The 69970-nt window shown below is 45.9% G+C and overlaps 6 protein-coding genes across 6 annotated transcripts in view; 3 read left to right on the forward strand and 3 right to left on the reverse strand.

The window, feature by feature from the left end:
* Akt (Akt kinase) overlaps positions 1 to 5724 on the reverse strand; it is a 7655-nt gene extending 1931 nt beyond the window's left edge. The window contains exons 1-6 of the mRNA XM_068774350.1: positions 5014 to 5724; positions 1489 to 1666; positions 1035 to 1232; positions 716 to 970; positions 532 to 635; positions 37 to 136 (exon numbers count right to left, since the gene is read on the reverse strand). Of these exons, the coding sequence (XP_068630451.1) occupies positions 37 to 136; positions 532 to 635; positions 716 to 970; positions 1035 to 1232; positions 1489 to 1666; positions 5014 to 5309 (1131 nt within the window). The 5' untranslated portion in view covers positions 5310 to 5724. The remainder of the gene's footprint in view (positions 1 to 36; positions 137 to 531; positions 636 to 715; positions 971 to 1034; positions 1233 to 1488; positions 1667 to 5013) is intronic.
* A 4339-nt stretch (positions 5725 to 10063) lies between these two features.
* On the forward strand, positions 10064 to 18299 carry LOC137930962 (protein stoned-B-like). The gene is made up of 15 exons (XM_068774338.1): positions 10064 to 12345; positions 12408 to 13900; positions 13980 to 14148; positions 14363 to 14517; positions 14687 to 14849; positions 14941 to 15156; positions 15405 to 15549; positions 15734 to 15862; positions 15998 to 16103; positions 16382 to 16550; positions 16982 to 17096; positions 17310 to 17473; positions 17551 to 17705; positions 17792 to 17999; positions 18064 to 18299. Exons 1-15 carry the CDS (start codon positions 10064 to 10066, stop codon positions 18194 to 18196), a joined length of 5802 nt encoding a protein of 1933 aa, XP_068630439.1. The 3' UTR covers positions 18197 to 18299.
* A 2105-nt stretch (positions 18300 to 20404) lies between these two features.
* Positions 20405 to 25096, forward strand: LOC137931853 (uncharacterized). Its single transcript, XM_068775367.1, has 4 exons — positions 20405 to 20488; positions 20570 to 23282; positions 23588 to 23885; positions 24958 to 25096. Exons 1-4 carry the CDS (start codon positions 20405 to 20407, stop codon positions 25094 to 25096), a joined length of 3234 nt encoding a protein of 1077 aa, XP_068631468.1.
* A 1650-nt stretch (positions 25097 to 26746) lies between these two features.
* Positions 26747 to 31820, reverse strand: eEF1gamma (elongation factor 1-gamma). Its single transcript, XM_068771890.1, has 10 exons — positions 31733 to 31820; positions 31467 to 31616; positions 31328 to 31394; positions 30444 to 30586; positions 29664 to 29804; positions 29218 to 29385; positions 28035 to 28177; positions 27789 to 27958; positions 27126 to 27268; positions 26747 to 27017 (listed from the first exon to the last, which is right to left on the reverse strand). The coding sequence occupies exons 1-10, from the start codon at positions 31742 to 31744 to the stop codon at positions 26880 to 26882; spliced, it is 1275 nt and encodes a 424-aa protein (XP_068627991.1). The 5' UTR covers positions 31745 to 31820; the 3' UTR covers positions 26747 to 26879.
* Positions 31821 to 32212: 392 nt separating this feature from the next.
* On the forward strand, positions 32213 to 39578 carry LOC137928893 (calcineurin subunit B type 2). The gene is made up of 5 exons (XM_068771901.1): positions 32213 to 32325; positions 32642 to 32681; positions 37065 to 37228; positions 37411 to 37545; positions 37823 to 39578. Exons 1-5 carry the CDS (start codon positions 32323 to 32325, stop codon positions 37991 to 37993), a joined length of 513 nt encoding a protein of 170 aa, XP_068628002.1. The 5' UTR covers positions 32213 to 32322; the 3' UTR covers positions 37994 to 39578.
* A 1702-nt stretch (positions 39579 to 41280) lies between these two features.
* On the reverse strand, positions 41281 to 42376 carry mRpL14 (mitochondrial ribosomal protein L14). Its single transcript, XM_068774362.1, has 2 exons — positions 42135 to 42376; positions 41281 to 41591 (listed from the first exon to the last, which is right to left on the reverse strand). The coding sequence occupies exons 1-2, from the start codon at positions 42316 to 42318 to the stop codon at positions 41323 to 41325; spliced, it is 453 nt and encodes a 150-aa protein (XP_068630463.1). The 5' UTR covers positions 42319 to 42376; the 3' UTR covers positions 41281 to 41322.
* Between the last annotated feature and the right edge of the window lie 27594 nt (positions 42377 to 69970).

Genomic DNA, 69970 nt, shown 5'->3' on the forward strand with positions numbered 1-69970 from the left:
ATTGGCAAAGAGGAAAATAAATAGAATAAACAATACCTCCTCGCTTAGGATGAGGGAGAACAGCACCTCGTGGTCGCGGTTGTAGAAGGGCAGGCGGCCGCACGCCATCTCGTACAGCACCACGCCCGTGCCCCACCTGCACAGGCATACGCGCACGCGCTCAGTGTGCGCCCACGGGCCCGCTCCCCACCACTACTCACCGCTACCCTCGCTGTTTGCGGACAAACGGCGTCCGCGTGGGAGCGCACGTACGCGCGCGGCGTAACATTTACCGATGTACCGATTGTCCGTCTGCACCTCGCACTACGAGCCTCGTAGTGCGAGGTGCGAGGTGTTCCAAGTGCTTTGCGGTGGCGGGCGCGGCACCCGCTTTACGGTTTAAAAAATAAAGACAAAACCCTTTGCAGGCGAGCATTCGGTGAGCAGCGGCCGCAACGAACCAAAGTGCATTTGGATCGTTGCGACCAGTCTAATCGAAATACCCTGAAGCAGTTAATGATACAAATGGAGTTTGCGCGAGTGTGAACCGACCAGTCGACGGCGGGCCCGTAGTCCAGGTCCTCCAGCACCTCGGGCGCGAGGTACTCGGGCGTCCCGCAGAAGGTCTTGGTGGTGCGGCCGTAGGTAATGTTGACCTGCAACAGGGGCTGCCGGTAGAGTGTGCGCGTGCGCGTGCGCGTGCGTGCCGGCGCGATGGCCGCGTCCGTGCGCGTACCTTGCACAGGCCGAAGTCGGCGATCTTGATGTGTCCGTCCTTGTCGAGCAGCAGGTTCTCAAGCTTGAGGTCGCGGTAGATGATGCCCTCGGCGTGCAGGTAGCCGAGCGCCGACACGATCTCCGCGCCGTAGAAGCGCGTGCGCTCCTCGGAGAAGGCACGCTCCCGCGACAGGTGGAAGAACAGCTCGCCGCCGTTGGCGTACTCCATCACGAAGCACACGCGGTCCGCCGTCTGGAACGAGTAGCGCAGCGCCTGCGCCACGCACGCCCGTTATTGGGGGCGGACGCGCTCGGGCCACCCGCAGCCGCGCACTCACCGTCAGGAAGGGGTGCTTCGTCTTCTTGAGCACGTGGTTCTCGGTGATGGTGTGTGCGACCTCGTCCTTCTGGATGATGAGATTCTTCTTAAGGATCTTCATGGCGTAGAGCTTGCCCGTGCCCTTCTCGCGACTCAGCACCACCTTGCCGAACGTGCCTTTGCCCAGAACCTTCACGAATTCGAACTTTTCCAACGTCTGAAAAGAGCAATTCATAGAACAGGACATTGATTTGTTTTGATGATTGTCATCGGACCAATAACGTCACCGCCTAGGACACGGCCCTCCTCTCCGGAAACGCGGGCAGCAAGCTCCCGGCGGAGTTCGAAAAACTTTAGGACTTGTACCGCGTCAATGAAACATTTTTGATCCGAAACTATTTAATTTGGAATCTTTTAAACCACAAAACTTCCACAGGCTTCCATCATTATGTTAAGGAATTGCGTTAGCTCACAATACGCCGCGGGTCTCGGAAGCTGGTGCCCAGCTTCGCGATGTCGCGGTCGTCGGCGTCGCAGAGGGCGCTGCCGCCGGGAACGTCCGCCGCGGGGCCGCCGCCGCCCGCTCCTGCCCCGCCCCCTGCGCCGCTCAGCTGCGACGCCACGTATCTGATCGCCGCCACCCATTCCTCCCTGGAACACAACCACTCGCCTATAAACTTGATATCAATTAGTTCAAATAAGCTTTCCGCATTTTCGTCGCCGCAAATCGTCCAGCTAGTTGGTAAGGCAAAGGCGCGCGTCGCCAATAAATGGTCTGCCCATTACCCAGCAGATATGGAGCAGAAAGCTTTGAATTGTTGAGTAGTCGAAATCGGTTTGCTCAGGAGACTTGTTCCGCCTCTGCGCTGCGGCAATGTGCAGCGGCGCAGGTGCGTTGCCGGAGATTATTATAAATTTATTGCTTGTTACCTATTCTCCCACGTGCAGCCGAAGGTCCCTCCATGTTCATCCTTTGTTTTTGACATGTAGTACCCAAAAGCTTTTTTGGGAAAAACTTGTTTTTAAAACATGCGCGAGAGAAATTGAGCAGCTACGCACAATGGTTTGGTGGTTCGGTGGTGCACTGAGGTTTTCAACACAAGAATCCACTAAGACTTGACACGGACAGCGTGCACACTAGTGCTACAATAGACACAATGTTGCGCACGGTGCAGCACGGTGCAGCACGGCGCAGCACGGCACAGCACGGCGAGCGCAGTGGTCGCGGCTAGTGCCGAGCTTACACCAACGATGCGCACCGCGCTCACTTCAACCGCTTCGTGGTCATCAGATGCCGGCTCGCCGCGCGCTGCGCCCGACACTCGTCCGCTCGTTAAAATAATAAATAACTTGCAAAACGACTGACATTAGTTTACGCTCACTTTGTACGCAGTTACATATCGATGCACGCACGTGTGTGCGTATGTGTGAGAGCTATGTCTGCACACCTGACACTGCGAGCTCGACCCCGATGCCTCCACACGGAAGGCAGCAAATCAATAGAACAACTTTTACATCTTCAAGTTGTCAAAGGTTTAAGTGTGAACGTTGTCAAGTGTTTAATAACATTGTACATCGTTGACACGCCTGGGTCACGCGTGCTCTCGCCGACTGGAGATGGGAGCAACGCCTTTGATAACTAATATCTCTATCAAGGGGTGCTTGTCGAAGCACATTTATAACGAGACATCCATACCCGAGCAAGTTCGCACCGCCTGCCAGCAGTTCATCACAATGACATGTGTGCAGGGACTGTTTTTCTCATTATATTTTTTGCTCTTAATGGAGTAATTAAAAACTGGTAAAAAAACGTCATAAGTTATACAATAAAGGTTGAAACTTGAAACGCAAAGAGTACGTTAAAAAATGAATTAAGATTAATGAGAAATTAAAAAAATAAAAAATGCCTATTGAGCATTCAAGCAGTATAGATGAGAGAGCGTTGTAGCTACCAAATTTGCAGCTTACACATGCAAAAAAACAAAAAAAAATATTTTTGGTGTGAGCGGGTGCTAGTTGATGTCACTATACTTACTGTTTTTTATTACTAGACTACTACTACTACTAGAAGCTCAGTTGATAGCGGCCACAACTCTTGTTGATTAATAAAGGTATCGGCAAGAACTATTGATGACATTTCTTTGTTCTATCCTCAAAAAAAAGTCAGTTTTTTGCAGTAAAGCAAAAAACACTAGACTACGTTAAGGTAACACTAAACTAAACTAAAGCTAAGCATGGCTAGGATCTCAAAGGACTGTGCAACACATCTGAATGTTATCTTGGAGTCATGTTAGGTCATAATATGTAAGTGGAACATGAATAAACAACTCTTAGAGCTTAGCTAAGTAAAAGATATAGCTCTTATTGTTGCGTGCTTTATCATCGCCCATACATTCACACAACTATGATGCTTCTTAGCCCATGGTTTTTGAAAAATGTCTTTGTGGTATCCTTGTAGACAGAGAAATTTCATGTGACTTGATAAGTTTTTTTTTTTACTTTAACTAGTAAATTTTTTATTGATTACATTTAAACCAATTGTTTTCTTGCACTAATCAAATGTTAAAAAGGTTTTATTTTTAAACAAGAGCATATCTATAGAGATCTGGGAAACATTTTCTTAAAATAAGATGAGTTATTTCCATAACATGCTAACTTAATGAATGCTATACAGATTAGTACAAAGGACAACCCTCAATGGATGGATATTCCCATAGGAGCTAATAGTTCAGCTATCAAGAGCTACAAAAAATTCCAACTGGTGCCCACAATGTGAAGTTTCTTAAAAAAAATGTTTAATTGATGTCGCTGTGCTCCGGTGGACATGACAGTTGCAAATTGATCATTTTTGCATTTATGGTGTTATAATTTAATAATAGATTAATTTGTGTAGCCTAAAATTTTATTTTATATAATTTATAAGACATTCCTTCAACAAACTTAGTCTAGTTACATCAAAGGAGCAATCATGGCATATTTATGTTAAAAATTATTATTTATTATAGTTTGTGTGAACTGTATTATCTGCACATATTTTTGCAGTAGTTGGGCATATTTATTTTTTCCTAAAGCTCTGAAATAGTAAATTTAAAAAAAATTAAAACAAATTACAATAGATACTCATACAATCTACTGCATTTCTGTTAAGAATGTCTATGAGAAAAACAACACCAAAACGCAACAAACTTTATTGATTTGCAACTGTGAAGTACATGAAGGTCAATAAAAATGAGTTCGTTTATTAGAAACCTTACATTTTGTTCACCAATTGTAATTTAAATAATAAAGGTATTATTATTTATATTTGATTAAAATATTAAATTAGAATTTTTAAAAAAGTTAAATAATGATAAAGTAAAAACATGTTTTTTTTACACAACAAACTCTACAAAGGATTAAGACATTCACTTGCACAATTAACCTCCCAGTTAAGGGTGTATAGCAATAACACTAAGAAAATTTAAATATTTATCACTTAAGAAATCTGATAACACACAAGCACTAACATTACTATCCATCTCAATCAGTATATGATTCACTTGCACTCAGTGGGGCTCCAACCATTTGGAGAACCACAATAAAGAAATTCTAACACGGAAAAAAATAAAATTTTTACATTAAGAAAGAGAGCTACGAGTTGTCAGTGCCATTACAGTAGGAAAGTGTGATGTTGACAACCAGGCAGTGCACACATTGCACAACGAAACCTGCTGTCGCAAAACAACAACATCAATTTTCAAACTTGTTTTGGTTTACTGGAATAAAGTTAAGCTCACCATTTATACTAATGTTATTCAATAACAAGTCCGAACTAAACACCAGCATAAGCGGTTGCTACAGATGCAAACAGACAGGAAAGACATTGAGTAGTACACAAATACAAAACATGTGTAATAGCAATTCCGGGTAACTACTGGTGATGTTGGGTTCACAAGAGCAAAACTAGTTGCCATTCCCAGCTTTGGATGAGGGATGGTTTCCAGGAGCGAGAAACTCACCTCTCCTTATCCGTGTCGACGGAGAAGTTACGCTCGATGACAGTGGTCCATTGTAGGCCGCGGATGGTGAAGGTGTGCGGGCGCGGCTTGTCCACCGCCATGATCTGACAGTCGCGGACCGTAAACTTGTTCAGCGGGTCGCGGTAGTTGTTGCGCTCGGGCTGCGTCTTGAAGCCTACCAAGTCTCCGTTGTCAAACAGGATGAAGTAGCGGTCGCGCCAGTTGCGGATGTGCTCTCCGCGTTTCTGCAACCAGCCCTCCTTCACTATGTTCCCGGGCGCCTCGGCCTCCGCCATGGCTGCGGCCGCCGTCGCCCACTCGCGCCCGCTGGCCGATTGAACGCTCGCGCAGCTGGCTGCACCGCCACCACGTTTCTATGTGACACTCGTAGCGCGCGTTTCACCTGTGCTGTATCACACTGTGAACATATGCCTCAATCATTTTTTTGTACGGAACGTCTTAAAAACACAAATTTTGACGTTTTCTCGGCTCAGAAAACGACACAAATTAGCGACGTAGGCTCACGGCAGCAACGCGGTTACTTCCAGTGGTGCTACTTCACGAAAAATAATAAACCTACGGACAAAGCGGTAACGTGCGAGTGCGAAAGAGAGATCCGAGTAATCTAGAGCTCGCGACGGGGCTGTTCGTTTAGTCGGATAATAACCTATTTTGACAAATTAGTGGCGCACGTCCGCCGCCGCGCACTCGTCTGTGCGACGGCAGAGTCGCCATGTTGTTAACGTCATTGTCACCCCGCTGTCACCGGAGCGTGTGTACAAAACGCTTCTGCGCGTTATAATTTATTATCCATATCTTCGTTTATAATAGGATTAATTCCCAAACACGTGAAAAGCCCTGCGATATTGTTTTTGAACCGTACAGGCTACTTTATTTCTTGGTACATAATCAAAAATATTGTCGTGGTTTTAGGTTAGATGGTTTTTAATATTAATTCTCAAGGGAGTATGACTGTTGGGTCAAAAACTTCCCGTAAAGCAACATATGGCGCACGGCTCGGTGCAGATTGATATCTTTTCTGAAACGTTATAATATCCATCTTTTACCAGTAATATTTATTTGAATATAATTTTAAAAGTAGATCTTTAAAAGTTTTTTAACGGCAAAAATGTATACAGTGAAGATAATTTTGTATGTAAACAATTCGATAAAATAGTAGTATCGGCACTACAAATCGAACACAAGACTAGAGGGTTCTGGGCGTGCTTAAACCATAAAAAGTATCCAGGTAACTATTCGCGGTTCGTGGTGTTTGTGGGAATTGATAACTAAACGGCCAATAACGCAAATGCCGAGGTGCGGCAGGAGCGGGCTACGGGCGACGGGCCGCGACGAGTCTTAACATTATTTTGGAGTATTGTTTGGGACTTTGGTGTGCATAATATTTAAAGTCGTTGGATTAAATATTTTAATGAAAATTAAGCATTTTTCCACTGAAGGCGAGGCGGCTCGCGCGCCATTGCTACTAGTCCTGTTCCTAGTATGACATACGTAGTCTTCGTTGGTCTCCTCACTTTCTTGTGTAGAAAGGAAGTTAAGTTGGATATCCTTTGCTAAGTCGCTGAGGGAACCCTCGCCTTGTTGATTATTCTTTCAAAATTTTGTCTTAACAAATGAAAACATATACTTTTCAGTAATTCAAGTTAGTGTTAAAAATTATTCTGATAACAATTGTAAGGGGACTGTACAAGTTAGTATTTTTTTTTTAAATATACAAGACAACTCGAGGAAGCCCCTGGCACCGGTGCAGCCCCGTATAAATTACGCGCTGTGTACCGGATATGAAAAGTAAAACGAATTAAAAACGTTTTTGAGAGACAGTTGAGTAAAAAAACAATAATATTTTAGAAGTAGGTCTATGAAGGTCGGCTCCTGAAGCGCAGCGCGCGCACGTCACGCGTTCGCCGTCTCGGCCTCGAAGTCGCGCATCGCTTGCGCCAGCTCCAGGCCCTGGACTGGGGCCCGCACGCGCCGTCTGTCGTTGTAGCGCGGGCCCGGCGTCACCTGCGGCTTCAACGGCGGCGGCACCTGTGCTCACGACACAGATTAACATGCGCCGGTGATTGATTATAAACTATATGCTATTTTACTTACACTCTCTCGACTCTCGACACTCGACATTACTAACACTCTCCTCCTCATTTCCGTTTCCTCCTTTAAGTTGATTCTTATAAACACGATGGCGTCCAATTTATGTATGGGCATAAAATCTAATTGTAAAAATTAAAAAGATTCTTCTAGTAAGTTTGGTGAAGTATACAAAAGTTATATAAAATATGCAGAAAATAAAGACATTTTTGAAGCTAAAATGGTTTTATGAAACTAAAGCCGGGGGAATACGAGAGTCGTGCGACAAATGTGGCGCCACCAGGGCAGCTGCACTCACCAGTCCACGGCGGGTCCGTAGTGTGAGCCGCGCAGAAACTCAGGTGCGCGGTAGTCAGGCGCGCCGCAGCACGTGCGCGTGCGGCTGCCGTACCGCATATCGACCAGCAGCACAAACCGCAGCCACTCGACACCCGCGCTGGCCCGCACCGAGCCGGGTCCAGGTGCGGCGCCGTGGTGACTGCATGGACCTTCAACCTGAACCGGGACCAAGCGGCGAGGGTGCCGTATACTTGGCGCCTTTCTTTTTGCGAAGCAGAGTTGGAAGGGACTGGAATGTAAATTGCGGTGCTTCTGCTACCACCACTTTTCTCGGCGGTATCGTGGCTCGCATCAAAATAAAAAAAAAAATTGAAACCTTGCAGAGGCTGAAGTTGGTCATTTTTGTGGCCCTCGCAGTCGAGCAGAATGTTCTCGAGCTGCAGGCCGCGGTAGATGATGCCTTTGTCGTGTAGGTAGCTGAGCGCCGATACCTTCTCCGCCAGATAGAACCGCGCGCGCGGCTCGGAGAACACGCCCTCGACGGACAAATGGTAGAGTAGGTCGCCCCCGTTGGCGTATTCCATGCGGAAGTACATGCACTCTGCCCTCTGAAACGAGTGGCGTAGCGCCAGCATCGCGGCGCGCGGGATCGAATAAAAATCTCATCATCAACTCACATCACCACAACAGTGCGATGATTCCTCGTGTTATCTGCGAGAAGCGTCGCCATATGCTTTCCTGCGATGAGGATGTTTCCCCGATAGGAAAGGGTAACTAAAGAAGAAGTTGGACTTGTGAGAAGCGCCAATCCACAGGGCGGTCGGCGCGGTTTCCAAGTAAAATTCTAAAGGAAGGGAAATCCTTGCCGAGAGACGACTACTCGGACTTAAAGCAGCAGTATAGTTTTGTCATAATAATGAAAAAATACCGTAAGATATACGCAGAATGCAGAGACGCATAGGTTGTGTATGTACGGTGACCCGTAGAGAGTGTTCAAGTGCTAACCGTGAACAACCCTTACATCGTTTATCATTAAGACAAATTGCAGTGGGCCAATGTTGCTCCCGTCACTAACTCCCGACAGAGCGCGCTGCGAGCGAGACGCGACCGCTGTGCTCCGCAAGCAGCAAGCGCTTTTTAAAATAAATTGCGGAAACCTGGCGCAGATCCAGGATAAAACTGATCCTTCTAAGTTCAGATTGAAAAAAGTGATGGTTGACGCAGTTTGACATGGTTATAGTTTATGTCCAAAAGCGATTCGAACACGAACTAATAAACTTAACAGCTCATCAACGCAGTGCGTCTAGCAAAGTGCATTACATTATACTTATATGCGGACAGACAATACAATATTTTATTTAAAATAGACAAGACATTACGAATACGGAATCGATTACGGGGGACGGAAGAGGACCAGCGGCGATTACGTAACCGGGCCAAGAGGGCGAGCACGAGGGGGAGGCAGCGCTCCGCTCGCGGCGGCGGGCGGCGCGCGCACGCGGGCGGCGGGGGGCGGCGGGCGGCGGGCGGTCGATAGCGCGACCCCGCTCAGTGGCGAGCAGCCGGCGCCCCAGAGCGCAGTGAGCACCCAGTTCGCCTCGCACAGAGTCCCTGGCTGCCCGTGGCCGCCCGCGTGTTGCCATGAAGGTACAGACGCCTTGCCCTAGCGCCATAGTCGTATGACTTAGCTGTAGATAGCGGCGGCTGCAGTCGGCCCGGTACGTGTCCCGTAGCCGCCCCGGCCTCATCTCCACATCGCCTTTTCATCGCCCGCATCGCCACTCTCCTCGATGGAGGAGTCCGGCGCGCACTCATCTCAAACCGCCCTCTGCTCATACGTCACCGTCGGAGCTTGCTGTTGTGTCACTCGTTCGCTTGTATAATTCACCTGACGTCGTTTCGCCGCAGTGACGGGATTCCATTCAATTCAAGTTGTAGTTGTCGCAATGCGCACATTTGCATATCGCACGTAAAGCATCGCTCGTCCTCGCTCCGCCTCGGAGATGACGTGCGAGATGAGCGCTGCGATCGATAGCGGCGCGCGCCTGCACCCGGCGAGCCGGACCCTCGTCGAGTCCGCGCCAGACCCCCGCCTGTCCCGTGCCCGTCCCGCGCTCGATCCGAGCCGGAAATACGCTTTCGACGCCGATTTTCTAAATAATTTTTAATTAAAACCGCCAAAGAATGACTATAACGAATACGAAAATATTTTGTAATAACTTATATCCGTTTTAAAACAATTGTCTAGCATTTGGGAGAAAATATATTGTTAGTAATAATAACAGTAGACTTATTGGCCACCGGGTGTTATGGGCGCGCTGCTGGTTTACGATTAGCACGACCAACAAATATTTAATTGCGTTTAAAACTTTTCTTTGTCACACGTTTGCTCGTTGCACAGCGTACGTGCCCACCGACCTTATCGAAGCTCCACCCGGCGGAGTCGCGCTCGCGGCACGCGGACTATACACGAACTGATTCTTGAATTGGACAAGTTAAGAATCAGTTCGTTTAAAATGAAATTAAAAGCAAATAAAATTAGTAAAAAGCTCTTCGCCAACATCGCCGTTGCATTAACTTTCTCATCCGTTCCGTGTCATCGATACTAAAACAATATTGTCTTTGTTACAGCAACACAGAATTAATTCCTTAAGCACGTATAATGCTAAAGCTACCCAAAGGCCTTAAAAAGAAGAAAAAAGGTAAAAAGTCGAAGCGTAAAGGTGAAGAAGAACTTTTTACTGAAGAGGAATTAGAAAAGTACCGCAGGGAACATCAACAGCAACAGGCCCAAACTACAGATGGATTAGTGAAAGAAAATGAAGAATGGTCAAAATTTAAAGACTTGACGACAGGAATAGACTCTGTGCTTAAAAAAACGCAGGGAGACTTAGATCGAATAAAATCCACTTCATTTTTTCAACGAGTACAGCCTAAAGAACCGGAACCGGAGGTAAAGGAAACTTCTACGAGACCCGTGGTAGAGGTCACCGAAGCGGATTTCCCACAGCTCGCGCCCGGCGCCACCGCTGGCGCGGACGACGCGGACGACGACAGGAGCGAGTTCGCAGCAACCGATGACGAGTCCGAGGCGGACGAACAAGACGACATCTTCGATACTTCCTACGTGGAGGCCGTCGAACGGGGAGAAGTAAAGCTTGCCTATGTACCCGATTCACCCGAAGACTTTCAAGACGATGGCTTGTTTGACACGTCGCATGTCGATGCTTTAATAAAAGGCCAGGAGAATAAAAGTAAAGGAGATAAAAAAACATTAGACATCGGAGTGGCCGTTGAGGTTCTAACGGGTCGTATTGATAATTTAACTTTAACTACAAAAAAAAGAAAGCGAGTAATTCCTGGCGATCTTCTGTTAGAAAGTAATGATGCAGAATTGCCTGCAATTGTAAAGGCAACTGCTCAAGAAAGCGAACCGGTCGAAACAAGTATCCTAGACGCGGACACTGATGTACCAATAACATCACCAATTGATCTCAGTGTTTCGCTACATACCTCATTAATACAACAAAGTAAAAAACATAGCCAAGAAAATATATTTGAACTTACCGATAACAGTACGAAGCAATGGCAGAGTGAAGAAGAAGAGGATGATGAATTTACATTGTTAGCAACAGAATCGCTCGAGTCCAAACCTGAAGCTATAAAACTTGAAGAAAAAGAAATTGAACCAGTTATAAAGGAATCATGGTCTGCCTTTGAAGCAGATAAAAATGAATGTGTTTTTGCGGAAGGTATAGTCGAAGACCAAATCGAAGTATTGGACCCATATATTGATCAAGACGATCCGTTTGATACTAGTTTCGCGGAAGCCGTAATACCGAGTACCCAAATAAAATCGGAGCCAATTATATTAGAAGAAGACGAAGACTTTGATCCACGTGCGGAGGAAATACAGGCAAGATTAAATAATCGACGTAAATCATCTGTTAGAATCCATTTAACAAATCCTTTAGGGATAAGAGAATCAATAACCTCCGACGAGATCATTGACGCTGAGGAAAGCAAAATTCCACGGGATTTGTTAGGCGGGAGTAACACTGACCTTACTCAATTGGGGGATTCCCCACTGGATCCATTGGACGCTAATAGTACCGATATAGACCCATTCGACACCACTATTGTGGACAAAGTCGTGGCGCCGGGGAAAGTTGAGCTGAAATTATTAGAACAGGAATTAATCGGCGCTTCACCAGCTCCTATTTACCGTGTGCCCAGTGACCCTGATTTTGATCCACGTGCCGACGAACCTAAACAAACAGAGCGACGAGCATCTCGTCCAGAAAACTTAACAGTTAGCAAAAGTGTTGTGTTTAACGTAGAAGGAGAAATTAGAAGTACAGATTCTAAGCCCAAGCCTATTAAACCGTTAACGCCGTACTATACTAGGGAGCTTTCCATAACTGAAGACTTAAATGAAAGCGGCCAAGTCTTTGATAAAGTTACTGATACATTGACGAAAACTCGGTCTGATGAAGATTTGACTTCTAATATAAAATATCAAACTAAACGGCGGCATTCTGAATATCCGCAACAGAGCGTTGCAGTCGCTAATTTCAAAGGCGGTGACCTTCTTAATACCGGTAATTGTGATATACAAACAAAAGTACTTACACCCACTGGTCCACAGGCAACCGGAGATTACGTTTCGCAAATAGAAGAAGACCCTTTCGATACTTCTTTTGCGGCCGATATTCAACCAAGTAAAACAGAATTGAAATTATTAGCCAAAGAATTGGATGTAGACGTGCCTAAACCTATATCTGGAGTCGGTGGACATCCTGATCTTTTGGAACCCTCCGACGATCTTTTCCAGGTGAAAGCCCTTACTCCTGAACCGGCAGATATAACACAATCGCAAGAAGATTTTGATCCTTTTGATACTTCGTTCGCCACAGCACTTAACCCCGGTAAAACAGAGCTGAAATTACTTGAATCTGAATTTCTGAATTAATTCTTTAAAAAATGGCTTACAATCCATTTTTGAGTACGAACGAGCCTGCGGTTCCAGTAACAGAGGACGTGCTTAACCCTTTCATGATGACTGACGTAGAATCTTCAACATTCACTGGAGACAATCCTTTTGCAGCCAGTAATCCGTTTACAGATTTTGGCGATAATTATGAACCTCCTGCTGGAGATACAGTCCCTGTTGATATTTTTGGAGAAAATCCCTCAAACCTAGGCGCCAAAAATTTTGAAGATACCTCATTAGACATATTCTCAAGTCAACCAATGGATTTAGACAAAATGGTGAAGCCTACAGAATTAGAATTAGTATCTACCGTCGTTGATTCTCCGAGTCCGGTTACAGGAGATATTACCGATCGTGAACACTCTGCGCGCCCGCTGCCTCCTGAGACCCAAAATTTAATTCTTAGCGTTACTGGTCAAATGGAATTTACCAGTACGCACCTATTAGATAGAATACCTCCCACAAGAACGCCGAGCCCAGTATCGGCACGTGATATTCATTCTCCAAGCCCTACTCCTGATCCTGAAATCCATGAGGACACAGCATCAGCTGAAAATGTAGAAGTCAACAAAATCAAACCTGCGCGGCCACCGCCAGCCAGACCTTCTCGTCCGGCGCCTCCCAGTGTCCCGCCATCGCGCCCACAAATGCCCCCGCAAGTAGCGCCACCGCCGACGTCTCAGTCGCAGACGCAGTCGCAACCAGCAGACGACATTAATTTGTTTGATGCCCCTGTTCCGGTTGTGACAAAACCTACAAAAGAAGATATATTAAGTCTGTATTCGGCTCCGAAAAAAGAAGAAAAGCCTATAGATTTTCTTAGTGACGATATTCTGGAAACTCTCACCTCTGATACAAGCGTCGAAATATTACCGCAAGCTACGAGTGTCACAACGGCGTCGTTTACCACAAGGTCACTCTTTCACGACGATGTTGTGACAAACACAGAGAGCACTGCTGCAAAAGATATGACATTGTTCACCAATGTTATGGATGACAACAGTACTCCCATGGATTGTTCCGAATCGATGGAAATATCCCAAACACAGTCTCCTTTTATGGAACACAGTGATGAGCAAATTGAGGAAATCAAGGAATCCGACGGAAACCCGTTCGAAACTGACCAGGTGCCAGAGATACCTTTATTTATTAATCACGCTACTGACATATTTTCTTCGATGTCTGAAGAGACGTTTATGCCGCCAAGTACGGAGATCGTCAAACAAACCGAAAACGACTCTCTTGCACAAGAGCAAAGCGCGGCAAATTTACAAGAACCGGAGCTCGATACATCCGGGATTCAAAAAGAGGAAACTGCAGCACAGAAAATTGAGGTGTTTGATACGAACGTAGACTATACCATGGAGAGCACCGACACCTCAGCAGTGACGGTGTCCGAGTGGAAGACCTCTGAGATGTTACAGGACCCCGGACAGCAATCAGAAGATGCGTTTGATGCTTTCTCTGCTAAATTTGACTCCACGGTCTCCAATCACATGACCACAGGTATGCTATTTGCCAAATAAATTAAATAAATCCTGAAACAGTTATGTGGTACTAGTGCGGGTTGACAATGCACCGGCAGACGCGTGGGGCGACGGCAGCAGCGCTGACGCGGCGCCGGGAGGTTTCGAGGCGGAGGCGTTCGACCCATTCCTGAGCATGGAGGCGCCGCCACCACCCGCCGCCACGCCGCGCCTCGAGCACCAGGGCTCACGCGACTCCACGGACGACACTTTCTCCGTCTTTATAAGGTTCTTGTTCACATCGCTGGCCTGATTGCATTCCCGTCGCCTAACACATGTACCTATCTAATATATGATATCTAGCGTCTCGGATAATACTACAAGTTCACCCGGTTTCTGCTTGATAAACTGTCATAAAATGCAACATAGTAAATGAAAGGAATTGGAATTCTTTACTGAGTAGTTGTCTTGTGCGGCCATAACAGAGCTTTTGTGTTCACAGGCCCAAGGAGGATGCCGGCGCAGAGCGGCCGGCCGTGCCCGCCCTGGCGCCACCGCCACGCCCGCCCGCGCTGCCTGTGCAGTCCGATGCGCTACGCGCCAACCCCTTCGATAAGAGCGAGGGCGAGCCGCGGCAGTGCGAGGAGCCGCCATTTGGTGAGTACGCGATACGCGACTGACTGCTCTGTGGCTTATACTCGACAATGCGTCTGTACTGTGCTAAATTAAAACATGAATAAAAAAACAAATAACTCTGGCCGTCGTTTGTGAATTATATATTCACAAAAAACACAAAAAATTCTTACTGCAAAATTGTTGGTCGTAGAGGAGGGGCGGCGTCGGTCGGGCACGCCGACTACGCCGCCGACGCCGCTGTTCGACGACGACGTGTCGGTGCCGTTGGAGGACTTCCCTCGCACGACTTATGCCGGTCCCGGCTGGGAGATGCACTTGCGACAGCCCAATAAAAAGAAGATCACCGGGCAGAGGTAACAGCTGCGTTGTTGGTGTCGCTCAGTAATGCATTAGTAACTAGTCGCTAATTACGAATGACACGTGCCTTTGCCGCGGCCCGCCCAGGTTTTGGAAGAAGATGTTCGTGCGTCTGGTCTACCAGGGCGATACCCCGGCCGTGCAGCTACTCAACTCGGCGACGGACAAGGAGCCGCTACAGGAGCTACCGCTGCAGGCCTGCTACTCTGTGTCCGACGTGGGCGCGCAGCAGTTCGATCAGTTCGGCAAAATCTTCACGGTCAAACTGCAATACGTTTTCTACAAGGAACGACCCGGGGTCAGGTTAGTTACGGACGACAGACATAATAAAAAATGAAATTTTCGGATCGAGTCACATGAACGTTTCTGAACAGTTTCATGTTGTCTTTTAGTTATGACGCAGATCAGCGTAGAAGCCGTTTTTAAATTTAATTGATCAGAGGACATCATCAACGGTTTTATATTCAAGCTATCGACAAATACGTGGCCTGCCTCAGGTAGGCCTCTCGGACTCGATATTCAAAACAGTGTGCAGTGTTGTATCCGCGCAGGCCGGGGCAGGTGACAAAGGCGGAGCGCATCACCAGCAAGCTGTCGCAGTTCGCGGCCTATGCCATCCAGGGGGACTACCAGGGCGTGAAAGAATTCGGAAGCGACCTGCGCAAGCTGGGCCTGCCTGTCGAGCACGCTCCACAGGTGCGCCCTCCCTACTTTAGTTCGTAACCAAAGAGTAAAAACAGCAACAACGACTCGATAAGTAGCGCAGCACACCGGGCGTTTCTCTTGTGTTAAGAACTATTGTCCTTTACATATTAATATTTAGCCTGTGTTAATACAAACAAACACTTGCCCCTATCACTTATACACCTTGTAAAAACAGGTATCCCAGCTGTTCAAGCTGGGATCGCTATGCTACGAGGACGTGAAGCAGTTTTCATGCTGTGTGGAGGAGGCGCTGTTCAGGTTGGCCGCGCACCGCGACCGCGCGCTCACCTACAAAATGGAGGAGGTAACCGCATGTGTCCGTCAACTCGTCGCCAACGGACACCGGTGTGGCTGTGCTCTATCGGATCGATGGTCGTGTGACTACGGTCCGAGCAGAGGGCAGCCACCACCAGCGCCGCTAACGCCGCCGCGCCCGCAGGTGCAGCTCACGGCCGTGGACGAATTGCACGTGGAGCAGGACGCGGAAGGCGTGGTGCTCAAACAGATCGCGCGCGTGCGCCTCTTTTTCCTCGGTTTCCTTAGCGGTGAGTAGGCGGCCGGTGCCGCCGCACCTGTGCAGCCATTGACGGCCGCACAACGCACACGCATCGTCAATTTGATGACCTTGTTATTGCTATTTAAAAATAATGACTAGTACCAGCACTAGCCGAGATGTATTTATAAATAATTTAAATCAAAAAATGATTTTGGAACGATTAAATTGAAACTTGAAATACGCCATCTGCAGATAAAAGAAATTAATGGCGTCTAAGTTATCAGGCATTACCAGGATTGTATTTTATGGGGCTGTTTCGTTTCGCAGGCATGCCGGACGTGGAGGTGGGACTAAACGACCTGCGAAGGCAAGGTCGCGAGGTGGTGGGACGCCACGACATCATCCCCGTGGCCACTGAGGAGTGGATTCGCATCGAGAACGCGGAGTTCCACGCCTGCGTGCAGCCCGACGAGTTCGCCAATTCGCAAATACTCAAGTAGGGGCATCACCGGCATTGCACATCAGTACTTGCGGTCGTTCACGCCGGTATTCTACATCGAACGACTGATTCGTGTCGTCGGTATTGCAGGAAGAATACCCCTAATAGCTAAAACAACTAGGAAAATGTGCCCGTCACCGACTGGGGCACATGAGCACCAAGACGAGCCGGGCGCGGCTGGCGTTTCGCATATGAGGTATTTGAGAACAGACCGCTTTACTTTTATCTACCTCGCCCGTCCCGTGGCTCACGTGTCTCAAGAGGTGGAAGGCACTTGCGCGCATTTTGTAATGTGGCGCATCACATTTTGTCTCGCAGTGTATAAGCGATTTTACATATGATTTTTATTTTAAAAAGCTGGGAGGGCCCCGGTCGGTACCGGCCGAGCGCTCCGTTTAGACAGTGACGCTGCGTGCGCGTGGGTGCAGGTTCAAGCCGCCGGACGCGTGCTACATCGAGCTGATGCGGTTTCGGGTACGCCCGCCCAAGAACCGCGAGCTGCCGCTGCAGCTGAAAGCAGCCTGGTGCGTCTCCGGCAACAAGGTAACTGTCGCAACCCTACCACCATATTCTCCCTCACGCGCTATGATGAGTCGCAATTCTTCAGTTATCAGCTATCGTTAACTCAAGTCTCAGTGAAGCGCGGCAAGTCGTGCAACTTGGATACGCTTTGCCTCCCAGTCCTTCGTGCAAGTCGGCCGTTTACGTGCGCCGTGGTCCGGGCCAGCGAAGAGTGACTGAGCACGGTTTGCGTAGGTGGAGCTGCGTGCGGATGTGCTGGTGCCGGGCTTCGCATCCCGCGCGCTGGGGCAGGTGCCGTGTGAGGACGTAGCCATCCGCTTCCCCATCCCCGAGTGCTGGATCTATCTGTTCCGCGTGGAGAAGCATTTCCGCTACGGATCCGTCAAGTCTGCGCATCGGTACGTCGCTTTCTCTCGACAAACTTTTACTTCATACTGTGCACGGATCGTGTGTCAAGTATTTTTGTTTTCCACAGTCGTACGGGAAAAATTAAAGGTATCGAGCGATTCCTGGGCGCCGTGGACACTCTGCAGGAGTCGCTGATCGAAGTGACGTCGGGCCAAGCCAAGTACGAGCACCAGCACCGCGCCATCGTATGGCGCATGCCGCGCCTGCCCAAGGAGGGGCAAGGTACGATCCCGTAACGGCCCATATGTCGTGTGCTCAAACTTTCGCACTAAACGAATTTGAGGGAGAAACGCGGTGTGTGTGTGCAGGCGCGTACACTACGCACAACCTGGTGTGCCGCATGGCGTTAACGTCGTACGACCAGGTGCCGGGCGCGCTGGCGGCGCACGCCTTTGTGGAGTTCACGATGCCCGCCGCGCAGGTCAGCCACACCACCGTGCGCTCCGTGTCGCTGCAGAACCACGACGCCGACCCACCCGAGAAATACGTGCGCTACCTCGCGCGCCATGAGTACACGTGAGTATCCGTCCCCGGCGGGCTCGACGCCCCCGACGCCGCCTCACAGTGCTCGTTGTTGCAGCGTGGGCATCGAGCGCACGAGCGGGCAGGCGGCGCCGGCGTACGCGCTGGCTGCCGCCGCGCCGCCCGCACCATCCACGCCGCCAGCGCCTGCCGCGCCAGCCGCGCCTTCATCCGACTCCGACTCCGACTAGCGCCCGCGCACCGCACTGCATGTTTAATGGAATTTGAATTCATCTACCAAAATGTACTCTCCCAATTATTAATAAAGATATGTTTTCAAATGCATGACATACATTTTGAAAGAAATTCTCGAGAGGAAGAGAGCGGCGAGCCAGCGCGCGGTGACGAAATCCTCGCATCGCATCGTGTCGTGCACACGGACGTCACCGACGATTGAACAGGCACCGCTCGTTGAGTGCGCGGATGTCCTGCGTGCGTGCGTCGCGCGGCCGGCCGGAGCCCGTACATAAGCACGTCTGATACTAGTAGAATATTGTTGAAGTGATATTATAAATGTTGAAATATATGTACCTATAGATGTATAGTTGTAAATACGTTATTGTACGTTCCCTCGTGTACTCGCTTGTATGCAAAGCCGCAGTGGCCGCGCCGCCGCTCCTGGTTTACTCTGAGGTATCAACTCCTACACGACTACACGACTACACGACTACGGGGGCTCGAGCGCGGCGCGGCCACGTGCGCGTATCGAAGCCACGTTGACCTCGAGCCGGCGCGGAGGCTAGTTGTTAAAGCTTCACATAGTGCAATATATCGTTGGTTTTATAGCGGAGCAGTCCGCACCGGCCGGCGTGGCCGCTGCTATTATGTTGTCAATAAAATTAATTCGGTTGGCGATGGGCGTTTCATTTCCCTTCACTGACAGGCGGCAGCCGCAGGCAACTATGACAAGCGGCCGAAGACCCCTGCGCACTGGAGTCAGATGTGCCCCCGCGATAGACACGTCTGTGGTGGCCGTGTGAGCCTCTTGTCCACAGGCCAAACATTCATTTCGTTTAATGCATATCAATGAGTATATTATTTATTTGAATAAATATAGTATGGATAATAAATAAAAATTACCAAAGAGTATCAACAAAACACAGTTTAACTATCTCCACTCTTATTCAAACACTCGGACGGAGCAGAAAGTAACGTTTTGTATGGAACGCGACCCCCGCAGTGCACAGCGGCGCGCGCCCACAGCTCGCGGCGGCGGATGCCGGCGAGCTGTGGGCGCGGGCCTCGCCGCGGGCCGCAACCTGTCGCACGCCAGCCCTCGAGTACGAGTTGAGTACTCTATCTCATCGGAGGCGTTTATATAATTCCAAAATTATTTATTTTCACATAATATCGCAAGCTAGAAATCTTTTAGGTCATAGAGTTTCACACAGTTGAACAAAACCTCTTGAATGTTTTGGTTTAGAATATTTTACAAGCAAAGCATTTCATTACTTACAAATCGCTACGGATTTTGTCTAATACACAAGCAAAAAAGTGTGACGAAAACTAAAAACAACTAACAAAAAGTAATCTTTGTAAGTGGCGATCCCGCTGCGAGCCGCCGACGTTCTCGGTAGCGAGCGGCGCGTTGCTTGTTGTTCCAAATCATTTGTAGAAGGTAAGCCTTGAGCAGGAGTGCGCGGCGGCGGCGCGCTGGGGCAAGCGGTGCCTTCGCTGCTGTCCGCCGGCCGCAACTCACAACGGCCCCGGCGCGCCGCCGCCTTGTCGTTTTCAGACCTTTTTCGTAAAGATAAAATATTAGTTAAAAATTACATTTCTATTCATATTTACACAATTATTGTGAACGCGTATTGAGATTCTGTGAGTATATCATTTTGATGCGTTAGTGCGTTAATATTGAATCTTTCGTGATAAAGTAATAGGTACGTAGATTAGACGATTTGTGTGTTGTGAAGGTTTCATACTTGTAATGCAATTGGTACGAGACGGAGAGTAAGGGGGGAAGTTCTAAGGGGGGAACGGGGGCGGCTCGTGCCCCAAGGCCGGGCATAGGTTACGATCGCAACATGTGGGTCAGTGGAGCTCGGGGCGCGCGGGGAGCGGCGTGCGGGCGAGGGCGCCGCTGCGCATGCGCGCGCACCGCGCACGCGCGCCCTCTGCGTCGATGGCGGCGAGTCGCGGGTCGCGGGCAGCGCCGACCGCGGCCGCTCGCCAGCGCCACGAGCACGCGTCGCACCAGTCGCCGGCGGCGCCGTCGCCCGCAGCCGCAGCCGCCCGCTCGTCGGAGCGCCACATTCGTGGGAGCGACCCGATCGATTATGTAACCGGTCGCCGCGAGGACTTGCGTGAGTGCATTCACCGCCCTGTGGACGTGCGTGTGGCCGGTCGATACGTGTCCCCGCAGCGGCGGCATGGGCGCGCAGTAGCGGCCGCGGCGCATGGCGGCCAGCGGCGCGCCCGAGCGGCGGCCGCGGCGCGGGCCCGCGCCCATCGCCTCCTTCGACCACGACGTCTCCGACGAGGTGAGCGCACCGGGCGTCGGCTGTGATGCCGGCCCGGCTCCTGGAACTTCGCTGGTTATTACATCTCTCTCGTCTTCGCAGTCAAGTCCCGAGACTAAGCAGACCTTCCGGTTGCCCGAAATACGAGAGGTCCCGGCGTGCGGCACGCCGAGCGGCAGTGCGCTCGTGCCGCCGGAGCACCGCGCGCGCTCGCACTCGTCGCCGGCCGTGCACGCGAACGCGGCGGGCGGCCTGCATACGCCGGCAGCGCCACGCATCGATATCTCCCGCGCCTCCAGCTCTAGCCACCACGACTCCCGTGACAGCTCCCCTGAGCTGGCTCTGTTTTCTGTCGGCGGAGAAGAAGGTCGTACTCGTCTCGAGCTCGGTTTCCGCGAAGACGGTGCACTCGAACTGCGTTCGTCCACCGAAGAGCTGGCGTTCCTCGAAGGCGCGCCGGGCGAAGCGCGCGTTCCCTCCGCGGCGCCCGCCTCTCGGCGCCACTCGCGTAAGGACAGCCAGAGCTCCGAGGCCGCCCTGTTGGCCGTTTCGGGGCGCACCAGCCGCCTGTCCAGCGTAGGCTCGCAGTGCTCGGCGCACTCAGCGCTGTCGGCATTCAGCCACACCAGCCGCGTGTCCCGCCTGTCCGTGGTGTCGGGCGCGTCGCGTTCGCCGTCGCCCCACAAAATGTTACTCGAAACATCTTTTTGCGGGCCAAAACCGATCGAAACCGATCCAGAGATTTGTGCCGCTGCAGTCGAGGAGAGGCTACTTAAAATTGCCAAGTATACTTCCGAACCCGTTACGAGTCTTGATTCTCCTTCATCTTCAGCTCCAACCCCGATTTGTGTGCCGGTCGAGGTGTCCGTTGCCGTTACACCCCCCATCGATTCCACGCCCGCGTCAACGACATTAGTCGGTTCGGTGCAAGAAGTGATCCCGGAGCCGGTGGACGCCCGGGATCACAGAGAAGTACGTACAGAAGTAACCGTTGAAAGTACACGAGCCGCACACTCGCCCCGCCCGACGTCCCCGACTGCGACGCCGAGCGCCGTGCCTCCGTCACCAACCTCCTGCTCCAATATTTTAGATGAGGACAAGCGACAAAAGGAAACTCGAAATCGCGCGCGTGTAGAGGAAAGACGAGCTCGCTCAAGAGAGCGGCGGGCCCCGGCGCAGCCAGAAGTTTACAAGAGCACCAATCGCTCCAAGGATATCATTAGAATTAAACTGAAACCCGACCACGAATACGACGACGACGATGACGATGAAAGTGAAAGGACGCTTGTCGGAGGCGAGCCGGCTAGGAAGCCGGACACGCTGGAGCTGCAGGCGCGCGGCGCGGCGGGGGGCGGCGCGGCGGGGGGTGGCGCGGCGGGAAGCGGTGCAGCGGAGGGCAGCCCGGCGGCGCGGCGCGCTCGCTCCAGCCGTACGCCGTCGCCGCTCGGCGCGCCCGTCTCGCGCAAGTCCTCCTTTTGCTCCCTGTTCAAGTCGCGCGAAACTATAGCATCCCCCGACTCCCCCTGCGACGTGTTGCGGCGTAAAAAGAGCCTGAATGAGGGCCGCTCGCGCAGCAAGAGTCGCGATCGCTCTACCACGCCCACGTCAGCTTCCAAAATAAAGGGCTCTGTCCTCTCTCTGTTTAAAACTCCAAGAAAAAGTGCCACCTCTCCTTCGCCCGGCTCCAGGGACGGGTCGCCTGTCATACAACCACTGCGACAGTTTCCGCAGCAGCAGCACCGCGCCGAACAACCGACACGCGGCGAGAGACTCAAATATTACGAGGACGCTAAAGACGGCATTATACACATCCCCTTACGCACGCCGTCTGACGAGGTGACGAGCGGCACCGCGACTCGCGAGCGCTCGCCGCCACGCGACGCGCCCCGCCCCGCCTCTGCCCCGCAAGCGCGTGCGCCTCCCGAGCGTCCGGCCTCCGTGTCTTCGGTGGACGTCACCGGAAAACCCACGAAAAGAACAGTTTTGCCCGACGGGAGTATCATAATACCTTTACATTCCCCTACGGAAAAAGCAGCCGACAACGTGTCGCCGCCGAATGCGTCCCTGACTCCAGCTTCGCATCGGAGTATTCCATCGTCCGAAAAAGTGACGCCGCCCAGCGGCTCGGCGAGCGTAGAAAAGTTCGATGCAGCAGAAGGAGCCGCAACGACTCCGGAGCGCCCCTGTGAAGCCGACCGAGGATCAGACGACGAGCACAGGAAAAGAAGGGAACGCATAGTTTTCACGACACACGTCGGCAGCAGGGATCAAGTGTTCAGCACACAATTCAGCATCACCAAAACGCCGAGCGTAACGAGCGAAATGTCGGAGTCGCTCCCAAGTTTCATGGAGAGCGAGGAGGCGCGTGGGGCGCTGCGCGAAACGCATGTGGCGGCGTCGCCGGACGAGAGACCGCACGCGCCCGAACCTTGCGCTGCGCCTGAGCGGGACTCCTCCGGTTCCGAGGCAGAAGAGGCGGCGCGCGCCGGCAGCGAAGTGGAGCGCCGTGGGCTCGTGGTACAGGAGTCCTTTGAGGAGGAATTGCCGTACGTGCCAACCACGCTGCCGTTGGAGCGGTCGCTGGCCGTGCCCATGGTGCCCGTGCGCGAGCGCAGCGGAGTGCGCGTGGCGGGCGTGCAGAGGCCGCGCGCGCCCCGCGCCACCGAGCACGCGCCGCCGCGCGCACCGCCCGCAGCCGCCGTTGACGCCGCGCCACCCGTCAAGCTGCGCATCCGCCTGCCGCGGCGCACGCGCACCGCGTCTGCGTCGGCGCCGCCGCGCGCCGCGCGCCCTCGCACCCGCAGCGGCGGCGACGGTAACCTAATTGACTTACTAACAGGAAGCTATTTTAATAATACCCAATATATCTCTGCTCTGTCGTGTAACGACCGGAGGCACTGCGGAGAAACCGAGCGCAGTGGTAAGAATATTTTCGTAGATAAACATTTGGAATAAAAGTCGTTTCACAATAATGTCCTACTTTTTCATTCGCCCTCCTGTTTTGTCTTTAATCAACAAAGACCTGTCCGTGGTGCCGTATGAGTTTTCTGAACCAATATCAGAATGTACTAAATGTGTTCCTGTACTTTACGATATAAAAAGAGCAAATAACACTTTCAGAAATACTGGCGGCGACTGAGATGCGAAAGAAATCTGAGTGGATAGATTTCGAGGAGGTTCCGGAGCGAAGGAAGCAGCCGAAAAGGATACAAACCCTGCCCTCGGCGGAGACAGAGGCGGCGACGGAAAGGGAGGGGGAGGAGCCGATGCCGGTGCCGGAAGAGATGGCGGGCATCAGCGCGGGGCGGCCGCTGTACGTCGAGCCCGAGCACTGCCGCTGCGAGTGCCACGCGCGCCGCGACGACGAGCTGCCGCTGCTGCCCGCCGACGACGCGCCCGACGACGCGCCCGACCACAGGTAGCGGTGACCTACCGCCTTGCACCATCGCACCAAAGATTTCTCCGGCAAAGCCAACGCTTTTCAGTTTCATTGTGTGTGTCGTGTCACCGTTGATCCTTATCGGTTAATTAATTCCGACACATCCGAGCGAGCCCGTTGCCGTTCCGGTGTAGACGGCGCGGACTTCTGTCGCCATCTATCGGCGTCGTTCGAACTAATAGCCTTCCGACGTATACCAAAAAGATTTTTTTTTAAATCCGAAACTGTTTATCATACAAAAATTAAACATCACATTAATCGATAAGTACACGCATGTTTTCATGGACAAAATCTATCCCTTTAACGTTACCGTTCGACTGATCGCAAAGAAAATGTAAAGATAAATATTAATGAACAATTTGTATACTCAAAGAAGTAAAATATTTTTACCAACATAGCTTCATAAGTGAAGGTCCGACAGCTATCATAATATATTAAATATTACATCACTTGAGCCGTGCAGCGACACATGACTGCACGTACAAGTGTTCTGCAATATTCGCTCTGTGTCCGTTGTTATTTGCGACTCTCTGTATGAGAGACATTGTATTGTTGTAAATAGTTGCGTACAACACAAGTGTACAGCGTGTCTATGTTCTCTTACTCGGTAGATACCAAGCTCAGTACTTTTATGTGAAAGTCTCATCGGTCGTTGTGTTCTTACAGATTTACATTTATCTGAGGCGAAGGGACACAGTTAGGTACTGATTTGCTTTATTGCGTAACCTCGGGACAGGCGTGTAAAATTGTTCACTGGATAAAGGGGTTCTGGATTTATTATTGCTCGTACACTATTCGATTGCAGAATTTAATTTTTTTTGTGTTTTACGATATGAAATTTAAAAAATATTTCGTAAGTTCTAACCTAAATTAATGTAAAACTTAGTGCCCACTGCGAGTCTAAAACAAGTAGCGGGTATTGTACGAATTTGAAAAAAAAATTCTGAATTCTTCCATGCCAAATAATTTTTTTTAAATAATTCCAAAATTTAAGCAATTAAAAGTTGTTGCTAAAAACATAAAATTCACTTTTACACTTGTTTTGAAGCAGGAACATTGGAGTAGCTAATTGCTACTCCAATGTTCCTGCCTGTTCCGGCAACGCGGACCCAAACCTTTGGAATGTTTCACGAGCGGCGCCCGCGCCGCGCTGCGGTTGTAATGCTCTCGGTCGACGTGGCCTCTTATAGTCTTGTATGAACACGATGGCCGACCTAATAATTAGGATGTATACATTTTCGTATTGTGCGTAAATTTATGTCATCATTCTTTAATTAGTGCCTGTCTTGTGCTAAGTATAGGTAAATGCTGGGGATGGGCAGCACGTCAGCATAAGAATCTTAGTGTTATCTTTCAAATGAATAATTTTTTATATTTGAGGGTTGTTGTTGTCAAGGTTTTTAATGAAACGTGCGCGTTATTATGAACTATACTCGTGCGCAATACAACCGCAGAGCGATATGAAGCAAACGATTTGTATTTGTGTCCGTAACGCGCGCAGGGGCGCCGCGTGCGCGCGCGTGCAGCTCGGCGTGCAGCTCGGCGTGCAGCCGACGCGCACGGCACGCCGCCGCGCCCCGCACGAGCACACGCCCCGCGACGACCACGTGAGCATTACATCCAAATTTGTTACATTGCTAATGTTATAACAATAGAAGTGGGGGGAGGCTCATGTCCAACATTGGACGCTCCCAGAGACAACGGCTCCCAGAGACGTGGCCACGCTCGGATCGGCCGCTTTATTGAATGTAGACCCAGTGTTCGAGTGTACTGCACGAACCGACACGACTGACCGCGGTGAGGGCGGAAACCCGCTGTGTTCGACGAGTAAATTATATTTGAATTCTGAGGGTCAGTAAGCCGGGGTAGCATTCCAATATCCTCGGGGTCAACGCCACACGAACACCGAGCCCAGCATGCTCCCAGTGCGGCGGGTACGACGCAACCTTACAAGTTGCCTTCCGTACGGTCTGTTCGCAAGTAACGCGCGCGCACCCCCCGCAGGACGCCGCCCCCGCCCCGGCCGCCGGCTCGTCGCGGCACCTGGTGACGTAGCGGCGCAGCGCCGCCTCAGCTCGGAGCCCGCGCCGCCGCCAGTGGCACGGAGCCGGCGCGAGATGTTATAGTTTTTGGAATGTAAATTTACCTGTTCACTAGACATATTATATTTATAGCGTCGTTTGTAACTGCGCTGCCGGCCGCCGACCTTGCTTGCATCTTGGATGTTTGCAGGGCGCGCGCCGCAGCGCTCACTTTTGTAAGATGCAATAGTCGTCGTAATGTCTTTGAAATGTTTTTGTGACTTCCACGTTTACTGTCATATTTATGGCGACCCTATTTAGATATCGAATCCGAACAGCTGAGCAAGCAGCCGCGCGGCCCCGCCCGGCGGGCTGCGGCCAGTGTACGAACCTTTGCTCACATCACGTGTATCACTGCCGCGCGATGGACACTGACGCCGTACACGAACCGCACTTCGCAGCCAAAACTAAAGTCGCCACCGGGCGGGCGCGGCGCGTGCTGCGTCTAAAGCTTTTATCGAAATTTATTCTGATTTTTCAAATTATTCTATTTCTAATGTAACGCTTGATACTGCCGCTGCGGCCGCTTCGGGTTCGCCTCCGTGGACTTAGTCCCCGGAACGCAATACTTAACGACGTATGTACCAATGTTAAATTACTTCTACACTCCAGCCGTAAGTCTGAAATGTAAAAAAATATAAATTTTTGCTTTTATCTGGTGTTTTTCTTTTTTTACCCAAACCTTAAGTACAGTAAATATTTAAAGAAACAACTTCGACCGGGACGCAGAGAGCCCGATGTTCAAATGAAAAAACAGTGTTAGGTAAAAAACAATTTATTATATTTTCGCACAAGGGAGCGTCGCGCTGCAGCCGCAGAATAAATAAGACGCAGTGGCACGGCGGTGCGCGGGGCGCCGGAATGCTGTGAGTGCAGGGGGGCCGAGCCCCGCTCACTTGAAGATCTTGCCTTGGTTGAACTTGCGGCCCTGCTTGTCCGTGCCGCTCCACGAAAAGTACTCCTGCACCAGCTTCTTCGTCTCCTCGCTGCTGGGGTCCAGCTTCTTCCAGTCGTACGACTCGTAGTCGATCTGCGGGAACCAGACCACAACGACAGTTACACGGCTGGATGAGCGAGAGGGAAGTTATTCCCAAAACGTTTCCACGACGCGGTCGCCTCATGTGCTGCGAGTGCTCACCTGCCAGTCGGGCGACAGCGGGAAGGCAAGTTCCTGGCCTCGCCACACCCACACACCCGAGATGCTAGAGTTGTTGTCCTCGCCAAACAGGCAAACGGACGCAAACGCCTGCTTCCGCATTTTGTCCAGTCGCTGGAACATGCCTGCACACACATAAACATAAATATTAAATGTTGTGTGGTTCTAGGCATCATTTGGTTTTCTAACGAAGTCTGTGTACCTGTATGTGGGAAAGAGACTGTTATGCCTTTTTCTTTCTATCTGCATCTCAAATTTGACACCAGCAGCTGGTTGGTTGGGTGAGATTGTTTGTTATATAACGCAGAGGGCGCGGCAGGTCGGTGTTTGCGACGTCACAACAGCCACCAAGCCGCGAGCACCACGAGAAAAGCATCAAATATTGCTTCAGAGGTTAGCAGAGCACAGCTTTAGCAACACGTTACTTACACGCACAAGGCTGTTACTACAGATGCTCCCATTGAACTGGCATTACTTCAATTTAAATCAATGGATAATCCATTTAATTATTCTTGTTTTTATCATGCACCACGCATGGTTAAAAAATAACTGCCTGTGACATTGTTGTATATTAATGAATACAAGGAGGGGCCAGTGAATCCCTCTATTAAATGAAGAAGATGCAGCAGGCAGAGGCCTACTCACCTGTAATAAGGTTACAGCTCATGAACACTTTGGCCAACTCCTCAGGGTACTTGTACTCAGCATACCAGATGGAGTAGTTCTCAGGGTCAAACTTCTCCCAGAAGTAAGGGATGGACTTGGCCTCATCCTCGTTGGAGTAGCAGCGCTTGAAGTCATCCATGTTGAATGTCCTGCAATTGTTAATGTTCAAGTATGAGACACAGAAACCCAGCGGAGCTGTTGCAAACAAAACATTGTAAAACGGACCCTTTGGGCATGGAGTCAAAGGGATCTTTTGACTCCTTGGGCTTCTCATCCAGGTCGTCAGCAGGCTCGGCAGGTGGCGCTTCCTCCTTCTTCTTTTGCTGTTGCTCTTTTTTTTCGGCTTTCTTGTCCTTCTTGCCCCCTTCCTGCAATCCAATGCATTTATTATGATACATTAAATTGAATAAGTATTTTGTAAATTTTTGAGTGGTTGATGTTTCCTTGGTGAGCGCTGCTCAAGTACATTCTTATACTTACCAACTTATTTTCATATTCTTATTTATTAATTTAAATTTTCTATTATTGTTTATATTGCATTATATTTTTACCCTTTTTATTTCACAACACACTAGTTTATAAGTATCCATCAAAAATGAATGAAAGCGAACACAACATTTTTGTACCCTCAAGTATAAAAGATATATAAAGAGTTCATCACCTAAATAATGATTTAGATTCTTTGATAATAATTTTGAGTATAACAAGAAATTGATTTGTACTAACAGTGAAGATGGTGTGGAAATTGGTGAAGGTGGTCATGAAAATAATCTAAAGCAAAGAACTCCCTGACATACTGATATGTCCTAATGCAAAAGTTCGCGCGCGTTGTAATGTGCGTCATTCAAAAGGGAACTTCCTAACAAGTATTGGTCACCCCATAAAGCGGAATGAAGATACAGAAAATTATATATTTTGGATCAATTAAATATGATTTATAATCCAGATGGCATCAAATCTCTTCTGGATGCCTTCAATTCGGGATTTCATATTGCAGATAATAAACCCGCAAAGCGTTTTTCAAGAGACTTTTGACAAAATAGCTACACATGATTTTTAATGATTATAGAGAACTGAATCGAATGAGTTACTAATTGTAAACAATAGGGCCCTGCATGCTGTTTTAACAATATGGTCTACATGCATATGGTTATTTAGTTTATTGTGAGAATGATACATGAAAACATTAAACTTTAGTCTCTTTCAGATAGTTTTCTATGTATCAATAAACATTGTCCAGTAATGATGGGCATGGGGATGGGGATGTGGATCCTTATAAAACTTCATATCATCTGCAAACACAGGAAGATGAAAGTGTAAGAAGCAAGCTGAAGCTACAGTTAAAGCCAGCCTTGAGGCACTCTACAAAGGATATGGATTCACCCCAAAGTATATCCTGTTGAGTTACCTTTTTGGATTGTGTGAGCTCCTGATACTTTTTGGGGTCATAGGTCGGTGCAGCGGCGCACAGCTGCACGCTGCCGACGGCAGCAGCCACGCGCGGTTGCTGCGCCACCGTGTTAAACCAACGCACAGCGTTCACCAGCGACGCGCGCACGCTGGGCTCCAGCACATGCTGCAACACAAACAGCACCAACCACTTGAACATTTGTATTTAACATATACAATATCCGCCCAATCACACCGCACTAGACAAACTGCTCCTTTATCTATATTAGGATTTTATTATTTATGGTATATGTGTATGTTAGCATACCAGTAGCTAGCAATTATCAACTTGCTCCAGTACAGCAGCTTGTTCCAGTGAGCATTTCTTTCCACCACATGCCATATTTTTTTGATAAACACAAGTTGAGCTAGTACTAAATTACAGTAGAAAAATTAGTAAATAACCTGGAAGGCGTGCAGTAGCGTGGAGAAGACAATGATATCCGCGAGTGTGATTCGCTCCGTGACAAGGAAGGTACGGGTGAGCAGGTGCTCGTCCAACAGCCGCAGTGCCGCTAGCAGATCCGCCTTCGCGCGCTCCACGTTCTGCAGAAACAATCTTCTAGTAAGTGTTTATGTATGATGTAGCCATGTGAACACGACCTCTCTTAAGGAGAGTTGTATACCAGACAGCAGTCACAAGTTACTCTGAATTTAAATTACATTTTTTGTTACATGCAGATTATCGTTTTTTCATGACAATGATGACTGAAAGCCATTTTTTTTATGACAGTGGTGACATTAAAGTAGTATAAACCTTAATAATTGCCATTGACTAACCAAAGTAATGTATATAATTATCAATGAAGTTTTGCCTTAACTTTTTGATATCCCCACAGGGAGGAAAAGCCTCATTGTTGACTATATACTCTGGCCCTAACAAAACTACCACAAACACACAATATTTAGACCAGTGGTTACTTACACAGCTAACAAAGTGTTCACGCCTACCTGGCATAGAACCCATGCCTCCAAATTAAATCTATTATCAGCTACAAGGCACTACTTCCTAAATGTTTGTTAAAAATATTAAACACTGGTTAATTCCAACAAGAACAACATGCAACCATGTATTTGGTATTGGTTCATTTAAATGTTGATAAATTTAAACTCAAAATTGAGTAGGGTTCAGTTTTTTAATTATGCTTTACTTCTAAGGTAGTTTTAAATAATCAAGTAATGCACCTGCTTATTGAACTGCATGATACCCAAGTAGGGGAACACCCATGCGCAAGATGCAGGCAGCAGCTCGCTGTCCGCCCAAGAAGCCCATTGCCAGATACGCGCCTGTGTCTCCACATCTTCTCCGCGCAGGGCCGCATTAGCAACTGATGCAGTATAACATCACATTGGATCACACTATGAATACTATTCTACAATAGCTAATTGGTAATAAAAAACTAAAGGGACTGCAATTTAAAACATGAATTCTAGTCTTATTTTTTAATATATTTTAATTTTTTTCCCAGAAATTGTAATTACAGTTCTACACTCAGTTAATAACATTTCACCAGGCAAGGACACTAAATCAGTACAGTATCAGGTATGATCCATCAAAGGACTTCATATACACTCATTAAATATCACTTTGGAACTTTTGCCACTTTAGTCACAGAAGTGACAGAACATTGGTTGTAATTATTTCTCCAAATATATCTTGTAAGAACTTACATAGATCATTATGTTTTTTTTTTAAATGCTTGAGGACCGCCCAAAATCATAATTACGATATAAGTATTGATGTTATTGATTAGCCTACAAAATAAATATGTTTATCAATCAGTATTTAAACTAGACCTTCTTAGATACACAAAATTGGGGATTTCTTGTAAGTACTACGTGCACACCTTCAACACGTTTGTAACATAATCACAAGAACAAACAATACGACTAGCTGAGAAACAGTTCATACTTGGCAACATACGCTGCACCAACCGCCGGCATCGCGCCCCGCGATGTTGCGGTGACAGACGATAGTTCTAATCACATCTGGCATTAAGGCCGTCTTAAACTATTTTTGCGAAACTCTCAATAACAGTGGCTTAATAATCTGGACCGAGAAGACTGACCGTAATAGGCGATGGCGTTGCTCTCCGTGAGAAGCACCTTCCCGTCAGCACTTTCGTAGGCCGGCACCTGCAGCCACGGAGGACACATTACACGTCAGCGACGACAGAGAAGGGCGAGCGAAGCCGCCAGCGCACTCACCTTGCCGGCCGGAAATTTGCTCAGGAACTCTTCGGACTTATTAGTCTCGCCGAAAACAAAGTCGGGCGCAACCCGCAGCTCCGCGCCCGAGTACTGCGCGGCGATGAGCGCCTTGTACGCTCGGAAGTTTTGCGGGTAAGTATACAGCACCTGCAACAAATACGTGCTCATTACGCCGGACGCCGAGGCGATCGAGTGGTTTTTGTCGGTAAAGAAAAAAACTGCACTTGGATTTAAGAGATAATTTAAGACAAAGTTCGACGTACCCCGGCCGCCATGATTGAGGGTTATTGAAAGAGAAAGATTCCAGCGGGGGAGGGGGGGAGGATATCGCCTAAGTGACAGCTGTCTCTAGACAGTGACAAAGTAACGACACGTTCATAAATTAGACTTATTATTAAGTAAGTACCACGCCGGTACATAGTATGCTAGTTATTTTTATGTTATATATAAAATCTGTTATTTTGCTTTTATTTCAGAAATATTACGCTATACAAATGACAAAAACAATAAAAACGATAAAAACTTGTGAACGAAATCACTACTTTGGACTGTAAAAAAAATGTACATTTTGTTTATTGAAAGTATCATTCTAAATGAATAAGGCACGTTGTTATATTTTCGATTGTCTCCTAAGTTTATGTAAAGATTTTTCGAGGGTGATTTTTTCTTAACGCTATGTTTCATAGAATTTATTTGACTGTTATATTTGTCTTTGGCTCCGTCTAGTTATCTGTATCTTTTATTTAGATCGATGTACGTCGGAGTCGTTCATTTACCTACTTTAATTTTTGTGCTTTGTTGCCGATTGTTGCTTTAACGAATTGTGCGATTACCAGTTAAATAAAAAACCAAAATGGTAAGTTCATGACAGCAATTTGTTACAATTGGTTTTAAACAATTGCAAGATAAGAGACCGGATGGTTTAATGATTCTGCCGGGAGCGTCGGGTCGGGTGTATTCTCGCGCCCAGCGATCTCCTCACTTATTCACCGATCGATCGAAAGAAACGCTGTCTACGATCGTTACAACTCGACCTCACAGTACCTGAGGTGACTCGACTGGTTCATCACAAACACAATATTAAAACATGAAATTCAAATAGGACGTTAATGTTTTTTAAGCGAATTGGCGTTGGTTTGTTAAAACTTCAATAATTTATTGACGTTTTACAGGGCAATGAAAATTCAATTCCTATGGAGCTGTGTTCAAACTGTAAGTATTAAACAAATATTAATTACCTTGTCACTTCAGTCTCTCGCCTTACTTGCAACTGACAGTATTTTATGATCTCGTTTGTTTTAAAAGTACATGATTTGCTTCTATGAATCGATAAAAACCTTACTGTCACTCAATATCACTGTCCCCACATCCCAATTAAAAATTCAGAGTTTTAGAGTTAAAGTTTGTCTGTGGACACCGATAGCGGGTACTTGCGAGGAGTCTCGTGTAGCGGAGCATCCGAGTGCCGCGTAGGGTGTGCAAACAAAAGATAACGGCCAGTTTGTTTCAGCGCGTGTAAACTGCCTTGATTTTAAGGTGGAGAACTGTGAGTGCCGTAGTGTCACTCGCGCCCTGTTGTCATCACCATGTTGACACACCGCACGTACACCGCAGCGCCCGCAACCGTTTCTGCCCAACAGCATACTAACTTTTGTACAAACTGATACAAGTCAATCTGAACCAAATGTCATCCTACTCGCCACTCGCGACCACCGCTTTGAGTTTGGAGCATGCTGCAATATGTAGACTTATTGTAGTGCAATGTATGTGTTAGAGCGCTCTTCTCATTGGCTCATGTTTCCTGTGGGCGTACTGTTGCTGTTGTTGCTCACTCAACTGACACACTCTGTTGTTAACACGAGACAAAAACGGTTGCGGGTGCATGTAACATAGAGCCGTTTGGGCCGTGGCTAGTGCATCTGCGTCACTCCTGCCTCTAGACATGTCATTAGAGTAATTTGTGCAAGTGTAATGCTACAATTGGTAGAGTCTGGATTAGTACAGTCTGGATGCTGGGCAGGTCCCACAGAGCAATTGGCAAGCTGCACTCTGGCACATTAGTTGAAACTGAGTATGTAAGCTACAAACAGGACTACCATACTCAGCCTATTGGTCAATTCAAGACTTCTACAAATGTTATTTATTTACAAGTAAATAATGAATAGGAAGAAATTGGTAGGTAATTGCATTATTAAACAAAAAAGCAGACTGCAATGTAATGTTTCATGTAGTGAATATGTTATATGATAAAGTTAGGACAAAATGCTCGGCCCCGGCGGCGGCGTCGCGAAGCCCTGGGGCGCAATGTGCACAAAGGTAGATTAACTGATTTTTGCCACAATGGGTGAGATAATCCGGATTTAAAAATAACTGTAATATGTGAAAGTGATTTAATCTGTGGCGCTCAATTTACTTATTAAATGTTGTGTGCCAGTGAGCCTTAAAATTAGATTGCGAATGGAGCCCTTTCGAATTCTCCTGCATAACTCTAGTGTCGGCTCTCTGTTCACCACTCATGACACTTAGTATTGCATTATTCCATATTGTTGACCATTCATAATGGTTGTGCATTACTTTCATGTTAGAGCTGTATGAGAATTATTTAAAACCAATGAAAAGTACAGCTTGCACAGCAGAGGCAGTCTAAGGGGTGTCTGGAAGTAGCGTGTGGCTGACATGGGCTAGTCAAACTTGGGTGCTGACAAGATTTTGGCTTACAGGGACAAAAGAAATTTGATATGCATTCCTTTTCTCTCACAGGGTGTCAGTTTGCTTGTTCCATATGTTAAATTATTTAATAAATTTGAATCCTGAAAATAAATCGTTCTCAAGTCTTGGGTATATAAAGTAAATACATTTATTTACCATTTCTTATTAGTGGATTCAGTAAAGCAGAGAACGATTCTGGTGCATCAGAAATAATTAGTATTTGTTTTTTTCTTTAATAACAAGAATGGGAAGCGCAGTCTGAGAATAAATTGTATGGAGTTGATGAGTAACAGTAGGCATTTTTATTTGCATTCCCTTGTTCATCCATGAACAAGCTTTGTATGCCGCAGGCCACATGGAACACTTGAGAAAATGTATGGTTCAGCAGACAGCGCTGTTCCTTTAATATATACATTTTTTTTAGTATAACCTGAAAGGCATGATAGCAACAATCTATTCCATGTTTATCTAGATCCTGGATTCATTTGCAAAGCCATTACTAAACAGTGTATAATTGCACATACAGCCGTATAAGTAAGGTACTTACATTTATTTATTTCTAAATACTCTAAATACAAAACAACTTGGTGAGGCCCGCACGGCGTGCAGGTACCTGCAGGGTGCATTTACTTTGTGTTGGAGTTCAGTTGTCCTTAATAGATTCAAACAGTTTGTGTTAAATGTCATAAAGACAATAATTGAAGTTATTTTTAATGTAAATGAGATACCAGCACTCCTTAAGGCCTGCTTTATCTTCCGTAACAGAGGCCTTGCGTGTTTCGGCGCCGACGCGTCCTGCTTTTGGCAATTACGGTACGTTCTTTTCGCGCAGTTTTTTTGACCGCACTCTCACTGCTGTAAGAATAGCATTTGCAGGAGGCAGTGGAGCTCTAGGGCTCCAGGAGTAGTCCCGGCTCGGTCCGTTACCTATTACCATTTTACAGAATTGATCGTGCATTTGGTTTAACAGACAGTTTTATGGAGATGTTAATATTATATCCTCGGATTTAACTTTGCTCCAAAGCTTCCATTTTTTAAAAGGTTTGGTTACCTGGTTTGATTGATCAGAGACGTAGCACGGTGTAACAAGTTGTGCAATAGAGTCACACTTGTCCGCTTTGAAAATATTTCCTTCGGCGTCTTCATCTTATGAAACCATGAACGATTTTCTGCGGAGTGCGCCCGTGTGGTTTCCGTCACAAATACGTTCAATAATTCCTTTGTAATGTTTGGACAATATTAGATAAAAGTCCGTTCCAAGCGATCTCTCTCATTGTCTGAGAGCCAGCGCTACTTTCTGGCCTCGCAGCCTTTCAGGCCGGCTGCTGTGAGTCCGGGAGCTTATGGGACCTCCATTGTCCTCCGAGCTGCGGCGAGCTCGGTGAGTTACGGGCATACTTGGCAGTCAGTAGTGACGTTTATATTTTATCTAGGAGAGCACCGCTCTCCACAGACCTTTTAACGCTCGATCGCACAGCACACTCGGAAACTTTAATTACTGTAGTTCTAAAACTATCCTAAGATAGTTTTAGATGCTAACATCTGGATGGACAACGAGCTCACGTCGTTTTATCATTTAGTGCCGCCGGCTGTCTCTGCTTCACAAATGAACAGCACTCAACACCCGACGGTTCGTGTCCGCGGGGTCGCGACGCGTCGCATTCATTTTCCACAAACATCGTTGGCCACATTTCGCGGGCGAGACGTGTTATGGATCCCTAAAAGCCCTTTTCTGTTGTTTGAAATAGAACTTTGCTAGCGCCTCTAACCGTACTTATAAACAAATAGTAAATTTTACAAAAAATTTAAAGTACACGTGTTTAATATTTTAGGCCAAGGCTGTATGTGACATGTTAGGTATGTGTAGTGCAAACCATAGTTTATTTGTTGGGAATTGTAATAAGGAAGCGAGACGTTATTGTGAATGTCCGCACCCTCTGTGCGACACCAGAGATACCGGCTTCTATTCGTGGACTAGTGGGTGCCTGCGGCGCGGTCCGCGCGAGCAGTTGACACTTCGCATAGCTAATGTTGTGGTGCTCAAGTTGGACGTCGCCAGTAGACGCAGGCGCGGGGCGGTGCGCGTCCTGTCCGCATTTGAAGGTGAGCCGTCGCCGCCGCAGTGTCACGCGTCTGAACTTGGAGTGCAGAGCGTTGTACTGATCTAGTTCCAAATACACGTGCATAGTCGTCCGCATAATACCATGTATATGTTTGATGTAGTGTTAGTTAAGGAAGACCATAGCGATCGCCCGACACCTTTTCCAAATCCGTAACCGCGCGCGGGAGCACGGCCAGGCGTGCTGCTAGTTGCAGTCTCAAAATGAAAGGACAATCCGCGCGGGCCGCATGGGGGGGGGGGGGGGGGCTGCCTCGTGCCGCCGACGGGCACGCGGGTCGGCGCGCGCACCGGCCACGAGCTCATGCATGAGTCGATGTACTTGCTTTGCGTAGACCTTATTAGATATTTGATGTGCGATGTGTAGGAGATGTCAGTGTGTTCCGTGTTGGTGTACAAACCGAGCGCCGGCCCCGGCGCGCCCGCTGCTCCTTAAACATTCATCAGTGAGGTGGGTGGTTGTAATCGCATTTGTCGATCCATCTTAACTTATTAAAACTACTCGTGTATTTAACACCAAGTCTTCAAATAAGCTTTCGGCGTCGATGCGAGAGGCCGTATTAAAGACTACTTTCCGATAGTATTACCGAAATGTCGCCTCCGTTGAAGCGCGTTGTATAAAGCAAATGGTATATCCGAGTACGCGGAGGGCGCGCCCCGGCTGCCACGCTTCGGCTACCCCTGCGCTCCGCGCGACGCGTGCGGCGCGGGGCGCGGCGGGGGCCGGAGCCGGTGCGGGGCACCGGCGGTAATGTGCGTGTGCGCAGTCGATGCGGACGAGATCCGGCGGCTGGGCAAGCGCTTTCGCAAGTTGGACCTCGACAACTCCGGCGCACTCTCGATCGACGAGTTCATGTCGCTGCCCGAGCTGCAGCAGAACCCACTGGTGCAGCGCGTCATCGACATATTTGACGCCGATGGCAACGGGGAGGTGAGAATCTACTCGACTTAATTTTTTACATCTGCTACGTATTAACCCAAAGTGTCGTAACCGCCGGATCGTATTTTATTCGTGATGTATTGCGTTTGCTCTGCGCACCGCGTGCGGACGGCGGCGGCGGGGGGAGGGGCGGCTGTGTGGTCAATTAACTCGGCATCGCCGTCACGTTGCAGGTGGACTTCAAGGAATTCATCCAGGGTGTGTCGCAGTTCAGCGTGAAGGGTGACAAGCTGTCCAAGTTGCGCTTCGCGTTTCGGATTTACGACATGGATAACGACGGCTACATATCTAACGGAGAGCTTTTCCAGGTTGGTACCGAGGATTCCAAACAACTTTTGGTTTCAACCCATTGAATTCATTTCTCCATCTATAGTACCGGTTGAAAAGGTTAGCCTCGTCGCCCGGCACCACGTGCTGCGACCGCGAGACGGCGCAGGTTTTCGACCTTTGATTGTCGCGCCGAGTAGCGCGTGAAGGTGGAAGGTAGTTTTGTACCGCTAGGTCTCGTGAAGAACTTAGTATTGAAATGAGTCTACGAAGTGTAAAACTATACCGTTACTTCATGCCGTCGCTGTTACGTTCCAGGTGCTGAAGATGATGGTGGGGAACAACCTGAAAGACACGCAGCTGCAGCAGATCGTGGACAAGACAATTCTGTTCGCGGACAAAGACGAGGACGGGCGGATCTCGTTCGAGGAGTTCTGCAACGTGGTGGGCAACACCGACATCCACAAGAAGATGGTGGTGGACGTGTAGGCCGCGCAGTCAGCAGCCAGCGGCGCGCCCGGCCCGCGGCTCGCGCCCGCCGCCTCTTTTATCTCAGACCTCGTCCGCTGTCCGCGAGAAAGCGATTCTTCCAAAATTTAACTTAAACGATTACCTTCTTCCAAATGAAATCAAGTTTAATATTTTGTTTTAAGCGTACGTTGTTAAGTTTTTTTAATTTTATACTTTTTGCTGAAAGAGGCTTCGCAGAGGTTCGCGCCGCATCCGTTGCATCCCGAGCGGGCGGAGCTCCCCGGGCGCCGGCCTTTCGTGCCATAGCATCTTTTAGTTTTGCGGGTCTCGCGGGAGCTCCGGTCCTCAAGGCGCCGCGTCCTTAAGGCGGAGGCCGAGCCGCGGCGCCCGAGGTCGCGCGCTACTTGTTAAGTCGTTCATATATTTACTCGTCATCCTAGTTGTACATCATAGACCTATATATCGTAAATGAGTCGGAGTCATTTTATTGTTCTTTTGCGGTAATTTTTATTGGTGTTGTTATTTAGTATTTTATTTCATAAGGCCGTCCCCGCGTAGCGCGCCGCGGACTGTCGCTCCTCGCGTTGTCCGTGCGGCCCGTGCGGCGGCGCGCGTTTCGCGTACCGCATTCTGTCTCTCATACGTTACGTCTCCTCCCTCCCCCGGGCGGCGCCGCGACTGCGATCCGCGTTGTAAATTCAACGTGTTTTTGCACAGAAGTTCCTTTGAAGCCTCCCAGGCTTCAAATGGAACAGGACAAGTTCTTTGCAAGCATTAAAATGAGCCTTATGATGAGCGGCGGTCGCGGCGTGGCCAACCCCCCTCCGATCCGCACCACCTCACCTCCCATCCTTTATCCGCAGGTATTGAATGCGCTCCAGTGAAGTGATCCACGTCCGACCTCCTTCAAAGCTGCCTTATTCCTGGATCCATTTTATATTCCATGCTGAGCGGCGTGCGCGCCGGAACTTTATTGTTTATACAGTAATGCGGGGGTTTTGACTCTGAGTACTTACTTATGCGTGTGTACTAACGTAAAAGTGTCCGCTGAGCGGGTGCCGCTCCCGCCGCGGTCCGCGTGCGATCTGTTTACATGTTAATATCAGCGCGACGCATTAGCCGTTAACATTATGACGGCGTTTCGCTGTACCGAGCACGCCGGGGCCCATTGCCCAGGTACAATGATTTGGGAGGACGCGCAGCCGCCGTCGCCGCGTAGCCATCGCCTCAGCCCCCGAGCGCTGGGGGGCGCGGGGCCGATCAAACGCACAATCTCTGTCGACAACGCTGCTGTCCCCCTCGGCCAAAATTTCGTGTCTGCGAGGCGAGGTGTGGACGTCGCCAAGTGCGAGACCTTGCCCGAGTTCGCATCGAACCGAGCGGCAGGCTGCGCCCGGAGCGCTCGCCGCCTGCTGGCGATCGACGAGGACATATACATAAATCTTCAGTCTCTATCCTTACCCCGCTGGTATTTTAATTTATTGCTTTTGTCTGTGGACATGTTGTGATCGAAAACCCCCAAAGTACAAGCAGCGGCCGCGCGTCCTCACTGCGTTTGTTTGAAACTGGAACTGAAAATGTTTTATTAAATTTTCAAATTTCATTTGTTGTCGTTTCATTTGTTGTTGCGTTGTGCGCGTCCGCGTGCGGTTGTGAACCAATACTTACGCCCACATTAAAATATATAAGTATTCAGGTGCACATAGATTAGTATTATATTGAGCAATTAAAATTATAAAGAGCTAATCTCTTTTTATGAAGCAATGGTCTGTCAGGGTCTGGATTTGGAAATTATTCACATAAGTACTTTGGTTTAATTTTTCTGGGCCTATGTTATATGCAATACAAATTTAAAAAATTCTGCAATCAATCCGAGCCAACAACAATCGTCCAAAGAGCCTCATGGGACTCGGGAGAAGATTGACCACTTCTGGTCTATGTAAATAATAAAAACTAGCAGTAGACATGAAAACTTTCTCCGGAATCATTAGCTAAGGTAGGCGTGCCCCAAGCCTCAGTGTTGAGTTCGTTTTTATTTCTAGTTTTCAATGGCTTGCCCAGTAAAGAACAACCATGACATTACATTGTTTACAGATGAGACATTTCAAAGTACGGGGTGTCTGGTGGCAAATATGTCTAAAAAATATTATTTCAAATGGCTGAGGCATTTTCAAGAACAATGTCTCTTATGCAGCTGCTCATCTTGCTCAAACTTAGTTATTCAACAGCAAAGGGAAGGACCGAGTGTAAATTAAATTGGTTCCTTGGCAAAGAGATTTAGCGCAACTGCTTCAGCTACGAACACAGGCCAGAGTCCAGTAGATCTTCAAGGACTCAAAAATAGTAATATTAACTTTTAATACCAAACAGCAACTTCGAAGAGCGATTTTTCAAGAAATTTGCAAAAAAGATTTGAAGATTTATCCTTTTAAAATTTAAATTATTCAGGGTCTGAAAAGTGACTTTCACACAAAATTTTTTGGAGCGATGAGGCTCCTTTTCACTTGCCCATGTCAAAACTGGTCTCCAGGAACCCATACCGAATCTAACTCGACTGAACCTTCAAAATCATTTAATTGCCCCATGGTAACCATCTGGTGTGCGTTATCCATGAATGGATAATTGGACCATTTTTTTTTCGAAAAATCTCAACGCTTGCCAATAAATGTCAACAGTGAGAATTATTAATGTATGATTACTGATTTCTTTTTGCTGAACTAGTGTCCTCAACATATTGTGGTTCCAACAGGATGGTGCAACTGCACATACAGCTAGTGCATGAATTTGTTTCGAGAATCTATCCCCTAAAAACTGATTAGTAGCTTTGGAGATATCCTGTGGCCTCAGAGTTCACTCAAACTAACTCGAATGGATTGCTTTTAATGTGGCTAACTCAAAGATAGAGTTTATAATAACATTCCCCAACCCTGGGGAATTAAAAAAGTAAATATTCTGGATTTATTTTAAATGACATACTCTTTAAAAGTTAAATGCTTTTGATAAAACTATATGCCAAATATTTTTTTTTAAAGTTTGAAAATATTTGTCTGCTAACAGACATCCCGTGTAACAATAGTCAAACAAGACCTACTGGCAATTGTGTACAGTATTACAATACACTACTAGTAAAACCTCAGAATTGCTAATTCAGAGGTGTTACTTAATAAATTGAATAAAAATGAAAATAAAGTGTTATTGTAATTTATAACTGCTTGAATAGCATCATGAGTAGATATAGAATGAAATGAACATTAAAAAGATATAATTACAAAAAAGTTCACAAGAGAGATTAAAACAATTTTTGCTTTGAACTAATTTATTTACACTAGTCCTAACTAAAGCTATCACTAAACAAATTTGGTTGCAATGGACAGCAACTTGGTATAGTCAGCTCCCTTTGCATGGGTCCTCTCCTTGAGGATAGTCCGCAGGATAGTGGGGATGGGAACATGTATTCGAGTGCCCAGGGGGGTGCCATTGTCATCAATCAGCACCACATTGTTGCTATCAAATTTGGGCACTTTGACATTTTGTGTCTGCTTTAATCCCACCAGTATGCCTTTCTTCTTTTGACCTTTAATAGCTACCATCACTCTATCTCCGATGTAGCCAATTCCTGTAGCAAAATATACAACTGATAAACATTTATAACTGTGTAAGGGAGAACAAAAGTGATCCAGTCAAAATTAAAACCATTTTCAGAAAATAACATTAATGCATTAGTTCTGTTAATAATACTGAATGCTAAAGAGGAAGATTGTGATTCTCAAGAACTGTCTGCTATGTGCTCGGAGCAGTGGGGCCTGTAAGGTTTTATTCTGAATATTGTTAGATAAATACGTGTTGGCAAATACACCGTTGATAACCAAGGTTCTCCCTGATACAAATAATGTTAAGTTGTTTGTATAGTTGCAGTTGCAGCGTGGCTATTTAGTTTCTCTAAACTAAATAGCCATGCTGCATTCCTGGACCAACAGGCCGTGTTAACCTGCATACTGAAATAATTAAAAATGGTCTTCGAACGATGACGTTACTAGACTGCAGCAGAGCTTAAACAATAATACTCTAAAATTCTAATGTAATAAAACCGTAAAATTGAAGAGTGCTAAACTCTTCTTATTGCAATCTTTAGGATGTTTTTCAATTCACTTTTACGTACTTTTTTTATTGTAGACGCAAATAACTTTGGGCGGTTTGCCTTCCGCCATAGCGCGCTTGCCGATCTCAGAGTTGTCGACGACCCGCAGCCGGGTCAGCAGCTGCACCTCGCACAGGGGTACGCTCGTGTGAAGCCTCCGGGCTGCGCTCCCGGACCACAATTTGTGTACAAAATTCCTCAACATTTTCTTTTTGTTTGGCTCATCGAATTGTTTAGGTTATTCCGATCTCTTTTGACGTTGACGTGTGTGAAGGAGGATTGCCAACATTGACCCATAATTTATATAAATGTTTCGTCGAAATGATTAAGTTGTTAAGTAAAAATTAAAAAAAAATTATGAATACCTAGTATTTATTTTTTCCACGTCGAAATTTTTTCAGTATTAGAGATGAACCCAGTCACCATGGTTATAGGAAAACAAATAACCTAATAATAATTTTAAATGTACTAATAATTCTATTAGGGTAAAAAGTTAATTTTATGTACTATATGAAAAACTCTTATTAAATTTGGCCGCGAAGTTGACATGTCTTTCAAATATTAATTGGCATGCCGCATATACTATGATCGTGGTTTAGGATAGTTTTTCTAGATAGAGTAACCATCTCTGCTTACCCAGCGGCAGCAACCGTTAGGTCATCAAGCAGTGGTCGGCAAAGTTATTAGCCAAAGACCGAAAATTAAACATTACAAAAATTTAAAAAAAAATTGGGAGTCAAATCTGCTTGTTAAGTAAACTTTTATTACACTGAGTAAGTAGTACACTAAATAAAACTAAATTACATACTTAATAAACGTTTATCAATGCGGAAAATGTGCTTACATTTCTTTGGAAAGTTTGAGAATCAGATTTGTCTGTTGTAGTTTTTAATTTTTATTATGATTGCAAGTTCTAATCAATAAGACAACATCTTACTCTATACGATAATGTTCTTGCTTGAAAAAGATTGTTCGTATACATATGTAAAACAATAAACTCGAGCTTTTTGAACACATCGATAAATATTTAATTTTTTCTTATTTATCGATTTTTTTAATGAAAATGTTATTGCGCCTTCCATAGGTATTTGGGCCAGAACTGCACTGGAGTTGTTAAAGAGCCACATGCGGCTCCGAAGCCGTACTTTGGCGGTCACTGGAGTAAAGCACAAGTAAATGTCGCAGGCTCAAGCAAGCAGGGGACAGATGGCGCTTAGCTTAAACTTGCTTTTTGATAACAAAACTCACGGGCGGGTGCGGGTCGCTCGCTACACGTTATTTGTGACCGGATTAGTCCTTGCGTCATGTCAATATTTCTCTATCAATTTTTTAACAATTACATTTTTTTATTTCGATTAAAGCTCACTTAAATTTGCCCAACATAAATACTTTTTAAATACCTCATCGGATGATCCTGTAGACATTATCACTGAAACAATATTGATTTTGATGTTTTACTTATTAATAATTCGATTGATTGATTTCTCTGACTCGTGGCCAGTAGCGCACTTGTTGTGCAAAGGCGACGTTTGTTCTAATCACATTATGTTTCGGACGGAGTGTTATTTAAGAAAAAAAGGTAAAAAATAAGACTTTATTGTGGAGCTCTAAATGAATTTTTGACTTGGACGCCGCCCCGCCATTCGAAGCTTCGACGGAGTTTTAGGGCTCAGTGACGCCAAAAGGCCTCGACCCCGACCCGAGTTCCTACAAGGCAATTTACGGCAAGTAACATTCAACAAATATAATAATAATTAAATATTTTGTTAGAAATTAAACTGTTCGCGCCATAGCGGCGTCCTTTGAAGAGAATAATTAAACGGTTGCCAATGAACTAAGTTAAAGTCATTATTGATAATTTAATTTGATTTAAATGACTGGCCAACTGTTTGTTTGCAATTGCTAGAGAGTCGACAGCATGAGCTAGCCAGTCCATTTATATAAGCGTAACAGTCTCTTGCGGCTTGCTGCACGCGTGTCGAAAAAAAATTACAAGATGTTTGCATTCGCTGCTGACTAAGCATTAACAGAATAATGTTCAACATTCAAATTAATTTATATCGATATTATGAAACCACACAAAAAAACAAGGTTATTTTTCTGAAAACAGCTCAAAATCCATTGCTCATGATTCTGCACCCTTAGTATCGTTGAATTTACGTTTAGAACCGTTTATTATTGCAGTAAACGATGTTCATTAATAAAGAGCCACGAGGAACTGCACACGATATTGGATTAATAGTCGCGAGCATCAACCAGTGTGAAGCTACAGATTCGATGAAAGGCTTTATTGAAGCAGAGACGGACTCGTACTCGACGTCGGTGACATGATGGCGGTCGGTATAAACGGAGGAGACGTGTTCTGCGCAGAGATTGCACGCTGTTCGTCTGTCGGTCATTACAAGAGAACGCTTGTTCCTGCACACGGAGCCTTGGCTTGGGCACCCACTCGTCGATAATGATCGCTTAGCATTCCGTCACAAGGGCATAAGGTAGCAGTTGCCACGCTAATAACACTACTGCCACTTCGGAAAGTGTTACCGTTGGTGGAAATGGCGAAAGAGACTACAGCAACGCTTCCATCTGTTACGATGTCCGTATCTCTTATATCCGTAGCTGCCAAAGTTATGTAGCTTGAGCGCCGGTCGTCATTTGCTGTGACTTTCGTCGTATCGTCGACATTTTCATTATATTCGCAACACATGTTTACGCTGCCATTTCAAAAATTCGAAGCGCATGTCAAAAGTAAATTGAGGGGTAAGGCTCTGGCGAATATTTAAAAGACAAGGATCCTTGGCCATGTTGTCGCTGGGTTATTTTGATTTCATCTGGACTATGTCTGATGGTGTGTATGTGTATAAATCTGTGTCGTTAAACTATCAAGCGCAGTCTGTTCCTGCTTCTTTGCCACAACACCTTGCTTAGAGTTAATAATAAAATAGATAGAAAAAGTTGACAATCTGAAAGGCTTCTGTTGAGAATTACAATGTAGTATAAATAAATTTTGTCTCGTTCTTTACTTTGTTCGTTGATTTGTGTTTTTATCTCACTGTTGTGTGCGGTAGCAACTGATAGAAGATGCACGCGGCCGGACTTTTTTAATATATATTTATTTATTGACTTTGTATGCAATTTATGTAAGTCTTGACGCGTGTTATTTAGTTCAATTTAGCTCCGACTTCAGTTTCTTGACGCTCCGACGGCAACGATTAACTCATTTATTACAAGAAGGAAAAATAAACTTGTGACACCGAGGTTTCGTTAACATTGATGCGTACCTGCGATAAAGTCCGGAAATTATTTTAAATTTTTCGGGAAAAAGGAAATTCAAAGCTTACGTTAAGGTAACATTGATCAATAAAGCATATTGAATAAAGGATTTTATCAGAGATAAACATGTCTGGTGTCGCGTTCATCTTCACTTGACAAATAGACCAAGACGTACAGTACCTGTTGAGTAGGATCGCCGGTGCCTAATTCTTCTGGGTGGAGTCAACGTTCAGAACGCGGTGGTGGTCTAAATAAATACGTAAACATATGTCATGTCTATACTTTCACAAGCCGCTCAGTAAAGTCTACATGTCAACGTGTCGAGCTGCCGGCCGCGCGCCCGTCTGCAGCTGGACGTGTCGTTCTACCGTCCGGCCCTTTGGTCCCCTTTTATACTCGACTGTTGCGAAGAGAATATGCAAAATGTAAGGATGTGCTCCTCACACTCCAAGTGCGAGCGCATTGGCGTTCATTCTGTTTGTTGCGCGAGTGCCGGTCCCGTCGGCAGTGCAGTCGCAGCGCATCTGATGACGCAGTGCACCGGACACCGCTCTGTGCATTTATACGTATTTCTCAATTGGCTATGTATATATAATATATCTCGTTTTCGACGGCACTCCCGCAGCAGAGCGGGAGCACGAGGTGCTGGGAAGACGTTACTGGGGAGCGGGCCCTCCTTGTGCCAGAGTTGGGACCAGTAGCAGGATGGTTGCACGTGATCACGCACGTTGCGAGACGCCCAAGCGTGCGGTCCCTTCATGCCGTACAAGTAAAAAAAGCAAAGTGTTTGACCTCTGTCTCGCCTGATGTTAAGCGATGACGAGGTCTGCGATGCTACAGGCTTGCCTAGAAGAAACCTATTCACTCTCGACTTGAAGACTCCCGAGTTATAGTCAGCAGGAAACAACGTTAGTTGTTTGCGCTATAAAAGAAGACTCAAAACGCTTAGTGCTAGTTGCATGGACGCCGCGAATCTGTGCGACTTGTTTGATGGAAGAAGGAGTCGGGAGATTCAATTGATGTAAGTTGTTACGTTTTGAGTTATTGCTGTTAAAATTGAGTTAATGGGCGAGGTGCCAGGGGCGCGGGGGCGCGGGCGACAGGAGAGGGCGCTATCGTGTCGCTGTCTTTACCGGCGAGCGCGGGTCGTCGCGGGGCCGTCGCGGGGCCGTCGCGGGGCCGTCGCGGGTGTCAACTCGGTCGCGTTTTTTATTTGACGCAATCAAAGGATATTGATTACGCGGACGGTGTTGTCGTTAGCGGCCGGTGATTAAAGGGGGTAACCCAATAGCGCGCGGGCTCGGCTTACGTCATTAGGGCCGCGGAGGCTCCGGCGCTTTTGTGGCGGCGCTTCCGGCGCTTTGTGCGCGCGGTCGGGCGACGCGCACAAAGCCGCGGGCCCTTTCAGCGGCCGTCGGGATGCTCGTGTTTTGGGTATCGCGCGTCCGCATTGTGCGCGGATTAGATCGGGTGTCGCTGCGCCGCCGCCGCCCCGCTGCCGTCCCGCCGCCGCGTCGCCGCCGCGCCGTCGCCGGGCATGCGAGACAGTTTGTAGATTGTTCTATAAATTACTACCGAGCGTACTTTTTCATTAGGCCAGAACTACGCCACGCGCGTGGCTCGTGTGGGCTGAAATCTCACGTGGAAGTTTTCACGACAACTTTTGTGCGGAATAAATATAACAAAGCGTCAGTCGTCACCGGGCGCCGCCGCATGCGGTAACTATTCCAGCTACGACTATTTTGCTATATTTTAATTGTGTTAGATTTTTATCTTATTATTCTTTTAATAAATTAATTTTAGGTTTATCTTAAATAAAACCTTGATGTTCTCTGCGGTGGGTGCCGGTGCGGCGGCGACGAGGCCGCCCGCGCGCTCCCTGGGCGGCGAGGCTTTGCTCTCGGTGTTAGCGCAGACGCTCAGCGGCGGGATCGTTTTGCAGCCGCGGCTCGCTGTTCAAGTGTAGAGAAAAAACTCCGCGGGCGAGCAAGTCGGCGGGCGAGCCGCTGCCTTCGCGAGTCTCCGCGCGCCGACCTCCCCCGTCCCCCCGCTCCCGGGAGGGGGCGAACGGGTAACGTTTTAATCAGCGGAGACGGAGACACGGAGCCGCGCCGCGGAAAAAACCTGTCGCCATTTTGAAAGAGGTGGCGAATCAAATAATGGTGAAATAATTTAATCGGCCGCATCGCTCTCCCCTCGCAGTGCGCGGCGGCGCGAAGGTGCAGGGACGCGCGGCGGGGCGCGGCGGGGCGCGGCGGGGCGCGGCGGGCCGGGGCAGCGGCAAGTGTGTGCCGTGTGTGCGGACGCCTTAATGGCCGCCCCTCCCCCGTAGACGCCCCGCGCGCCGCCGCGAGTCCTTGCGGTCGCAAATTGAAATGAAATTGCATAATGCCGCGGCGCGCGGTGGGGTTTTTTTGCGCCTAATGAAGTGCATTTAGCGGGCGCCGAGCCCTCGCCGCGCCGCCGCCCCGCTGCCCCGCCGCGCCGCCGTCCCGCTGCCCCGCCGCGCCGCACCGCGCCCCGCCGCCGCAGCGCGTCAAGTGATCTCGAGCGGTTTGTATTCACATCGTCTGCAGCGGCGCTCCTCCGCGATGCTCTTCCTGCGCCTTGGCCTTTTATTTCTCCCCGGCTGCAGCCGCACGCCGATGCAACCTTGAGCACATCCCCGCAACTGTTGTATCATTTCTTATCAATAAACACTGTGTTAGAAACAGATCACACACTGCGCTGGAGAATTATTTCCTTGCGCTGCAGTTATAGGAATGTCTTCTGATATAAATGATTCCATGAGTTTTATGAGAGTGTGTTGCATGAGACATTGCGCGCTGCGCACGCACACTATCCTCGGGTCCTGTGCAAGGCGCTGCTTTTGGCACGGTGAAGGCTGCGCATGCTTTGGAAGCGGCCGAGCGAGGCGCCGCGGACCGACGGCTTTGGCGACTTGAAATTGCGTACGGCTGCCGGTAAAACGTAAAAATACTAAAATGACTGCTTAATTGACATACAAGTAGCCCCATCCGAACGCGACCGACAGGAGTTCGAGCGCCCCCGCGGGCCGAGCGCGCGGGCCGAGCGCGCGGCGACGGGCCCGCGCCAGGCGGCGGCCAGCACCGGCGCGGGTCGCGGCGCATCGCACCACAACTAATTGACTTTTCGATTCTGATGAACTCATTTACAAAACAAAATATTACATAGTTTTTATTATTAACCCAGACGGTTTTTTCCTATGCGCCCCGCGAGGTCCGGCCCGCGAGGTGCCGCCGGCGCGCGGGACTGGCGCGGCTTGTCCTTCGCTGCACTAATTATTTGAAAGATATTATATTATATGAAGAGCTATGAGCATAACTGGTGATTTTGTATTAGAAGGCTATATTGGCAATGGTGAGCAACATCTCAGGTGTATAGACGCTGTTTGTTAGTATTTTCAACGTCAACCAAAATGTCTCCAAGTAACAAGCAACACCGATTTAAATTCAATAATTTAAATTGGTGTTTGATGGACTGTAACGTGTTTCGAATCGGGGTTCCGGAGCCCTGCGTCAGCGCAGGGGTGGCCGCTGAAGGAGTTTTAGTGCGTAAGCGTATCACATAGGCCTGTCCTCTCTCCGGAGCGCAGAGTCTCTCAGGCTTGGCTTCGACGATTCTCTTCTGAACCTCGCGCGCTCTTCGCGCTCAAAAATCGAGATAAGGTTTAGCTCATCAGGAGCACCTGTGGCCTGCGGATGTTATTTATTTGTCCAAATTGGACAGATGCTGTGACGAAGGATTTCTTGAGCGCGACGCACTGTCACGGAGTTGCTTCTTATACGATCAGATTACGCTGGGGGCGTCTTCTCTCTAAACTCTAGTAAAATACCTCAGCGCGGTGCGCCTGCCAGGGGCGACCCTGCCAACGTGTCCAACTCCTGCGGCCACGCTCAGCGGCGCGCGCGACGCTTTTTGAAGTACTTGCACCAAAAGTAATTCAACATGCAATTAATAGTATATTTGTCCTATGCGAGTGTATCGTTGAGAAAATCATAAACATCATTTTTTCTGGCAGCGCAAAAATCGCGAGGCCGATGATTTCAAAGATTTGTCTGCACGACGCGGCGCTGCGATGCGGCCACTGCGGTCACTTCTGTCACCGGTAACTCGAGCGCGACGGAAGCACCGCTGCCTCAGTTCATCTCGGTGACAGTGCAGGGTTATGATATTAATATTATATTAGTATAGAGTTTTGTGGGGTCCGCGCGGCCGCGGCAGCTGCGGCAGCCGGCTCGCGGCGCACGCGGGCTGTGACTTCGCTTAAAATACTAACCATACGCTACAGACAATTGATTATTACTGACCGGCCCTCGGAAACTTGTTGCGTACTCTTAAAACTATATCTATGTTGTCATTGTGTCAGTTGTGTTGCACGTACGCTAGTGTTATACGTAAATATAACAAAAAAATTTCATGTACAACTTCAAACGCAAAGTTAAAAAATATGTAATTAGTTAATTCAAAGTATACCGAGGGTGTTTCAAGTTACAATTCCTAAAATAATTTCTTTTTTATTTTTCTTATAAACTTGGCGAGGGATGTTCGTCGGTGCGGACGCGCCGCGGCGACGGGCGGCTGCGCAGCGCGCGTGCTCTCTGTCGAAGTCTTCAGCTCGGTCGGCGGTGTTCGTGTTGGTCACCGCGTTCATTGCAGCGGCCGGAGAGACTTGTCACTGTCATGGTTTCCGCGAAGCTGACGCTTCAATTGACGTGATTTTATTATATTGAAAATCTAACGTATTCACAACAGCTTGCAGCGCGAATTTGAAACATTGTCAGCGCACTGACGACTGTTCTCCTGACAACCGTCCGGCGATGGTTTTGACTGTCGGTATACGTGCAGTAGTTTCGTGCAAATGATGTCGGATAAATGGTCACAGTGATGCGTTTTATTGCAAAGGGAATTCAGTTTCGCTGACGCCACTTTCTTGACACCGCTGTCGATGGCCACAAATCTCCAATGCGGTACAGTTTTGAAGAATCTGCTATTCGAGTAACAGCGCGAAGTCGCGTGCGATGCGAGCCTCTGGCGTCTTCCTGCCGTCGGTGCGTGCATTGCTTTGGCAAAAACAAATATCTTACTCATCTTTATTCTCTCTCAACAATTAATTTTAACAATTGTGTGTTTATGAAGTGTGTTTTTAACCTGCATTAAATATTTTTCAATAGTTAAGCGACTTTACAATTGGGTCGCTCTAACTGAAATCAACGAGCACACAGAATGCCATCATTTGTTATGACCGTGTTCGGAACGCCATACGCAGCTGGTTTCCGAGTGCCCATCACGTGTTCTTAACAGAACGCTACGAGAGCATCAAAACCACCAACACGTAATTAGTTTCTTGCATTCGCACAAAACTTACCTCCCACTAGGGAGATGTCTCTTGCGGCGACTTCAATAATTATATTTAATTCTCTGCAAGAGACGCCTCGCACTTGGCTGATCGCGTCACTGATCTCGCGTATCTCCGGTCTTCGGCGGACAGTCGACCCTCTCGACCGAGGCCGGTGACCGGCGACGTGGGTCGGAATATTCCTCGTGTAAACTTAAACCGACGTGGCAATGCATTTCTTATAAAAGCCACCAACAAGTTCAACAATTTATTGCATGACATGATTTTAAACCTGTTTTGCTCAAGTTAAAAATTGTAAAAAGATATCGATCGACGCATTCTTCCTGTAAGTTTGATAGTGTATAGATTATTTAAAATATATATTTAATATTCGATCGATTCACAAAAGTACAGGACATTTACTGTTTCTAACGTCAAGGTAAAATTTATGAAACGATTTGCGTCGCGTGTTGCTTGGGCTCGCAGCCGCAACTATTTTTTGCAATCAGTTTATTAAAGTGTTCAGTGCGGGGCATTGCTAACTAGAACTTGTTTGTTTCCCGCACCGGCGGCTGCTGTGTGTCAACACGTTTTTTCTAATATTTGTGAAGATATGATTCTCAAATATTTGTCAATGTAAACTCATAGCCGGCAACTGCGCCAGCGCTGCTAAAGCGGTACAGGTTTGCCGGTACGAGAATCTTAAACGGGTGCGTAGCGCCGGGCATCGGGCGCGGGGCCCGCCTCAGCGCGCAAGCGGACTGGGATCCGTCCGGTCGAGATAACAATTATATTTGTTGAGAGCAACTGTTCAGTTTCTTGCCGACTTTTCTCAGTAGCACTGCCTACCGTGCCGGCGGTAGCTTTCCGTACTGTTGTACAAAACTGAAATTTTATGTCGACTGACGATCCTAAAGTTGCCGTGTCCGACAAGGCAACAGCCTTAACCTCGGCTTTTTCAAATTCACGAAATTTGCATTTTGATTTTGAATATCAGGTTCGTGACCGTCTCTTACTAGTTCCGACTCCGACTGTTGACCGTCGTTTGTTCACTACTTTGCCTTTGACCTCCTGCTTCTCTAAGACATCGGTCGTCTTTCGAACAAAGCACGGCGTCACGCACGCGCTTGAATAGAGAGCCTTGCAGTGATTACAATTTGGTCGAGTATAAGGAACCTAATAACCCAAGACCGACACGTCCAAAAATATGTCACGTCTTCGCACCGCTAGACCCGTCTGATGGGAATTTGCTTGTGCTCCAGTGTTGCTCGCGTCCCAAGCGTATAGATTGTAAGTTAATAGGATAACCTGCTAAAAAACAAATTGCTGCAAAATATTTTTTCATTGCAGATATTTTTTAAAATAAATGATGAGCTTATCTTTATAACATTGCCGCTTTCTTAACAGTCGTGTCCGGTTCATCTGCAGCGCGCAGGTGCGAAAGAGAGCATTGTATACGTTGCGCGTTCTGATTGCGGCCGTATGGCTCGCAGAGCAGTTGGCCGCTGGGGCCATAAGGTTCTGCAGTGGAGACCGCAGACCGCAGACCATGACAGATGACCTTGTTAAGGTCGTTAGAAAACGAATGCAGGCCTCCGTCCCACGGAGTCATTGCAAACCCACGGGGGGGGGGGGCATATTGAAATACCGCGGACGTAGTGACGATGATGATTGCTATCCGCTGAGCAACATTTCTCGCTTCTGAGCGCCGCGAGAAGAATTTCAGGAGACTCTGACTGCAGTATAGTGTACAGCCGTGAGCTCCCGCATAGTAGCATCTTTCAACTTAAAGCTCGGAGGACCCACGCGCGGCACAATCAGACAAATAGCTGTTGCATTAATAAAAGCGTTTTATTTTTTTGTGATTTTTTTTCACCAATGTCCTTATTCCTGTATATAATAGTATAGTGTAATATAATATATAATATCTAATGGATTTAGGCGTTACTTTGCGGAAGTCCATCCTAAGTAAGAAAAGGACTAATATATAGCTACTTCCGCTATGTAGCAGTAGGCGTGCAATAAAGTGCACCGCCCGCCAGCTCGCTAACAAATGCGCATGAGACAAACAATGCGAATTACACAACTACCACCGTTAAATCACTCAACACGTGTTTCACCCCTCCACGGGGCATCCTCAGGAGCTGATTAGTGCTAAACACCGAGTGCTCTGAAGTTTCTCATCACTTAAATTTTGTATACAAATTTATATTCATTAACCTCCCCACATTTCAAGAGAGTGTGTTATATGAACAACGAAAGAGTAACTAGTTGCGTGAAGACCAGTGAACATACTTCATGTAGCTTGACGTTCTCCTTGTTTCATTCGCTTGTCTCATTCGATTTGCAATCGTCGACTGCTAATTACTGGAGATGCATATCCAAGGGCAGTTCGCGTCGGACTTGTTGCTGCTCCTCTTAATCTTGTTTTGGACCCCCGCTCCGCCGCTCCTGCAGAGTTCGCTTACACCGCACACAGTTACGTAACGGAAATATTATTTATAAATTAAAATGTGCCCAGGAACTGTACAACAGGGTATAGGAACAGTGCACAGGTGGTCAGGTAGTGGTAAAGGCCTATTACTGAGAATCGTGCGTCGCATGTTCGAATGCGCGGCGCGCGGCGCCCGTACTGTGAGTCGTCGTCTAGTTGAATTGAATTTGATATTCAGCGATTATTATTACAACACGTATCACCGCATTCAAAAGGCAGATAAATTTAAAAAGCTCGTAAGAGTTTATGGTGTGCTCTTCTTAGATCAGAGCGCGTTCGTAACTCTCGTAGTGTTATACTGAACGTTTAGACACGACAGCGCCGCTGCTTTTCTAGAGTCTATCGAAGTTGGCTACTCATGTGTTCTTCTCGTGGCGTGCGTAAGTGGTACACCACAAGGTATACTGCAAATGGTTCCAACTGGAAAACAACACGAGCGAACGACGGCACCGACGCACCGGACACAACTGTTGTCTTTTTATAATTAGGATCTACATTGCACAGACACTACCTTCCGTACCTTTGTTTTTAAAATTACTTTGAATATTTTAAAAAACATCGTAAACAATATAAAACTAAGTTGCAGTCAAGTAATTACTATGTTTTATTTAATAATTGGTGTCTTGTTTATTTTTAAGGATGCCCTAATAATGATTAGTTTTTTTTTAAATTACGGTTCTTGCATTGTTTAGAGTTACGGTATTAACGAGTCAGTCTCGAAAAATAAAGTTTCATTAAAACAACTGTACGAGGTGAATATTTCACATTGGTATTTTAACTCTCAATTATAATAGGTAATTAGTGGATGCAAGTGTACTCACGTACATGATCAATGTACGTCGATAATAAGAGCTCGCATCGAATTTTGTACAAGTTATCGATGAATGCAGCATTTCATTACCTAACCGGCGTGCTTGTAAAAATTTAACAAAGTTCATCACATTCTCTAATCAAGTGAACATTGTTCCCGTACAATATTGAGCAAACTGTGGAACTGTTTGCTCATTACGTATAATTTATAGGATTAAAAATAAATAATTATATTAAACATTTTACAAATGAAAGCAAGGAAAAAAGCAAACCTATGCATTAAAAACCTTTTTAATAAAATAATTAATAATTAACCTAAATATATGATATTTTTAACAAAATCGTCTTGGAAAAATTTAAATAAATTATTTTTATTATTGTAAGGTCTTTTATATCTTTAACATGATTTATCAATTTATTTAAAGAATTTAAATGTACATTTTCAATTAATCTTAGTTGAATGTCAATATTATTTGTGCATACGGTTGGTAAATTAAAAAAAAACATGTTTTATGTTCCTAAAATGGAGCGTTCTTCAATATTATGTATATTGAAGCACGAAGTTGTAGAATTTTCAGTATCTTAAATTATCGCACGCAATCAGTGGTTCCATGATTTATTATTGATCAGTGTTGCGTGACCCGAGCGCAAGTTCCAAACGCAGTTGGTGTTCAACAAAGAGGAGCAGGCGCCGCACCGCGACGTTTGCCGGCGCCCGCTGGACATGGCGGCGACATAATGTTTGTTGGTCATCACCGTAGTCAAAGAGTCGGCAGTGGTAAAAACCATAGACAATTTACGTTTTTGCCGACCATTTACGGCCATGATTTATTATTCAATAAACGAATATTTAAATGACAAGAATCCTTGGCAGTGATGTCGCCTGATTATTATGATTTCATTTTATGTGTGTATGTATAAATTTGTGTTGTTAAACTATTAAAAGATTAGTTATTGTGGAGTCCCATCCTACTTCTCTGCACAACTATAGCACCTTGCAAAGCAGAGTAGAGTAAGAAGAAAGTTAACGGCCAAGAGTTCTGTTAAAAGCTACCATCTTGTATAAATGAATTTTATCTTTAAGGACAGTATTGACGGTGGTGTACGTGTCGAGAAAATCACTAATACGAAGCGCAGCAGTGGGACTAGTCAGTAGAATGGCAAAATGACTGCATCCGATCTAGCGGCTCACACGGCACACACGTGCGAGTGTCCGCGCGACGGACTTCTCCAATTTAAAAAATAAATATTGGTAACGAAAGCCGAGGCTACAACTTCTCCCACGCATCCGAGTTGCCATCGGATCCTCGCGCCTCATCGACTGCGCTCAGCGTCTTTATCACCATACACATATCTGTGTCATTAAAGTGTAATTTACCTTCACTGGCCACAAGCAACGTGCCATCAATGATCTAAAAAAGTTTATATAATTATATTGTTTTTAAACAATATGAAAGTAAGCCATTTCAATGTTTTACATAGCGTGAACGTAAAGATTATTTAGGTACAGAACATATATTGAACCGATACATGAAGACTCATGCAAAGAGTGAGCGTCAGGAGACCGATTGCAGGTTTTCACTTCTTCCACACATGATAAAAAAAAAGAAGAACCCGCTAGTCAATGCTAATGTCATTTCAAAACAACTTGCATCGAACGCTCACGACCAAGTGGTTCACCCGGTGCAAAAATCCATTACTTCGGAAATAGTTAATAACGAAATAATAAGAAAGAAAAAGCGTACTAAAAGTTATTGGCGCGGCCCATTCTAGTAGTAAAACAGATGCGTGTCACATATTTCGGATATAAATGGAAATAGACATGAAAGCTTTGATGCTTCTTGCTGACATATAATTTATGTATTCACTTCTTTACAGTTCTAACACCTGCAGCTGCTCGCCTGCGTGTGTGCGTGTTAGCGATATTATTTTTTCAATGACCCCCGTTTTAAGAGACCTCTGGTTCCACCTATACTTAGGAACAACTTTGTTCACTTAAATAATTTTACAGTTTATTTTTCTATTTACATTTTCCTTTCATACATCTGTAGCTTTTATTATTATTCTGTCTTTTTTCACAGTATCTCTGATTGTTAATATTCTTAGCTTTTCTTCCAAACATCGGCTTACGTCCCTCATCGCCATTTCTACGGCATCACAATCTATTCTATTTTCTTGTAACTTTACATTAAGTCTTTACATATCTAATTCTTATTTTATTGCGATTGACAATTCTTATTTTATCGACTTTCTTGTTTTCTTACCCGACCTATTTAAATTTAAATTACATTTCTGTTGATTGTGTACTGAATTAGCCTCTTGCAATATGTTAGGAATGCGAGGCGACTCTCGTCGGCGTCTACCAGGGAGGCGATACTGTTCATCTGTGTAAGCTCACTCAGTAGTAGGTCCTGTAGACCGGACTGAAGCCTTTTAAATATAGGATAGCAATACTTTTAGAATGGAGTAGCTAAATGTTTCGGGGGCTACAAGTAGCGGTAACGACATTGGCCGGGATGCAGTTAACTCCTGAACTGTGGGCAGTGGACAATAAGGCTTTTGATTATGTTAATATCGTCGAAATATAGCTTCGGTGAGTGCATTAAGCAATTTGACGCATGAGGAGGCAATGTGGACTCGACGCACGTGGAGATAAATGCCTGCAACTTGTGCGTTAGAACGGCAAGGGAAACAACAGATCGTTGCGTCGCTTTTGTTTTAAAGCCGGAGCTGTCCGCGTCTCGCTGTGGAACGTAAACGGTAAATAACAGTTAAATAATATTATATTGTAAACATCAAATATCGTAAACTAAGAGTTTATATAATAATATTAGAAAGGAAGCAGGCAATGTCGGTGTCGTGATAATGAATACATTTTATTTACGTATTCATTTAACCACGCAGCCTGAATCAACATCATTCCGGCTGATTTCCAACAGGACTTGTTGGCAGCGGTCTGTGCTCTATTATGAAAGTACTAAACTGTGAAGATTATTCTGGCGCCGCGGTTTCCAATGTTTCCTGAAAAGAATTCCTCATTGAAGTGACGCCGCATACCTTGTCGGCTGCTATTAGAAAACACAAGCTGAGTGCGTGAGGCTAAATCACGAACGAAATTTACCTCGAGCGTAGAGTTCCATCATATTTTTAGGGGAAATGCAATTCCCTTACACGCAGGGGTAGCCGGTGGCCGGCACTAGACATGTATCAATGCTCAATTGATTATTATCGCTTTAGTCTGACCTGCTCACGAAAACAGGATTTTTTTTTTCAAAATTGCATTCTTCTCTCTTATTACTTCCTAATTTACATTTCCTTTTATGGGTCTATATGCACAAATGTTGTTTCCACTTCAGATTGTAACGATGTTGGCATCAGCAACTTGATTCAATTCAAAACTAATTTCAATACTGCGAAGAACTACTCATTAGGTTTAGAGTTTTCAGAGGTTTCCTTGTACAAGGTTTTGCGCACAGCGGTGCTCGGCTCAAGCTACGAAAGTATTGCAAAGCGCACATGAGCTTGAACGCGGAGGAAGGCGATGTGCTCCAGCTGCGTCCGCAGATGAGAGATCTCTTGAGAGACAGAGATAGTATGTGGATCGCCAAAGACTTGGCCACGTTGCGGCGCAGAACATTAATTCCGTTTGAGAGTCCGGCGAGCAGGGTGCTGGTGCCGCGCCAGCGCACCCACGTTTTAATAACGCGGTAGACATACGGGGCCGGAGGGGGGGGGGGGGGTGTTACTTGCGCTGGCTGCGTTCATTATGCAGATGTAAAATGACTTTAAAATTTTAATAGTCATGTATTGATGCGTCCGCGGGGTGCAGGGCGCGCGGGGTGACGGCGCGCGGGGCCGCGGAGGCGAACGCGGAGTATTTCCCCAATGATTAAAGCCCGCGCCGGCCGCCGGCACTCCATTATGCGCGCCCGCAGCGCCGCCCCCGCCCCCCCGCACCGCGTAATTATTTAAGTTAATGATATCGTACACCTTGCGTCGCATAAATGATTTCTTTCGCGAGCGGGAGCGGCTGCGGGGCGCGGCGGGGTGCGGCGGGGCGCGGTGCGGCCGTGGGTGGCGCCTCCCCCGCTCAAAGCGCTCTCAGGATTATAATATTGCAGGAGCCGCGGCCGCAGCTCAAAGCGTTGGCTGCTTTTTAATCTCGCTTACTTATGTATTCCCGTATCCAAGTGTTTATTCGAGCGGCGGCCTGCGCCGCGCTATTTAAAAATAAAACAGCGGCCGCGGGGCACGCGGGGCACGCGGGGCACGCGGGCGCGGCGTAGCTCACACAGGCTCCTAAAGTGATGTAAGCCTGGCCACCAGGTGGTTTGTCGAGCTCGCTCGGTTGTTGTATTAGCCGGGTTAATTCGAAACAGCTATTATTACGCAGCGCGCCTTTACTTGGACACGGTACTAAAGGTGCCCACAGCCCGCTGCACCGCACACCGCGCACGCATTCGTTTGATGAGCAACGCAGGTGCCCAAGAGCGCTCGCGCCCGTGCCGGGAGCTGGTCGCGTCGCATCAGAGACATGCGTGACAACGCGCGATGCGAGTTCACGCAACACCCGTCAGTTGCGCTTTCAATACGCTGAAGATTCGTGGCGTTTTTCGCAAATTATTTTCACAAAATTATCGTTTTGAAGTTACAATTTTACAATTCTGTAACTGTAACGTGCGAGTCTCTTGCGCTCAGGATAACAACTGTCGTATTGTCGTACAGTATTAAAGTTTATTTCTCAGCAATATGTTGTAATTTCTTGCTTGTTACATGAGATACACGCAAGTCCTTTATGTCACGATGTGCGGCGGCGGGACAGTCCGCATCGCGCACTGCACGCACTTTAGCTGCACGCTGCACGTCTCCCCGCCACGTACGCCGACGCGTGACATCCGACAGCTAAATTCACTGTCACAGCTTCCTATCAGCCGTGCATAATCTCGGAAGGCAGTAACAGAGCGTCTGCTGTAACTTTCCGAGTTTAACAAATAAACAATGTAAGACTACTGTAGGAATATTTACAAATTATAATACAATAACTGTTTCATCAAAAGGTGACACATTCGCAGCGTACACTTCCGATGTAAGTGAGTTAGTCCTGTCGTCGAGTACTTTAGAAACCGCGAAACCAAATGGACTCGTCTACGGAATGCTCAGCGATACAGCGCGTGGGTGGGAACGGGAAACTACCAGTACATATCTGTCCGCCCTGGCAGGGAGCCGTCGTGTGGGCTTTGTTTTAAATTTATTTGTACACAGTACAACTCGCCGGTGGTTATTGTACTTGCTTTAGAAACTGACACCCCTATTTCAGTTGTGATAGAGTTTTTTGATGAATTTGTTTTAATATTCCGAGATTAAAATGAAGAAGGAAGGTCGAGTCGAACTGATCAATTCACAAAGAGAGCCGTCCCCGCGCTCGGCACCCCTCCCCCCGCCGGGACGCCGGGGTCGCGGTATTGATAATAAATTCGACCGCAAAGCGAGCTCCGACACGCTGCCACACTACACAACGTCAAAATAGTGCCGACAACTACACAACATGTTCTGTCGGTCGGCGCGACGTCGAGGTATTGACGAGACTTGCTCGGCGCCACGGTCACCTCCGGCCTCCGGCGGCCGCGTATTCCAATGGGAAGTATGAATATGTGCTCTGTTGCTAATGGATATTCTCTTCTTGATAGAGTTCCAACGTCAACAGCGCTCTGAATATATCTCATAAGTGTCTATCTATAAAACCCAGAACGCAGTTGTGCTCGCTTGCTTCTGTTATTGCGCAGATACAGCCGGGGTGACCGCGCGGTCGACTTGCATCGAGGGACCTTCCGCCAGCTGGTAATTCATGTGATGCAACGCGGGCGCTGCACACTGAGCGACTGTTCCACTCTAACTTCATTTTGTTTCTAAACATAACTCTATTTCTTAATTTTATTAACGTCAAGATACATCAGCTGACTGTACATTGAATTTGCGCGATGTGAATCAAATGATCGTAGCCTGTAGCACAGACAGCCTACTTAAGGTGTATTAACATTTGTAAAGATGGTACGCACACAAATATATAATTAAACTAAAAACTTAAAATAATGAACACTAAGTTAGACATTATAACAAGAATTTCGTACACATTCATTTTTAAACCAGCGTCTTCGTAGTTTTGTAAAAGTCGCAAACCGATAGCATATAAACAGTATGCTCGTCCGTACGCGCTACTGGCCGCAGGCTGCTTTCCCGTCGTATGCGGTGTGACTAACGACGATCGTAACGACTGACCTGAGTTACTAAATGACTGGTAAAGGTGCACCTGTAATGGCTGTTTTTTCATTTTATTGTCCAGATCGTTTTTTTAACAGGCAAAGAGCGTTTACGACGCTGGCGGCAAAATTCTCTCAATTTCTTTAAAAAAAATGTAACATTCGATCAACCATCGACAAGTGCTTCAAGTAAATCCTACACCTGGAACTCCTCTGCTGCGAGGGGGATGAAAGGATTATGCCGGACTCCTATCAGTTGAAATTCAGTCTTCTTCTGACACCGGTGGTCAGGACTACGGAATCGGTTTCGTGCAGCATCTCTATTTTAAGGAAGCGTATCTGTGAAAAGAATCGCTCGTAGAGAAAGGTCCAGGGTCCAAAGGTCCAGTATCCGTGTCGTTCTCCGCAGCGTCAGGTCCCTGCGTGGGGCACTTCTGTCATGTTATATATTTATTGATATTAGTTCGACCACCTTTGTACGTGATGAGAATCTGAGGGGGACGCATGTTGATAAAAACTAGTATCAGATCGAGTTTCCCCATAACGTCACGGCATGCTTTAACTCAAATCTGTGAGGGTTTTAAACGCGCTCTGATCTCACTTAGAGCCTACAAAAAATCAAACTGGTTTCTTTGGTCACTTTTATAACCTCCTTCATACAATAGCAGAGAAATTCATTACTAAACTTTGTTATCATTTAAGTAATACTTCACGTTGTAATTTTTACAAATTTTAGTTAAATAATATTATTAAATTTTATTTCTTAATTTCACAGACGTCACATGGAAAGGTATTTTAATACCGTAAGACGTTACACAAAAGCGTTACTAATTTTATGAAGCCCAGAGATATGTATAACAAACTTATGTTTATATCTCTTGCTAACCGTATGTACATCCCTATTTCTCTTCTATTTATTAACATCTTCAGCACAAAGATTAGACTATACATCCACTATGTAGCGCCATGTGTAATATTTCATTAGAAAACTTTTCATTAAAAGTTTCGAGCTTTCACATTATACATTACACGAACCATTCCTATTTGCAACACAAAAATAGTACCATTAGCGTAAGCAATTAATATCGACACAATGTTATCTCAGTTAATCTTTTAAATTACCTGCTCCTAATGAACGCGGCCTCACCGCCGGTCCGGTGGCTGCGGACGGTTTTCTTCGATGTAATGTTAGCCTGCAGCAGGCTCTGCAACAAGTGTAAGAATGTTGATGTTTCTGAATTTATGATTTAGGCACCGGCGGATACAATAATGTCGCATCGGGAACTTATTAAAAAAGAAGACAATCAAGATTTGAATAGCAAAAATTTAATTTAAAAACCAAAATTTTCGAAATATTTCAAATTACCGTGACGCGGGACTTGCTCTCATGTGGCCTATTTAACCGCACTAATAATAATATAGCAAAAGCAAGAAGCGAGTTCGGAAACCACCTGATTTATTTTTAATAAAATTTTCGAAGTTTAATATTTATGCCAAGATAATAGGTGTCCTTGTCGCAATCATTATTTCGTCGATTAGTTATTACAGTGGCGTCGGTGCGGCACCCCACGTATACTCAGTTAAGGCGTAGTTCCGTGGTCCCAGAAGTGAAGCGCGATTTTGGCGCGGGTGTATTTCGATTCCTGTGCGCTTCCTATAGCTCGTGACCACGCGGTGCTGTAGATTTCCCGCGCCCCGATGCTCGCGACTGTGTGGCCAGCGCTGTACGCTCAACATATGGAACCATAATACCAATTTCCGTGGACTGCACATGGTCTAATCACACCCGACTCGATTGTAAGCGCGTACAACAAGAGCACTCTTCTAATATGTTCTGTCATTGTGTACAGAAATATATTTTAAAAAGTTAACTTTTCCGTTACATACTTAAATCGTCAACCCGCATACATATTAAAAGTTAAGTAGTTTAAGTGGTAACCATTGCTTACAAAGGCACCCGCACGTGAACTTGCAGTTTCCAGAGAAGCGGGTAACAGCAAGAAATTATAAGATATCACCGTAAAATCCGGCCGTGTTCTAATCAAGCCTTTAACCTTTGCCTTTCCAACTGAGCTAGAGGCAATCTGCGGAGTACATCGGGTCCCCAAGCCCGAAATGATTCTCTTTTTTGAAAGAGTTTCATAGTCACGGCTGTAGCAGGAGCCATTTTGCACGGTCCCGCTACCACAAATACGAGTGTGCAAACCCATGGATGGTTAAAACTACTCAAGAAGCCGTTACGGTGTTAAACGAATTCAAGAAGATGCTCCTGAACTGGTTTTGTGCAAAAAATATGATGTCGGTGATGTCAGACTTACTGACTTCGCTCCGACAAATATAATAAAAAATATCTATAAGCTAATTATAAAAGTATACATCGTGCTAAATTAATACCTAATATATTTTTATTTAAAGTTTTAAACAAACAAGGTGAAAAAAATTTAGATTGTAACATATTTCCAAAGAAAACAAAAAAAGACAAGCGCTTAAGGTCCCCGCACTAGGGGAGTTCGTGCATCAAGCACTCCTAACTAGAATAGCTAGTGTCGCTTTGTATAAATTTTAGGACACGCTAAAACTGGAGAGTTCTTTGTCAAACTAGCTAGTTTTCAAACTGTAAGCATCGAAGAGGTACGACCAAAAAGTTCTCATTTCAGATTTATACTGTAAAGGTGATTACCTATTTGCTACAGCTATATTCTGTAATATGCCGGCGACTTTTATGCACATTTATGATGTTATATTCCCTGGATAGAGTAAACATAGCTCCTTATAAACGCATTCAAAATTGAATTTTCTTCAATTTTATTGATGAGTTGAAACTTGACAAAAACTTAATTATCTTCTTAACCTAAACATGGTTAAGGAAAAAAACTACATCAGATATTTTATTCAAATGATTCCGGTAATCCGTTGTTATTTGACTCAGTCAGTCAGTAATCGTGAGGGCCGCAGCTGCTTCGTGAGCCGGCAGCGCCGCGGCTCTGGTCCAGCTCCCTGCCAGCAGTTGTCGACGCGGGTGAACTGGTCACTCTGGGTTGCATACATATTTAGTGCGTATTTAAAAATTAATCCTTGTTGCTGCCGTCGCACTTTACCTAAGAAGGTCAAGGGTTTCATAAATCATTTTTAATGTTTTTTAATACAAAAGAGTTTGTTATAGCGCGGTTTGCCCTCACTTTGCCCATAAATATATGGTCTTTAAGTGTTTCTGAAATCGATTTTGAAAGTTCATGTTTTTCACACGGATATGTGGCCTATTCTCATATTCTTAAACCGTTATTTATTAAAACACGAGGAAAAAAACGTCGTGCTTTACAGAAAATACCGCGTCTTAAAATTTACCATTTCTTTTATTGATTAAGGTTGGAATTGATTATTCATAGTTAAGACTAAACGTTTTTGGGGTTCTTCTTCTTAACAGCCGCTAGACGCCCGCTGTACGGTATAGACCTCTCTTAAAGAAGACAACGCTGACCAGTTTTGTGTTGCGCGCATTCGCGACCGTCTGTGACGCCGGTGCGACTAGAGCAGCGCCTCCGACCGCCCGCGCCGCGTCTCCCGGTTCTTGGTCGCCACTTGCGAACCTTTCGATCCCAACTGTCGGCTGCATGAGCGATGTGCTCCGTTTACTGCCATTACAGAAGTGCGATTCTTGAAGCTACGTCCGTTGATTTAGTTTTTCTGTCAACCTCATCGTTTCTAATTTGATCTCGCAGCGAAACTCTACGCGCAGCCCTGCCCGCCGCTCTCCGGGTGACCTTGAGCTTTCTATATTCTTATAAGGCTCATCAAAAGCGGCCACTTTGTTAATGACTTTTAATTTTTTTTTAATTTATTTTCAACAAACGAGTTTTTCACTTTTATAATTATAATTGAAAAAAAGTCTTTACCGACAAACTGTTAGCAATAATAAGCGCCCGAGTGAACCGTCATTGTTAAAAGTAAGACATTTAAATATTACATTATCTCGAGTTATACCGTCATATTATTTACTTGCAGTTCTTTATTCACGCAGAGGGCATGACTCACAGCAACATTTTATACGCAATAAGTGTCAATATTAAGTCTGTTCTTCAGAATATTCCTAAAGGAATCTATTTTGTTAAATATTATTGTTCTTTTGGCATAATTGTTTGTTACGGCCGATGTCTCACGGCTACCTCGTTCGACCTGTTTGATAAGATAATAATGTCACTCGGTTTTTTTAAATTTGCTCAATATATTTTAACTTAGTTTCTCTCTCTAGCTCTGTAATATTTGGTAAAAGTTTGGTGGGTCATTATACCGAGCAGTTGCATTTCACTTTAGCTCCGTAATTATTTTAAATTTAAATTAGTGAAAAGTAAATCTGTGTACTTATTACGTGTGTTACTATCGGGTTTAGTGTTTATCTCCTACTTAATCATCTCCTTTAATTCTCCTGTGATAGCCTTAATTTTGCTCCATCTTTTTCCATTAAAGTGGAGTCTGGTTTACGTTTACGTGAAAGTAATCTGCAAAAGGCGTCAAATACGCCACGTGATTCTTTGGGGATAGCAGTGGAGTTCGCCTCGTTCCGCACGTTTTTGTTACCCAAACTCTTAACAACAAGAAATCGACGCATTATCTCGTAGAGTCGATGCCGTGGAGACGCATACATGTCGAAAAGTCCTGTGAAATATGTATAAAAATACTATGCAAGTTACTGTGGACTTGCTGGTTTAGCGGCTGGGGATCGCAGATTTCAATATCGACTAAATACAACGCCGCCACAGGCTGGGTCAACCTTCTCCGCGGAAATGTAGACCTAATCTTGTAAAGTTGCACGACACCTTAGTCTGTAACAATTTCTGGCGCAATAAGACCAAGCTCAAAGGGTCTGGTATTACGGGATCAGAGTTTCTGACTGGAGCACGGGATCTTTCTGGCGGCACGCGAAAAGTTCGACAGCAACCAGGGCAGTGCGTTTGCGTTGAACTCCAGTGGTCGTCATAGAGTTGCCTCGGCCGGATCTCTGCGGAGGCCGCAATACCCGTGGTATAATAGTCTTTGCCACGGACTGCGGCAGCGCCCAAAACTCGGCGCGCGGCAGAAGCTTAGAAGCGGTGTGTTTTCCAAGACAGTGTTAAAACACCTAAGGTGGGTGTAATATAGTACTCCATTTTTTAAACGGTTTTATTTAGTTCGACCCGTACGGAATTTGTTTGGGTCAAAATTAAAAATTGAAATTTAAGCACCTTCCCGTTGTCAGATTGATCTGAAATTTGGTATACACATTTAATTTAGATGACAATATAATATAATAAAATCAATAACATTATAAATCTAAGATGGCCACCGATACAAAATGGCGAATTACATATTTTTCCTTAACCTTAATATGGGTTTCAAATGAAAGGGCTACACTAGTAAAACACGATGATTATGTCAAAATTTAAAATTCAAGATGGACGCCGTTCCAATATGGCGGACTAGGTACATATTTTTCCACAACCACCATAATATGGGTATCAAAAAACCGTTTAACTTAAAAGTTTTTTAAATGTATTTATTTCTGTATTGTTTTGTTGCAGTTGTTTTGACGTGTGTTTATTACATGGACACACATCACTTAAAACTATTAAATAGAATTTTTTTTAGAATTTCTTTTCGTTTATACATAAAGAAATATTTATATACTAAACAACGGGCAGATGGATACAATCATTTAAAATAGGATTTTTTTTTGTTTTTTTTTTATTTTCTAATTAATATTATACAGTAATCTGTATTACTATATTTGTATTGCATTGTCGTATGTTTTTTTTAGACATAACTATTTGTTTATATATTTTTAAAGATATATTTTTTACGTTACATCATACTATATTTTTATGTTTATTAATGTCTACTGGTGATTCGAATAGTGACAGTGAAGACTTTTCTCTGTAACTAGCGTAGCTAGCTTCTCGAATATTCCTTCGCTCTTTGAGTCCCTTTCTAATCAGTTATCATAGTTCAGTGTTTATAGGTACTTAAACATAGTCAAGATCAATGCGCAAAGCATTCTGGCATATTATTCCGATAGGCTGGCTTCTTTTGACTGGTTCACATCTTTATGCCATTCTTATTTTATCTTCAGCTTAAAACCTTGTCTACCTTCCACTTCTTGAACTTCACACTTATTGAATTTCATCTCATTAGAAATGACCGAACGGTAGGCGGCGGCGGTGCTGTTGCTGCATGTCTTCGCTCACATATTCATTATACTGTTATTAGCTCGTCTCCGCGGTCTGCTCCAACAAATGCTGGTGAACATCTATTTCTGTAAATAAAGCTGCGTCATACAAACGTTATACTCCGCGTGTATAACAGTCCTTCCCTTTGCATCGATAATTTTTCTTCACTGTAAATCATCCTTAAAAATTTAGTTCCTTCGTACAGTCAAACTATAATCATGGGTGACTTCAATACCTGCCTCCTCAAAAATATATCCCGTTCTTTCTCTCTCAAGTCCACTGTTGAGTCCTGTAATCTTTCTATCCTCCTGCTTTCTGCCGCTCATCATTTTCCGAACTGCACTCCTCTAAATCTCATCTTTGTTTCCTCCATAGACCATGTGAGTAAGCGTGGCCGACTTTCTGCCGATTTCTTTTCTTATCATGACCTCATTTTTCTATCCCCCCGTATCCGTCCACAAAAATCATCATCCTATATATTCCTTTCAGCGTAATTTTCGCAAAATAAATATTGATAACCTACGCAAGAACGTTGCAGAAATCACCTGGGGTGTGCTAATCGCGACGGATAATGTTGAGGACAAAGTCAACATTTTCACCACCAAATTAAGGCAGCTTTACGACACACGCACTAATTAGGCCCGTAAGAATGAAATACCTGCCGGCTTACTGATGATATAAAATCTCTGCTGGTAAAAAAGCTGTAACTAAATCAAAATACAGGCGTCGACCCGATCACAAAAATTGGAACTAATACGTAGCAATTCGCATTTACTGCAACAAGGTGTGTAGATATGCACAACGCCGACACGATCACTCGTCAGTTGAAAACGGTGATGCAGCTAGGGTCTGGATATTTCTTAAGACACTGGGAGTTGGTTAATTTTGTCAGTACTCTTTTTCTAATAATGTCAATATAAATTCTCTTAACCAATAATATTAATTTCCGACCGATTTTAACAGGACAGTTAAAGATAAACACAATAAAGCCTCCGTTAAACTGTAGCACTCCCGACTGCTCCCCGCTGGTGTTCACGCGCTTTGCTGCTTGCGATGTTAAGAGGAGTATTATGTCGATTACCTCTAATGCCGTTGGAAGTGACTGTATCGGACGTAACCTGGTCATCCCTTGCCTTGACGAAGTCTTCCCTGTAATTTGTCACATTTTTAACAATTCCGTCTTCATCGGAGGCTTTCCTGCTTGGAAGGATACTCAAGTTACCCCTCTCCCTAAAATATCGAATCCTTCTACTCCGACTTTCGGCCCATATCCATCCTGCTTTTTCCTTCTAAAGTTCTAGAACGTTTAATACTTTACCAACTCAATGAATTCCTCCACAAATCGACTCTCGAATCCATTTCAATCCGGTTTCCACTCCGTTCGTACTACTATTTTGATCTGAATCATATTTGTGTTTGGAGCAAGACTTATGTTCTAAAAAAATCCATACAAAACGCAAGTCATTGTTATCGGCAGCCCTATGACGCTAAGCGGAGTAAATAGGTCGCAGATTCCTTGTATGATTTGTGACATTACCATTATCCCGTTTAGCGATAATATTAAAAATCGCGGGGTGTACTACGAACATTACGCAACTGCGTACCCCTGGCTACGAAGATTTCTCTGGTACAATCCCTTCTGCTTCCTGTCCTTGATTATGGTGATGCCAGCTATGTTAATATTACTGAATAACAACTTAATAAGCTCGAGCGCCTCCAGAATTTTTGCATCAGGTTTATATCTTACCTATCCTACCTTAAATCTAGATTTCTTTTCTTACGCGACTCACATAATAAGTTGCTTACATCATCGGAGAACTTAAAATTGACTGCCTGCTCATACTGCTATGTTTATGGAGATGTCTTTTACTGTTGTCGCTGTTAGATTATGGAATGAACTACCAAAACTTATTAGATGCGCTACATCGCTGCGTGTGGTAAAAGAGTACTTCCTTCGCCTTTAAAATAGGATATTGTGTAGCATTCTTAATTACTCGTTTTTATGTAGCGTTACGTTACCTTTCTCACGTAAATATATATATATATATATAAATAACTTATATATATATCTAATATATAAAATTCTCGTGTCACGGTGTTCGAACTTGAACTCTTCCGAAATGTAAAAAAAATTATTTAGTTGTTGGTATGTTTAACGCACTAAGTTATAATAATTTTAAATCTGAAAAGGTAGCCGGTGCGTAGTAGTCTCTTTTTCGATTGAAAGAATTTTCTTCTGCTCAAGACCAAAACGTCACTTATGCAGTTCCTTATCCTCCCTGTCTTACCTGGATGCGGATCTTCTCGACAAACTAGACCGTAATCTCAATAACTGCATTCGACTCATTTTTAACCCGTGGATATACGATCAGCTCACTGTTGTGCGCTTGAATAGTTACCCATCTGAGAGCGGAAATGTTTGCCAGCATCCACAAGTCTACTTGACCCTGTTCCTATAATTCCCAGAAATCTGCGTTCGTCGAATTATCTTGTACTACTTTGTCATTCTGATATATCTGACTTCGCACATTCTTCTTTCCTTGTCCAAAGCTTTCTGCTTTGGAATAAACTTCTCCTCGGAATCAGAGAGGCAGCAAATCAAACAAACGTCATAACTCTCCCTAATTACGTATTATGTATGTAGCATAAATATGTATTATATATGTATATGATAATTCTCGCAATATTGGAATGTGTTTAAATACATTTTTTTGAATAGGTGTAGAATTTACCATGTCATGTATAGTATGCTCATATATCGATTTTACGTTTGTATAACATTTAGACAGGTGCCTATTAATTATCTCTGCACTCACTTGGGTTGATTGTTAGAGAAAGCCTGAAGGTGTTATGTCTGTCACTACATAAAGTGTAAAGATATGAAATAAATACTTAAAGTTTTGAGAGCAACTGCGCAAACAAATTATAAGCACATCTTTAACACGTCATCGCCAAACAATGAAGTAAGATTTTCATTTTTTGGTGTTAAATCTATATGAATGAATTGTGTCAATGATAACAAATTTCTCCAAATTCACCTCAACTTAATAACATTTAATTTATTAAAAAATACCTACGAGTACAAACAAAAACATTATGTACGGGACATCTAATTAAGAAAAGCACATAAAGAGCATGGATCTATGTGGTTATTTATATATATGTATATATCAATGTATATATATACATATAAACATAAATACATTTTGAAGACTCAATAAAACATTCGACAACGGGCACAACTTTTCAAAATAATGACATAATACACCGCCTATTGTTTTATGTACAATCACTTCAGTGCATTCGGGGCTAGTGTCGCGCTCTCCATTTTTGTTCACAGACACGCTTTTCGCTCGTTGGCTTTTACAGCTTCCCCAGGTTCCTGAGCGGAATGTTGGCTCGAGATGTGTGAATTATAAAGTCACTTCTTGGATAGCTGAGGAAGATGTTTAATGGTCGTCTATCTA

This window comes from Battus philenor, unplaced genomic scaffold, assembly GCF_028537555.1.
Source record: "Battus philenor isolate CCGP_79_NKW_IND1 unplaced genomic scaffold, ilBatPhil1.0.hap1 SCAF_11, whole genome shotgun sequence".
NCBI lineage: Eukaryota > Metazoa > Arthropoda > Insecta > Lepidoptera > Papilionidae > Battus > Battus philenor.

What these genes read in the sequence shown, in the direction of transcription:
- mRpL14 (XM_068774362.1), bottom strand. Translation starts at nt 42,318, where the DNA reads ATGTTGAGGAATTTTGTACACAAATTGTGGTCCGGGAGCGCAGCCCGG. An exon ending in TTGCGTCTACAATAAAAAAA is followed by an intron (nt 41,592 to 42,134) that starts GTACGTAAAAGT and finishes ATTTTGCTACAG; the next exon opens with GAATTGGCTACATCGGAGAT.
- LOC137928893 (XM_068771901.1), top strand. An exon ending in ACGCCGATGGCAACGGGGAG is followed by an intron (nt 37,229 to 37,410) that starts GTGAGAATCTAC and finishes GTCACGTTGCAG; the next exon opens with GTGGACTTCAAGGAATTCAT. An exon ending in CTAACGGAGAGCTTTTCCAG is followed by an intron (nt 37,546 to 37,822) that starts GTTGGTACCGAG and finishes GTTACGTTCCAG; the next exon opens with GTGCTGAAGATGATGGTGGG.
- LOC137931853 (XM_068775367.1), top strand. Translation starts at nt 20,405, where the DNA reads ATGGCGGCCAGCGGCGCGCCCGAGCGGCGGCCGCGGCGCGGGCCCGCG. An exon ending in ACCACGACGTCTCCGACGAG is followed by an intron (nt 20,489 to 20,569) that starts GTGAGCGCACCG and finishes TCGTCTTCGCAG; the next exon opens with TCAAGTCCCGAGACTAAGCA. An exon ending in GACGACGCGCCCGACCACAG is followed by an intron (nt 23,886 to 24,957) that starts GTAGCGGTGACC and finishes GTTTTGAAGCAG; the next exon opens with GAACATTGGAGTAGCTAATT.
- eEF1gamma (XM_068771890.1), bottom strand. An exon ending in CGCTACTGCACGCCTTCCAG is followed by an intron (nt 29,386 to 29,663) that starts GTTATTTACTAA and finishes TTTGTGTTGCAG; the next exon opens with CATGTGCTGGAGCCCAGCGT. An exon ending in AGCTCACACAATCCAAAAAG is followed by an intron (nt 28,178 to 29,217) that starts GTAACTCAACAG and finishes ATTGGATTGCAG; the next exon opens with GAAGGGGGCAAGAAGGACAA.
- LOC137930962 (XM_068774338.1), top strand. Translation starts at nt 10,064, where the DNA reads ATGCTAAAGCTACCCAAAGGCCTTAAAAAGAAGAAAAAAGGTAAAAAG. An exon ending in ACTTTCTCCGTCTTTATAAG is followed by an intron (nt 14,149 to 14,362) that starts GTTCTTGTTCAC and finishes TTGTGTTCACAG; the next exon opens with GCCCAAGGAGGATGCCGGCG. An exon ending in CCTGCCCAAGGAGGGGCAAG is followed by an intron (nt 17,706 to 17,791) that starts GTACGATCCCGT and finishes GTGTGTGTGCAG; the next exon opens with GCGCGTACACTACGCACAAC.